Source organism: Coffea arabica, chromosome 1c (genome assembly GCF_036785885.1).
Source record: "Coffea arabica cultivar ET-39 chromosome 1c, Coffea Arabica ET-39 HiFi, whole genome shotgun sequence".
Classification (NCBI taxonomy): Eukaryota; Viridiplantae; Streptophyta; class Magnoliopsida; order Gentianales; family Rubiaceae; genus Coffea; species Coffea arabica.
The window spans coordinates 47,469,412-47,538,013 of NC_092310.1; the positions used below are offsets into that span (position 1 = coordinate 47,469,412).

Sequence of the window (68,602 nt, forward strand, 5' to 3'; positions counted from 1 at the left end):
AGTTCAAGTTCCAGTTCGAAGACGAGTTGCCCATTAGGTGCTTGATTTAGTTCGAGCATGATAAATTCAATTTGAGCTCGGCTAGCCAAAATTGAACTCATTTGCAACCCCAGTAATTATACTATTGGTTGTAACCTTAGGAACTTAACTAATCAAGTAATTTCTGCATTCCCACAAATTTTCGACTTTTGTAACATGTGGAAGTCCACTTCAGCACTAATCAAAATAGCAAAGGTGAAAAAGGATTACGCAGTTTGCTTAACCATTTTAGCTTCTTGATCTTCAAGTTTCCACCCCTTTTAAAAGTACTACTGCTCAAGCTTATTGGAAATGTATCCCTTGTTTTTTGCTTTCTGATAGTCTAGAATTTGATTCTTGAAGTTCTGAAGTAGAACTAGTCAAGATTGTAATTCTGATGGAGGAAAAGAACAAGGCAAAAGTTTTGGACAAGAAAGTCCCGAAGCATGTGAGGGAAATTCAAGAAAAGCTAGCAAAATTGAAGGAGATTGAAGAAAGAAAGAAAAGGGAGGAGGAGGAGAAGTTGAAGAAAGAAGAAGAGGAGAGGCTGAGACAGGAGGAATTGGAAAGAATTGAAGAAGAAAAGAAGAGGCTAAAGAAGGAGAGGAAAAAGGAGAAAATGTTGAAGAAGAAACAGGAAGGGAAGTTGTTAACGAGAAAGCAGAAAGAAGAAGCTCGAAGATTGGAATCAATGAGGAATCAGTTTCTTGCCAATGCTGATGAGGGCCCCTTGCTTTCGTCTGAAGGGAATGCAAAAAGGCCCGTGTGTCAAACCAAAAACCCGAAGCCGAAAATTTCTAGCTTAGAAAATCAGGATACTGAAGCTATGAAGGAGAATGAAGATGAAGATGATCAAGATCAAAAGTCGGATGCCAAAAGTTGGGATGATTTTGAACTTGATGGTACACAGGAAGCAAAAAGACCTGTGTATCAAACCAAAAACCCAAAGCCAAAAATTTCTAGCTCAGAAAATCAGGATACTGAAGTTGAGAAGGAGAATGCAGATGAAGATGATCAAGATCAAGAATGGGATGCCAAAAATTGGGATGATTTTGAGCTTGATGGTGTAGAGCATGATGCCAAGCCTGAGGCTGAGGGTGTAGAGGAATTCGGGCCGCGAGCAAATTCTGTTGAAGAGGAAGCTCCAGAGTCAAATTCTCTGCTGCCTGTCCCCTGCAGCCAGGATGTAAGTAATGGCCTTCGGTCACCTATTTGTTGCATTCTGGGGCATGTGGATAGTGGAAAGACCAAGTTACTTGACTGCATCCGGAGTACTAAAGTTCAAGAAGGTGAAGTTGGGGGTATTACTCAACAAATTGGTGCAACATTCTTCCCAGTCCAGAATATTCGCGAGAGAACCAAGGAATTAAAAGCTGATGCAAAGCTGAATGTGCCCGGTTTGTTGGTTATTGAGACTCCTGGACACGAGTCTTTCGCCAATTTGAGGTCTCGTGGATCAGGTCTATGTGACATTGCAATCCTGGTTGTGGATATTATGCATGGGTTGGAGCCACTGACTATCGAATCACTGAGCCTTTTGAAGATGAGGGGCACAGAATTTATTGTGGCCCTGAACAAGATGGACAGATTGTATGGATGGAAAATTTGCCCCAATGCACCTATTTTGAAGGCAATGAAGCAACAGTCTAAAGATGTTCACATTGAATTTGGGAATAGGCTGAATCAGGTTATCACACAATTCAAGGAGCAAGGATTGAACACTGAATTGTACTATAAGAACAAAGAGATGGGGGAGACTTTCAGCATTGTGCCTACTAGTGCAATTACTGGTGAAGGGATCCCTGACTTGTTACTGTTATTGCTGTAATGGGCTCAAAAGACAATGATTGAGAAGCTTACTTATCAGAACCAGGTTCAGGGTATTATTTTAGAGGTAAAGGTTGTCGAAGGATATGGAACAACCATTGATGTGGTCTTGGTTAATGGTGTCCTTCATGAAGGGGATCGAATAGTTGTTTGTGGCATGAAAGGTCCTATACTTACCAATATTCGAGCCATACTGAGACCGCATCCGATGAAAGAGCTCCGGGTGAAGGGAGTTTTTGTGCATCATAAAGAAATCAAGGCTGCTCAGGGCATTAAGATTGCTGCACAGGGTCTTAAACATGCTATTGCTGGCACTGAGCTGCATGTTCTGGGGCCAGATGATGATTTAGATTATGTCATGGAAGCAGCGATGGAGGATATGAGATCTGTCATGAACAGGATTGGTACCAGTAGTGTGGGAGTGCATGTTCAAGCTTCTACTCTTGGATCACTGGAAGCACTGCTGGAATTCTTGAAGACTCCAGGAGTGAATGTACCTGTATCGAGTATAGGCGTGGGTCCTGTACATGAGAGATATGTCAGGAAGGTAAGTGTCATGATAGAGAGGAAAAAAGAGTATGCTACAGTCTTAGCCTTTGATGTTGTGGTCAAGCCAAAGGTTCAGGAACTTGCTCAAAAACTTGGGGTCAAGATATTGCGTGGGGATATTATCTATCACTTGGTTGATCAGTTTAAGGCCATTACAGGCTGTCTCAATGAGGAGAAGAAGAAGGCAGATGCTGATGATGCAATATTCCCTTGTCGTCTTAAACCTGTACCGAAGTATGTGTTCAACAAGAAAGATCACATTGTACTGGGGGTGGAAGTTGTTGAAGGTACTGTGAAGGTTGGAACTCCAATATGTGTTGCAGGGAAGGAGCTTACTGATATTGGTCGGATTGCATCCATTGAGAACAACAAAAAACCAGTCGACTGTGCCAAGGAAGGCCAAATGGTGGCCATTAAGATTGTTGGCAGTAATCCAGAGGAGCGACAGAAAATGCTTGGAAGGCATTTTGAGATTGAAGATGAGCTTGTCAGCCATATCTCAAGGAGGTCAATCGATATCCTAAAAGCCAACTATAGGGAAAGTATGTCTTCAAAAGATTGGTGCTTGGTTAAAAAGCTGAAAATTCTTTTCAAGATAAAATGAGTCGCTTATCAGAGCAAATTCTTCTCTTTCTTTTTGGTCTCCGTAGGAAGTAAAAATTTGGTCTAAGGTTATGCAAAGCTCTTGCTTAGCTTCAACTCTGGCGCTGCAGAAAACAGGTGAAGGCTCTGTATTCCCCATCCAGATGATGGAGCTGTTGCTAACAGCCATATTTTGGCATGGTGCATTTGATTTGATATCATCATTTTGCAGTAATTTTTGCATTTTGTCCACCATGTTTCTATGGCACGAAGGACCTTTTGTACTAGTTTGATTTACTGCAGCATATCATTTGCAAATTGCAGATCGGATTACTCATTTGTTTCCACCTTTCTTTTTTTTTTGCGAAGTTAGTAAAAGAGTGATTCACTTACAAATTTGAACGCTATCTGTTTCATTACAGATCTTCACCTGCAATTATTTTCCTTCAAGTTTCAGTGTTGTATGCTTAGTCCATTTGTTTCAATCAAAATATTCCGTAGCTACCTCTAAAACTTGATATGTTACGGATACATCAAACTGAAATGGCTTTCTTTAAAAAAGAAACCACATTATTTTTTCAGCAATTCTGAAGGCATATCCACCCAAGGAAAGCATGAAGGTCTATTATTATAATCCCAAACGTCATCTGATCCTTTAATATTACAACGACCGTCGAGCCATAAGCTGAAGAATTTAGAGAGCATGAATACGTGCAAGTTTATTTATTCTTGGAGGCTCAATCATCTTATTGTCAAGAAGTTGCTTGATATTCAGAAGCATGCTCAATCTTTCTGAACCTTGGATAGACTAGAGAAAGGTTCTGTCTGTTCATACCCTTCTTCATTGCGACAAGAATCTGCTGCTTCATCATTTACCTTCACCTTTTCCCCGCAGCATCCCCATTTCTCATGCTCCTCCACCTCGAGTTTTCCACTGCGGTACACTCTGTTCTTGGCTTTCTCATCCTTACCAAGTTCCAACCTCTGCAAAAACTCCGAGTTTTCCTTCCAGACCTCTCCATTAGTATAAACTTCCTTCTTCCATATTGGAACAGATGCTTTGATTTCATCAATCAGAAATTTACAAGCATCCAGTGCATCTGCACGATGAGCAGAGGAGATTGCAACAAAAACGCTGGTTTCCCCTACTGGGACAGTACCCAAGCGATGAGCAGCTGCAATTGAATGGACATTCCATTTTGATCGGGCAGATGAACAAATTGATTTAATGCAGCGTATTGCCATGGTGGCATATGCTTCATATCTAAGTTCCAAGACAGTCTTGCCATCAAAGTTGTCACGTGTTGTGCCAGCAAAAGTTGCTATTGCACCACATTGTGGTGAATGAACAAAACTAATGTATTTGCTGATATCAATAGGATGATTCTCTTCCAGAATTTCAATGAGGTTTCTATCTTCAGCAGCCATTGCTTTTCCGGCTTTTGCTTTACTGCAAGCACGTATTCAGCCTTATTCTGATATTTTTACCTGTGGAAAGATACTTGAATGGTGTAAATATTAATGTAGAACCCAAATCTTAGGATTTCCCATTCTGCTTATATATCAGAAAGTTAAAATAAGTGGCCATGTAAGCTAGAAGTAAGGAACCAAGAAAAATTTAGTGGATACAAAATCAAAGTTTGTTCAACTCTCGACTATTGAAAAGGCAGTTCAGTGCACAATACAAATTCAACCTAATGCATTTTGATGAAGTAGCCAACAAGACCGTTAGCAATAATGAAAAGATGTCGATAATTAAGCATTAGAGAAAACAAATTTACCCAGATTTTTATGTTTGACTTGTACTACCATAAGTCTGCATAAGAATCTCTTACATTGAATGTTATTGAAAGAATATTGAACTCTTGAACTATCTAGAAGACTAAATGCAAATGACAATTTGTGAAACCTTCTGCAATGAACTTCAATGAGGGTATTCTGCAGAATTCAGAACTGAGTTGAATGATATGCAGGAAAATAATCTGAAGCTCAAGTATCATTTTCAAGATCTACTAGGCTTAGTTCTAGTTATGGTTAAGGTAGCAAGGCTACAACAACTCCATCAATTGCTCAATAACATCAAATTTCAGAAATTTCTCAGTTGACTCTAGATTAGTCTTGTGTTGGATTTTCTCCTACAGTCACAACCTAGATTTTCTATATTGGGAAATATTTTGGTTTCCCAATACATTATCAGCAGTCAACTAAATAAAACACACAAACTTCCTAAATTTAAAACTAAAAAAGGTTCAGCTTCTAGCTGTGAAAATTTGACTCAAGGAGATATATGCTTGGGAAATCATAAAATCCTAACAAAAAGCTATCATGCGTCTAAAGAAAAGGAGCAACAACACACACACACACACTAGTTAAATGGGGGCCTCACACATGCCCAGCTGTAGGGTTATTTGTTTAGTTAGTGTTTATGTTGATTAGAGCTTTTGCTATTGATTTATTTAATGGATACATTGGTTGCTAAATTAAGAGTATATGTGAAGTATTTTAATATGTAGACTGATATGTATTCTAACTTTTCCAACACAAGAGAGCTCGATTGTAGTATTCTAGGAGTAAAAGTTTGACTTGTAACCTTAAGCAACATTTTCAAGGATCATATATCAGTGAGGCACTAAGTAATAAATAAGAGCAAGCCAGAGAGCATCCTGAAATGTGCTGGTTTTTAAGGCAAAGCCACCACTTATTAGTTAACAGTAGAATCTCAAACAGTGGTCTAATAAAAAGAACATTAATACTCCACACTATATCTGTAAGCTCAGTGAGGAAAGGACAACTCAATTCAGGAAACAGAAACAGTACACCAAATTCAATAACATGGTTACTTTCATCTTGAACACATTGAATTACATACCAAGAGTGCAGTTCTTTCTTTTTTTTAACATGCAGGATGCCCAATTGTCCAGCTTTCTGGCAAAATTAAGATTTTTAATCTTGCAAGTGTGATAGTACAGTTATAGGAATGCTAAAGTATATTGACCTGGTGGATTATACAATATGATAAGAGTAAATGAGATATCACACCATCTCCTCCAGGATACCAGCTGAGGAATTTTGGGGAGTGATTCTCACTTTATCTTGCAAAAATGATAAATTAGACCTGCAAATAGTTCTCATAAGCTGGCAAATCAAAATGCCCATGACAATTACGTTGGTCTCTCCAATCTTCTCTACATCTAAGTACTTCCCTGATGATGGCGCCAGTATCAACTCCTCAGCCTAGCAAATTGTATAGCCCGTGCAAAATTTAAAGGAAAACCTTAAATTTACATCTTAACTTACATTTGTGAAATTGTTAAGTTAGTTACTTCTTCAAGTTGAATCCCCATGACTTTAAAATAATTCCTAAACAATTCCCCTATCAAGATTGCAATAGAAAATCACAAGAACCCCCAAAAGGGACATTAAAAGACATCCCAGAAAGCCACTGCACAATCTGCAGTCCATCTTTATTCTCAAAAGAACTCCTCAAAATCTCATATCTTGTAAAATTCCCAAAAACCACAACCAGTTATCCAGCAAACCATTTTTCGCATTAAATTTGTGATTTTGATGAAGCCCTTATGATCCAATCAGCAAAAAATGTTCATGAGCATAATTGTATTAGTACAGGCTGAGCCTTTTGCCTACCACATAATCAAATATTTTAGAGTTCTTGATCAGAATTTCAAGTAAACAACTTAGTTTCAATAATTGGAATTAGTAAATGCCGCCGAAAACGAGTTTAAAAGGTAGAGTTTCTGACCTTAAATGATTGGAGGAGAAGAGTGAAGGCTCCTCTGCTCTCTCAGTCTATCATTTGACTGCCAACTATGGTCGTTTTCATGTTTGGCTGGAAACGGGTCTATTATTATCCTTGAGAATAATAGATATTTTCCGGTCGGGGGGCCTGTTCCAACGAGGATCCGGTTTCCAATATGCCACTTTTTTTTTTCTTTTTAAATTTTAGTTTTTTTTTATTTCGTGCCAAGAAATTTGTTTGAATGAAAGATTATTTTTTTTTATCAATTGAATGAAAGATTATTTGGAATGTAATGTATGCAAAACAAAAATATTATAAAAAAACCTGTCTGTAACGCAATCAAAAAATCCTTATCCTTATACTATATAAGAACGAGTTTAGAATTAGATTTCAACAGCAGGGGTGAGGCTATTTTGAGAATGTGAGAGTGTTTGAAGAATAATTAGAACATTGAGTACAAGTCATTATAGCTTTAATTTCACTATAATTACTTATATAACCTTTCAGACATTTAAGGTTAGGGGCAGGTTTGGTATGTTATAATGTTTAGTGTCAAGTTGAGTATCAAGTACAACTGAATAAAGCTTGTATTTTGATAGAATTACATAAAAGTCCTTTTAATCATTTATTATACTAACATCCAAGCCTTCCAATTTCCTAAATCTTTTTCATCCATTAAGGAATTAATTGAATGTTTACATAATTGGATTTTAATTATAATTAATTAACTTAATTATTATCTGAACAATCATTATCAAATTTATGTCCCCATGTTTAGCCGATACCCTTTTTTCTTTTTCGATTTCACCTCTTTGATTTTATTATGGCTATTAAATATTTGGTGGAATGCATAATTTTTCCTTTAAATATAAGAACGAGTTTAGAACTAGATTTCAACCGCAGGGGTGAGGCTATTTTGGGAATGCGAGAGTGTTTGAAAAGTAATTGGAACATTGAGTACAAGTCATTATAACTTTAATTTCACTATAATTACTTATATAACCTTTCAGACATTTAAAGTTAGGGGCAGGTTTGGTATGTTACAATGTTTGGTATCAAATTGAGTATCAAATACAACTGAATAAAGCTTGTATTGTATTTTGATAGAATTACATAAAAGTCCTTTTAATCATTTATTATACTAACATCCAAACTTTCCAATTTCCTGAAACCTTTCTCATCCGTTAAGGAATTAATTGGATGTTTACATAATTGGATTTTAATTACAATTAATTAACTTAATTATTATCTGAACAATTATTATCATATTTATGCCCCCATGTTTAGCCGATACCTTTCTTCTTTTTCGGTTTCACCTCTTTGATTTTATTATGACTATTAAATATTTGATGGAATACATAGTTTTTCCTTTAAATTGAGGTAAGTTTTTTGGGTTTGTTTTCTTCTATTGTAGTTTTTTTTTTTCTGATGATTAGTTTATTCTAAAATTCCATATAATTTGCCTTTTGATACTTCTAATTTCAAAAATTGACTAATTATATTGTTTTTCTTAGTAAATTTCAGAGATTCTGTCTCTAGTCAAAGTACAATTTGAGATAATGTTGTCACTTTCTAAAATAATCAGAAAAGTAATTTTATCATCTTCTTCTTCTCAGCCAAGGTATTATCTCTTTATTTAAGTCAAATAATCTTATTTCTCATGAACTTTCTCCTATTATTCTTGACTCTAGGGATCTGTTGACTACATTCCAGCAGTTATGGTTTAAGTAGTTATTTTTTCATGTAATATGATTTGGAATTCAACTTGTGTTTATTTTAATTGGAAATTTTATGATTGTAAATTTTATTAATTTAGAATTTTGTATTTCATTGAAACTAAAAAAGAAAATTAATCATGGTACATAGTACTAAGATGTCATTTGCACTCTATTTGCTTTTCATGTTATGATTTCGTTCTTGTATTTTACTATTTATATAGTTTCAAATATAAAAAAATTGTTTTTTTATGTTATGTAAAAGAATTTGTAGTGGAACTTGATGAGTTTAAATGCTTTAACTACAACACCATTTTGATTGCATTGTATTAATTCATTTACTCATAATTGTATGGTGTACAATGATAAATAATGTTTCTTGATTTGATTGAAGCAACTATTATCTATAGTTCAAACGAGTCAATTAAGTAGAGATGTTATATTGGATACTTATACAAGTAAACATTGGAAAATATCATTAAACAGTTTCTACCTATAGTTTGCAATTTGAATTCATATGAGGAATTTCTTCTGATTTTACTTACCATTTTCTACAATTTCAAATTTAGAAAATATTATTTGCACCAATTTTTTAAAATCAAGATAGTTTCAATTTAGATCTTTAACAATTATGCAGATTTGAACTTATTTATGAGATTATAAAGAAATGCCCCTAGCAAAAAACACCAAATCTGAATAGTTTCTACAACACTTTAAAAAAGACCACTTAAGTTTCTTATCTATTTATCATTTTTGGGCATTATTATCTCTGTAAGAAATAGGTGATTAAGTCGTATTATACCCACCAAATTATATAAATAGTTAGTAAAAAATAAAATTATTTTAGATTAGATTGGACGCAAAGTAATTGATAGATAAACTTGACTTGATAATTCAAGTTGAACTTAAGTCGAGGGAGAAATCAGAAGCATTGCTTGAGGGATCTTTCACGAACATATATAGATTCGAGAGATGAATGGTTCAATTGATACTTTAAAATGTTTTATCATCTTGGATAAGTTTTTAAAAAGACATTTAAATACTTTTCAATTGCACTTCAAAACATTCTTACATTTTCAAACTACCATTATCTTTGCAGTTGAAATTAAAACATAACCTTTGATCACAACGGATTCTTATATAGTATAACGATAAGAATGTTTTATTGCACATTATTTTTATTGACTTACTATGTAACTTATGATTTTTCTATTAAAATCACATGATAAAATCATCATACTTCAGTTCCTATACTACAAAAAATTAAATAATAATTATTAATTATCTTGAATCACAAGCACCAAATTTCCGCGCGTCGCACGGGCTGTCCCTCCCTAGTACTTATAAACAAAACTCAATCCAAACACAATATTTACACATCATTTAATTTCTTGCATATGCTTATCACTTTTTCTTTAATAAGTTCTTGCTCTCTCAATTGATTTTTTTTGGATTTATTTGTAGCTTTTGAAATTAGAAAATCTATTATATGATGAAATTTTATTATACAATAATTTTAATTACTTTTTATAAACGTTTGCTATAAACCAGTTTCTTGGATTTGTTTTTAGATTTTGATATTAGAAAATCTATTTTCGATGATTTCAACTATTTTTTCTTTGAAGTTTTGATTTTTTAAAAGCTCGCACAGAAGCCAGATTAGAATCTACAATGATATTTTAGCATATTGGCTTCTAATCTTAGCTTTTAGAATCAACTTTCACAAAAAAATCCAAATCAATTGAAAATGAATCCAATCCGTAAGAACCTAAACATAAATTTATACGTCCTATTTCTTTTCTAAATTTAATTTTGCTTTTGATAAAGTTTCAAATTTGACTGGACTTTAGTTCAATTTACTTAAAATTTGAAATTTACATATTAAAAAATAAATAAATTACTCAAATTCAACTTGAACTAAATTTAATAAAAACTCGTTTCAATTTTATTTAATCAATAAAATAAATAAAATCTAATCACAATAAATTTATTAAACTAAACAAAAAGTTTAAGCACAAGTAGTGTTTGATTAATATTGTTCATGCCTTAATTACTACTATCATCCCTACTTGCATTACTAATTTGTACCATTGAGTGGTAAATAATTTGTACCAAATACCACTCGTCATATTTCTTACCGTAAAATCAAGAAATCTTTGCGCGTTGACGTGGTAAGTAGACAGATTCTTCCCTTCGATAAATTCTCAGCTCTTTTACTCTCGCCTTCCCTTGGCCTTCACGGAATATAATGAATTAGCTCCGCAACCACCGTCGCCGTGAAGTTCCACTGCCCTCACCAGCTCAACCCCTCACCCCATCCCCCGCTATAACCCGATCATCGTCGTCGTTATATCTATCGCGCCATTGTCGAAGTCGGCAGCATAAGCAAGTAAGTTCTCTACTATGAACCCTAATTCCCCAAATTTTGTTGAGGATTTCATGTTAATTGTTTTGTGTTTTTTCTTGTTTGTTGAGTAGGGAATTGTAGCTAAAGAAGTCGGAGTAGTTGATAATTAAATGGCTATTGCGGCCCCGAATCAGCTAAATATCAGTGAACCGCCGACCTGGGGTTCGAGAACCGTTGATTGCTTCGAGAAATTGGAGCAGATTGGAGAAGGCACTTATGGGTAAGTAAATTATCTGTTTTTGTCTCGCAACAAAATGTGTTTTTTCTCTTGAGTGAAATTTTCCGCCTTTTACTTGAATCTTTGGAATAAATTTCGTTTTTCTTAAGGTATTGATTCGATATTGGTACCTGTATTACATTTGGTAGTATATTGACTTGTACGAGGATCTGTGGATTGGGTTTTTGTTAATTTAATCTGAATTTTTAGTAAAAGGTTTATTCTTTGCTTTTAATGTTTTAGTTTAAGGTACGTGAATGGTTGAGTTGGGGAACTTGATGTTGGAAAGGATGAAAATTTTCTCATGGTGATGAGCTTTACAGCTGGTGATTAGGGGCATATTTGTGTTATTTAGTGGTTTGAATACGTTTTGCTTTGATGTTGTTTAGTAAATGCAAGAAGAGGGGCACAATGGTTTACACGGTTATGGCTGAGAAGTAGAAAGTAGGCAAGTGAACGTACTAGCATGTGTTTGTGGAAAGAAGAGAAGGGCATCTGCTGGTGATTTTGTCATCGGTGATGTTCTTTTGGAGTCTTGCAACACTGTGGCCTCAAGTGTGATTATACATTTTGGGAACTTAATTTACTTGATCTGCTTTAATGGTTGTATCTGCATGATTATTTTCTTTCTGGTAAGATAGGGGTTCTAAGATATCAGTTCTAGAAGTCGTGTATGAACACTTAACTTAAAGATATAGAACATGTCAGTGGGAGTTGGAGAAAAGAAAAGGAAATAAAATAAAGCTGCTAGCTTTTGAATTCATGCTTTTAGCTTGTTCCTTAAGCATTTTCATGCTACCATGTTGCCTGAAAATATGCAAAAATGAGGATCTTTCTTTGATGGGCCAAACTCGGGAAAATAATGAATCTGGTTAGTTTAAAGTCTTGATCATGTTGAGTCTTGTAGATCCGTAAAAAGCTTTAACATGGGATGAACTCTTTGCTGTCACGTCCAGATGCAAATTAGTCTCATTATTCATTTTCTTCATTAATTTATCTTCTTTTGTTCTAAATCTTAAGATGGTAATTTTTTAAACCTGGCGATTGTAGTTGTTGCAACATGTTCTTTTAACTCAATATTCATTCTGGATGATATTTGAGAAATGTCCATGTAATATAAAATTCAATCTGGAGCATGCATTAATTATCAATTGTAGTTTATTGAGTAACATTTCAAATAGAGCATGAGTGGTTTTTCCACGATGGAAATGCAATTTTATGAAACATGGACACATTAAAGATCACAGAATCGAGAGTTAAAGAGGACATTTATGTGATGCTCTACAGAGATGTCGATAACCAGCACGGTAGCACTGATTCTATATATTGAAATGCTCTACAACAACAATCTTAGCAAAGTTAACTTCTGATAGTGCATTACCTGCTAATTTCACCATAATTCTTGGTTGTATCACGTGATGGTTCTCTTGATTTACAACATCATGTTAGGCTTACTTTTAAGTTCAACCACTTCTATTTGTTTCATGTTTAAAGATATGGGTGTGCCTGTGCATGTCTTTGTTTCCCTAGAATGGCAGGAGAGGTTTATCTATGTTACCAGGACTCTTCATTCATCCTAAGCACGTGTGTGCTGACACTATACATCACGGGTACAGGATATGTACCTGACACAGTCAAAATTTTTTGGGTATGTTTACTGTTGTGAGATGTGATGTTGATGGTGGAGGAGGAGGAGAGATGGGCTATAAGTCTCATGAGATGGAAAAAGAGTGGAAGAGAAAGAAGGGTGGCTCGGTGGAGGGAGGAGAATGAAGGAGAAAGATGAGAAAAATACTCATGTCCCGTGCTGTACTTTTTCTTCGTGTGTTTGGGCTGCTGATGCTCTTTCATTGGAGGAAGATGTGAAATTGGGGTAACGGTGGTGTTTAAGAGTAAGAGTGGCATGCTCTGTTTTGATTCATTTGAACCCTTTGAAAATGAGGTAACGGTGGTGCACGAGGAAGATAGAGATTGTGTTCGATGATGATATCCACTTTGCAACTAAGCCCCTGTATTTTAACTTTAATTATCTTTTTCAACAAGTAACTTAAATCTTTTTGCATTTTTTACCTAATATTAATTCAACCCCCTCATACTTAAAGATTTTGCCTTTCTCACCAAAAATATCTTATGAATCCATGAGTTTGAGAAGTGTATCCCTGCACCACCCGCACCCGCACCCGCACCTAAAATTTGGCACATATCTGGATCTTGCAATTTTCAAAAATGAGGATTCGACACTTATACACATACCCGTATTCAACGCTCGAACCTGAGTCCATGTAACATAGAATTTTATACTGAATTAATAGGATGTCTGTGGATGCAGCTATTCTTAGTGCCAAAAAGACTAGTTTGTGAAGCTTCAGTTGAATTTTATGTTTGGTCCTTAATGATTGATTAGTTGATGTTGATGTACATTAAATGTTATTTATTTAGGGTTTGCAGATTCTGTTTTAGTTTTCTGTAGGATGGAAGCTATTCTTATGGGTCTATATTCTTTTGGGCCAATTAGTTGGATTTTGATATTCTACAGTGTCTTAGAAGAAACATGATTGGCCATATGAAGGTGTAAAGTTTTCACTTCACACATAGTTTCTATCTGTTGGTGAATTACTTGAAATTTCTGTTTTTGCAGCACCATGGATAAATCATAGTTTATTTAAGTAGCTGCCTTACTGATTTGTTTTTAATAGTCGTCTGGCTGCTAATACTTCTTTACTCATGTACCTGCAGTCAAGTGTACATGGCAAGAGAAATCAGAACAGGTGAAATCGTGGCTTTGAAGAAGATACGCATGGACAATGAGAGGGAGGGAGTAAGCTTCATTTTCTATCACCACTTTTAAATTGGTTAACTAATTAATACTTGGCAATCTAGCTTTATTCTCAATTGGAGCATCTTCATTTGACTATGCACTAGAATTAAAAAGAAATTGGAGATGCATTGTATTTCAAAGAGAAGTAGGAATCACATTGTGACCACCACATCATTCAATTCAAATTTAAACAGGATAAAAGAATGTGGAATCAAACAATTTGATTTATGAATGTTAGAATCAAGTATTTTGAGCATGTCATTCTTGAGGTCACTATTATGTGGTACATAGTGTGAACTTGGAGATGCATTGTATTCAAAGAGAAGCAGGAATCATATTGGAAATGCCACATTACCAGATTCAACTTTAAGGAGGATGAAAAGCATGTGGAATCCAACACTTCAGTTGAAGAGTGTTTAGGAACTAAGTATTTTGGGCATGCCATTCTTGAGGTCACTGTGACGTGATAGACCTAGGTCATTTATGTCTGGCTGTTATAAGACTACCTTGTAATTGAAACTCTTAAGGGTTAAAGTAATATTGGCAATCTATTTGGGAAGAAAGAAGTATCTATTGGGTATCATTCATAAAGTTCGCTATGAAATTTGAAGTTCATCTTCTGAAACTTAGTTTTTGCACTTTTACAGTTTCCCATTACTGCCATACGGGAAATCAAAATTTTGAAGAAGTTGCATCATGAAAATGTAATAAAGCTGAAAGAGATTGTCACGTCCCCAGGTAATGTGATGAATTCTATTGTCTACTCTTGTCATCATTCTTTCTATTTTGCACTAAAGGGTGTGCAGATGTACTTATAAACCAAAGCTGAGGCTAACAGTTGTCCACCTGATAACAATCTGATTATTGTCTTTTGGTATTGCATCATACTACATCTTCTGAAAAGTATCTAAAGGATTTTCTGTCAATGTCCAGGTCCCGAGAAAGATGAACAGGGGAGACCAGGCAAGTGACTATATCTTTGGTTTGAGCTGATATTGAATTTTGTATCTTTATCCATTGAGTCTGTAATATGGAATCAGAATTATCCTAAGCTAGTCATCTGACCAAACCCATATGTCATGCTTATACCCACTTAGTCTGTCATAGGCAATCAGAAATATCCTAGACCGGTCATCTAACCAGACTCCTAGATTAAGGTGTTAATTTGCAATATTCTTCCTTTTTTTGGGTTATCCTTGTTTGTGGAGTTTTAGCTTCTATTTTTTAATGTAGCGAATATTATTTCTTAGCACAATCATTGTTGTTTCAGATGGCAACAAGTATAAAGGTGGAATCTACATGGTTTTTGAGTACATGGATCATGACTTGACTGGTCTTGCTGATCGTCCTGGAATGAGATTTTCTGTTGCACAGATTAAGGTAATTCTCTTAGTGAAATGCTTGTTAATCTAGATAGTATTTCAAGTATGTGGTGATTCTAAGAACATTTCACTATTTTGCCTCATATAGTGCTATATGAGACAGCTTTTGACAGGGCTTCACTACTGTCATGTAAATCAAGTGCTTCATCGGGATATCAAAGGTTTAATATGAGATTACACGTTGATCTTTGGTTGATAATCCCATTTGCAGGCAATAATAGAGCTGTGCTGTATGTTTGTTGCAGGTTCTAATCTTCTGATAGACAACAATGGGAATCTGAAACTTGCTGATTTTGGTCTTGCACGGTCATTCTCTAACGATCACAATGCAAATCTCACAAATCGAGTTATTACTTTATGGTATAGGTATGATTATCAGGTGTTTTATCTTCTAGTTTGATCAATTTGTGTATGGGCCTTGGTTTTAGGTTTCCCCTATTAATAGACAATCAATTTATTACCCTAAAAAAAATAAATTGATCAGACCACCAGAATTGCTGCTCGGAGCCACTAAGTATGGTCCGGCTGTAGATATGTGGTCTGTTGGCTGTATCTTTGCTGAGCTGCTGCACGGAAAGCCAATCTTTCCTGGGAAGGATGAGGTAGCTGATGTTTTCTGTTGGTTAAGTGTACTAAAAATCATTCAAAGGTTGTGATCATGTAAGTTTATTTTGGTCTGAGAACTGAGTGCTTTGATTCAATGTCCTTTTGGCTGTACAAAGAGGTCAAAGTAAAATCTGATAATATATATACTTTGTCAAATGCTAATCTATATCAAAGATTATTTTTGAAAAATCTTGATGGAGAGCAGTTTATAGTGGGCATGACAATTTTTAATTTTTTTTCCCTTTCCTTCTCTATACTTGATTCTAAAAGCATTCTAACTATCTAGAGTAACATTCTCACTAGACAAGTTTGGAATTTTGAAATTCTAAAATGCTTAGTTTGATGGCATTTTTGTCCTGAAGTGCAAGGTGGTTGATATATTTAGTAGGTTGGGCAGATATGGAACACGTTCCTTATTTTCTTCCCCTGTGCTGAAAGTGTATGAGAATCTGAATTCCATTTTGTCAGCTTTATGTCAATTCTTGGAGTGAAGTGATTTACTGAGATGTAACATGTTGAGTTTTAATGTTATTTGGCTATGCAAACTATATCATGATTTTGTGTTGCCTGATAAGTGCTTTCTGTGTGAAAGATTTGTGTAAAGCATAGGATGAATATATAATAAAGGATCATAATTAGCAAGACTGTTATGCAAATTACTTTTTGCAGAATGGGAGTTAGAATGGATGTCATGCACTTGATTGTGAGTGGAATACATCTGTTATGTAAGTGCTAGAAAAGGGTGCCAAAGTAATTGGTTGACATGTCATCATCTTAAATTCGTTGCTCTGTTGTTGTACCCTTCCCTTTCTTTTCCTTCTCTTTCTGATGAGGCAAGTGTTATTTCAGCCAGAGCAATTGAATAAGATCTTTGAGCTATGTGGGTCTCCTGATGAGAGTAATTGGCCTGAAGTGTCAAAGATTCCATGGTATAACAACTTCAAACCCTCAAGACCACTGAAAAGACGTCTCAAGGAGGTTTTTAGACAGTGAGTAAAAACGTTTTTTATTTGCATTTGTATGGTTTGTCAACATTTTGGATTTTGGTGTCACTCGTTGGTCCTTGTCTTCTATTGACAGCTTTGACCGACATGCCCTGGACCTACTTGATAAGATGTTGACTCTTGACCCATTGAAGGTATCATATTTTTCTTTGTTAACAAGTATAGGCTACGCAGTTTAAAACTCTTTTTAGTGGGTCAAACATGGCTTTCTTCTAGAGTATTGTTGACTCACGGATGGAAGTGAACGGGAAAAAAAAAGCCCAGCAATTTCAGTTTAATTTTTATTTTGGTAATTCATAGTTCCTTATTTGAAGCAACTACCATATCAATTGTTAAACTGAAAACTTGGATGTGTTTGTAGCAGATTGAACAATTATGATCAATTTGGCCATTTGATACTTCTAATATTTCTCTTTTGATAATAAATTGCTATATTCTTTTTGAAATTTTGCAGAGAATAGAAGCCAAAGATGCACTAGATGCTGAGTATTTTTGGACTGATCCACTGCCTTGTGATCCCAAGAGGTTTAATTTTTGAATCTTCTCCCGTTTGAAATTCATTTTTACCTGCCGAATGTTCTGTTTATTCCTTTTCAGAGCGTGACCCAAATGGTTTCCTTTATCAGCTTGCCTAAATATGAATCTTCACACGAGTTTCAAACAAAGAAAAAGCGTCAGCAGCAGCGTCAACATGAAGAAACTGCCAAGCGCCAGAAATTACAGCACCAACAACAGCATGGTCGTCTTCCGTCACATCAACAATCAGGGCAAGGGCATCCTCAGATGCGGCCGGGAGCAAATTTACCAATACATGGACCTCAAAACCAGGTAGTTGGAGGCCCTAGCCACCATTATAACAAGCCACGTGGACCTTCTGCTGGACCTGGGAGGTACCCTCAGGCTGGAAATCCTTCTGGAGGTTACAACCATCCAAATCGTGGTCAAGGTGGTGGAGGTTATGCGAGTGGCCCGTATCCACCCCAAGGGCGTGGAGCGCCATATGGTTCAAGCGGCATTCCTGGTGCTGGTCCCCGAGGAGGTGGGGGTAGTGGCTATGGAGCTGGTGGTCCAAATTATCAGCATGGTGGACAATATGGGGGCTCTGGCACTGGAAGAGGCTCAAACATGATGACGGGGAACCGCAATCAGCAGTATAATTGGCAACAATGATTTACTTGAAAAGTAATGGTAGATCAGTTATGTACGAGTGGTACTTCCCTTCTGTTTGAACACTGAATATATTATGAAGAGGAAATTAAAAATTACAAGAATAGAGCCGTTCTACGTGTAAACCTTCTGCTTTCTCCTGCGTAAGTTTTCTGATTGTTTTTTTGGTAACTATTTGCCTTCATAATGGAAAGGAGGGGATTGATGGTATTTGGCACATATTCATACAGCAGTTATGTTACTTGAGGGATGTGTCTTTGGATGTAAAGTTGAGTTTTACTTTAATACAACTCGATGCGCTGCTCGTTCCATATGGCGCTATAGTGCTACTGAACTTGTTTTCATGCAAATCGTAGCCGGATGCATCTCTTTTTTTTTTTGGGGGGGGGGGGGGGGATGGTGTCTTGAGTAATTCCCCCCCTACAAGTCAATCTCTCAGAGCACAAGACAGAAAACCCTTCTGTGTTTTGCTTTCAGGATGAAGGACGGTGAAAATTTTTGACCAGCTTCATGTTCATCGTATTTTGTTTGGGTTAAGTTTTGCATAAATTTTTTTCCATGTGACAGGTCAGTTGATCCTGAGCTGAATCAGATCCGGATACACGAACGATCCCACAGGAACCGTGCATGATGAATTAGTTCACCTTATACCATTTGCCGCCAGAGATTCGTATGTGGGGAAACGTCTGAGCTAAATAAATCTGAATTGTTGGACAATTAAGAGACGAAAAAGAAAGACTCTTCTTGGAAGCCAAAATACACGTTGAGAATTGAATCTAGAGCTCAAACATAGAAGTACAAGTCAGGATTATGAAAATGAAACACACTTAACTTCTTGTTAGTAAACCAACTCGAATGCATAATAAAAAGTTTAGTTTATTTGAATACTCAACTTATAAATATCAACTACATAGTAGATTAGATAATCAACTACATAGCAGATTAAAATTTAACCAGCGCATAATATAGTAACTGAGAGCTTGATACACTAGAAAATCACTTTATGAATGATGTGGACGTTCGGCATCGTGCTCTTTTGGAGGAGTTGGAGGAGGATTGGGCGATTTGGACAGTTTGTGTAATGCCAGATCTTTGTGCAATTCGAACCCTTGTTGATCCAAGGAATTCACCATGAAATTGTGCAGCATAGAGTGTGAATGATATGGAGGTACGACGTCGTGTACTTTGAAAGGAGGATTAGGCGATTTGGATAGTGTATGAAACGTCAAATCTTTATGCAATTCGAGTTCTTGTTGATCCAAGGAATTCACCATGAAATTATGCCTCTTTGAAGGCCCCGAAGGAGGCACAATTGACTCCGTGGGTAGCTTATGGAACTCGATCATTGTTCTCCCAGGCCTGCTTGCAAAGGTTGATCCGATCAAGAGGATGAAAACAAGAAAACACGAGAGCGTCGCCATGCTTGTTGAGGAGGCCATTGTAATGCTCTTTTTAGTTGTAGGGTTTTACAGGATGAGAATGTTGATGTATATATACATGCATGATCGAAGAGAAACAGGCAACTTCAGTTGGTTTCTAAATCTTACGGCCAAAGAAAAGGAATATGCTATAAAAGTTACTGGTGAGTGAGATGATCCTGGCAATTTCCTTTATAAGTATAATTAGAAGGTACTTTTTCTTATGTATCAAGAAAAGTATTTTTTTTTCCTTATTTCAACACATTTAGAAGAAAATATTTTGTACCTTTGGCCATTTTGAGCAGGTTTCCTAGATCACTATGTATTTTTTGGTTTGTTTGTAAGAAAAACCCTTGGCCACTAGTTAGAAAATCCCTTTACTTTTTTGGAGCCTGTTTTAACTATTGGTTGCAAACATCAAATCTCTGTATTTAGGCTTCATAGGGAGAATCTATTTTTGATGAAAGTATATATATATATATATATAAAAGAAGATAAAAAAGGATTGACAGAATCTTAATTAAACTTGTAAATGTAAAATATTATGTTGTATCAATTAGTGTTCATTAGCATCAATTAAAATTTGTTAATGTAAAATATTCTGTTTTATCAATTAATGTTCATGATTAGCATCAATTAGAATCTTACCTTGTCTAATATTAGTCTAGGTCCATTAATTTTAAGTGTCTAGAATTCAATAAACATTTTTCTCCCAAATGAATTCTTCTAGCAAAACTAATACCGTGCAAGGCATGAGTTAGGGTTCTCTACGACTGTAAGAGCAATTGTTTGCCGTATAGACTATGGCTCGAACAGAATTGATAAAATAAAAAAGGTTTATAACCCAAAACACAATTCTAGGATGAAGGGCACAAGATTTTTAACTAAGCCACAATAATCTACATTTTCCCTTCCGCAATTATATTAAAGAAATTAATTTGTCTTTTTGGATACCAAATTATTTTTAATGCATCACAAACACATTTTTTAATCATATTTTTTAATTTTATCATAAAAAGTGCTACAACGTCATTCTAAATAATTTATCTCAATAATCTCCTGTCGAAACACATTCAATGCTATGTTGATCATATTAATTCCCTTAATGTTACTGATATTTAAACTCCGAAAATTGTAAGTGCTGATACTCCTTCCTAAAGAATTAAAGCTGGGGGATATGTAGGAGGACTAAAAAGTTGAGAATATTAATTGCAGGTGCCGATATTAATTTTGGAATACCAACTTTGGGTTAAAGGGAGAATTGCAGTTTTGATTTCTAATATTTGGTTTGTGTGCTAAATTGGTTCGTAATGTTTATCTGATCCCTAAAGTGTATGATTTAAGTCACAATTAGCACATCTAACAACAATTCAAGAACGATTAAATTACTGTTAGTCAACAACTTTGAATTTACAAAATTACTGTTAGTCAACAACTTTGAATTTACACTTTTGGTGCCCAATATTTTGATTTTGAATAATTATATTTTCTTAAATTTAAATAGTAGCATTAAGGGTTTTAAGATGAATGAGATGCAAATTAGAATGAAATTGTGTATTAAATGGGTACATAATAGGAACTCTAATTAAATTTATTTTCCTCTTATTTTTATTTTTATTTTATTTATTCATGCCACTAATAATATCTCATGTACTTGTTCTCTTTAATTTGCATGTTTAGTCTCAAATTTGATAGCTTATCTGAATTCCTACCACTTTCTTGCCTTTTCTCATTTATTTTTTGACAAGTAACAATAATCACCCTACTATATAATAATTATTTCAAAATTCAACAATTTCAAAAAGCAATCGTTTAAAAAATATATATCTGTATGTATAGTATACCTATTTATTTTATCTTTTTGTCATGTTATTATTGTCAATATTTATGGTGTCAAATTCGCAGGACTATTGGCACCATAATTAACTGACTAAATCCGGATAATACGAACCATCTCACAAGAATTAGTTCATCTTATACTCTGTGCCTCACAAAGATTTGTAGGTGGAACAAACGTCTGAGCTAAACAAATCTGAATATAGTTAGTCAATTAAAGGACCAAAAGAAAGATCGAGTTTGAATAATGTATTTTCTAAGTAAAAAACAATATAATCATATTTATTCTGCATAATGTATTATTTCGTAAAAAACAAAATCGAATCATTTTCAAACTTCAATTCGGGGTAGAGATCGGCTTGTTTAGTTTAATGAGTTGAATTTGAATTCAAACTTAAATACCTTATACAAATTGTTTGAATAACAAAACTGTTCGTTTAATATAAAAACATCGTCTGAATATTAAGTATTTAGTTCGTTTTAACTCATCAAAACCTTTTAACATTAATCAGGGGTTGGGGGAAAATGTTAGAATATCATTATGGGCTCACCTCCCTTTCTTCGCGTGCCCACACAATATAAGGAGGAGGAATTAGATCTTGATGCGCAAGGTTTCCTAATAATATGTTTTAAACCATAATTTTTTTTTTTGAAAAACTATAAAACCTCCCATAAACTTTTCCTAACGCATAATTTATAGCCTTCTGTTTTACATTTCTTCAAATGATTCTTGCGATTTAGTTCTTGACTCATCAATTAGCATTTGAAGTTTGAAAATATCCAATTTATGTACAAGGGTTTAAATTGTAGGAGTTGGTGGGGAATTATAACGGAAAGACAAAAGGGATACTTTGCTGATGTTAGTAAGATACCTATGAATGTTTTTGCATATCCTGAATAATAACCTGATTGTTTACTCCCCAATTAGTTTTTAGCACTCCTTAGCACTTTTATTTTTAGCGAGTAAATTGGACTGCAAAAGGCTATATGGGATCATTCCCCTTGTTTCGTATATGATGGAACATTTGACGGAGCCAGGATTTTTTTGGGGGGCCCAAAATTTTGTCTTAATAAAATTATCTTAATATATTATGTTCAAAATAATTTTCTTAATAAAATTATCTTAATATATTATGTTCAAAATAATTTTCGTCTATTTAGATATATGACATCTAAAAATATCAAATATTAAATTTAATTATAAAGGTATGCCTATTCATAAATATGCGGTATAGTCATAACAAAAATTAACAAAAAAGATAACTTTTGATTAAATATCTTATAACATCACAAACCATCCAATTTGCACATTATGAGAACATGCTTTCCAATATGTCACCTATGCAATATATATATATATATATATATATATATATAACCATGTAATATAAATGTAACTATTTTCAATTGAAAAAAGATAAAAGTTATGTTAACATAATTTGAAATTTCAACATCTTTTCTTAGAAGTAAATTGAGCTCTACGCTCTTTCATAGAACTAATTTCATCTACGATTAAATCACTGCTAATTTTTCAGCAACTTCCTTTTCTATATATACAGTTAGACAATCATTCAAGAAATTATCTTCCATCTTGTTTCGGAGCTTTGTCTTGATTATTTTCATAATTGAAAATGCCTGCTCTATAGTTGCAGTTGATACAGGAAGAGTAAAAACAAGTTTAATCAATCTGACAATAAGAGGATATATCACTAATTTTCTTGTCTTCACCAAATTTTGACAAAACTCATGAATACCAGATAATTCTTGCAATTTAGGATGATTTGGAATGTCGATGTCAAAATGTTGAAATTCTATTCTTAGACGTACTAGTTCTTACTCTTAACAATTGTGAATTGGGTCTTTTTAGCCCATTAACAATTATGAATTGAGTCTTTTTAGCCCATTAACAACTATGAATTGGGTCTTTTTATTCTAATACATCACATTGGGTCAATTTACTATGGAACATCAAATTATATGTTTAATTTTTGAAAGTTAAATAATTAGTACAATAAAAAATAAATAAGTTTTTTTGAAGAAAAAAATTAATTCAAAGATGACTAATTCATATATATATATATATATATATCAACACTCATAATATAGACTAAAATTGTAAAAATTTAGGGGGGGCCAATTTTATTTTACACATATATTTACATATTATGAATTAAAATTTCCAGAACTCATGGCCCCCCGTGCCCCCCTTGGCTCCATCATTGTTTGTTACTTGAGTACTTAAAGACATTTCCGATGATTCTAAAGTCCAAATTTCTTTCATTTGTTTCGGAGACAAAAAAAAAAGAAACGATTAACAAAGAATACCAATAAGTAGGAAAGTAATGAGAGAGAGGGGGGGGGGGGGGGGAAGAGACAAAAACAAAAGACAGACAATAGGAAGGAAAGTAATGAATGTCAGAGAGAGAGAGAGAGAGGGGCAGTTTGTTCATTTTGGTACATCTGAACAACCTTAACTAGGAAGAATTCAAGGGAAGGCAGCATGTCTTCTTTACATCTTATCCCGCGGAGGTTTGCACTAGTAATATTATTTCAACTTATTTATGTACCGATGGAGGGATAACCGCATCTTTTGGGGTGATTCGTCCGCGGATTGCCCTAATGGTGGTGACGGTGGCAGATCCTTTGAAGGACTTTGGTAGAGGGATAGGAACCCCTTCCGGAAGCCTGGGAAACACGCTATTCCAGGGTAAAGTGTGTATGGCTCAAAATCCAACCCTTGTCTGCTTGCAACGATGGAGTTGAAGAGGGTGAAAACAATAACAGAAAGGAATATTATGTGCCAGGAAAGATTAGAATATGATTAGAAGCAAAAAGGAAACTAATTTCAGACAGAATATGATTAGAAGCAAAATTTCACAACCATCAGCAACAGAAAAATGACATAATTTTTAAATATATTGACTAGGAAATAAAAATGCTAACGAGAATATATGAGCAGAAAACTTTATTTGGATATTCACATTGAACAAACACCTTGTGATGCAATCTAGGCCTTGATAACAACTAATTAGGATTTTTGATCCACAGGTGGCCCTAACAGTGGAGGTGGCGGAGGATCCTTTGAAGGACCTGATGGAGGGATAGGGACCCCTTTCGGAAGCCTGGGGAACACCTCATTCCTGCGTAAAGCAGGTGGCCCTAACAGTGGAGGTGGCGGAGGATCCTTTGAAGGACCTGATGGAGGGATAGGGACCCCTTTCGGAAGCCTGGGGAACACCTCATTCCTGCGTAAAGCAGGTGGCCCTAACAGTGGAGGTGGTGGAGGATCCTTTGAAGGACCTGATGGTGGGATAGGGACCCCTTTTGGAAGCCTGGGGAACACCTCATTCCTGGGTAAAGCATGTGGCCCTAACAGTGGAGGTGGTGGAGGATCCTTTGAAGGACCTGATGGAGGGATAGGTACTCCTTTTGGAAGCCTGGGGAACACCTCATTCCGGGGTACAGCAAATTGCTCAAAACTCAATCCTTGTCTACTTGCAACCATGGAGTTGAAGAGGGTAAAGACAAGAAAAGAGGGCATTAGTATGCGCCATAAAAGATATACAGTTTTTGAGGAAGAGATTAGAAAGGCCATTGAGAACCTTTATTTTCTTCTTTTTGGGATGATTGATTAGAGAGGTTAGCATATATATATATATACACACACACACACATGAAGATAAGGATCCAGATCAGTACTTTTGTGCTGTTATGGTTAGTCAATTGTTAAACGTTTTCCAGATGCTCATTAATGCTGAAAAATCTTTTCACTATTATTTCTGGAAATTGTTAGGTGAAATGAATTTTACCTACCCCATTCATTGGACTGGGAATGAAAAATTAAATAAGTGAGATAAGTATCTTTAGTATATACCAGCCAAATTTTTTGTAATTGAAGATTGAATTAAAGGTAATTTTGCATGAAAGTAATTAATACTTGGTGCAATTGACATTTGGACCCATTGGCATGTTATATCAGGATCGACGTTGCAGTCCTGGAGGAGTACATTAGTAGGGACAGGCTTCTGTTTTCCTTGTACCTTAAAGCACTAGCAAACAAGTTTGAGATAGGCATTTGATTTCTTGGCAACACTTTCAACTAGATTTGCACCAATGCAACATTGACAATTTGATAGAGGGGCAAAAGGCGTGAATGGTTTAACGGATTCCAGGAGAATAAGACAGTAAATTGCAGACAAGGGCTGGGTTGGGCTTAGGATCAGTGCCAACTGCCAAACTACTATGCCCTTCAACCGTAGTGAGAAATTAGCATTCTGACCCGTGCATTTATTCAATTTAGAACAATACTTATCTATTATAATATAGGGGGTTTATATTTCAATTCGAAATAATAATATATATACTTATATATTAGAATTAGGATAAAGTATATGAAAAAGGCAAAAAAAAAATCAAAGGGGTGTATGCTTAGCATGTTGAAATAGTTTGTTTCGTAAACACAAAATGAACTTTCTTAATTTTAATATCTTAAATAAGTTAAAACCAAAATTTGTTTACCTATTGTATGCCAATATATGATAAAAAATTGAATAAAATAATTTAATTTATAATGATTTACATGATAGAGCAATTGTAAACCTATTTGTCAATATATCTCATTATACCCATATATCAAAATTTTTAATAGAAAAAATATAAATTATAACTAATTCATTTTCCTCAATTTTAGAAACTTTTTGCTTCTATCTTGTAATTCTAGAATTATTGAGTGCTTATAGAATAGTGTTCTTCATAAACTTTAATATAGATTTTGAAAAAATCTTTGCAAGATGTGTTTTTAAAGTTTTCAAAATTATTAAAAATTATCACCCTTTTCATCCCTTTTTACCTACTAATAGGCTATTCATTGCCTTTTATAACTTTCAGTCCTCATCACGATATCATCCTTCCTATTATTGTCACAATCCCCTTTTTTCTTCTCCCCTCTCTCCTTCCAACCTTGTAGTAATTCACATTCCTTTTTCAACATTTCTCGCCACTCTTTAACTCATTAATGTTCCCTTTTCGTCACATATAACTAGCCTCTAACTTCCTATCCTTACCACTCAATTTCCATCCTTTTCCCTCACCATTCTCCCAAACCCTTGGATAGCCCCTCAACCTCTCTTCCCCACATCCAATCTCCTCCGTTTCCCTTTCTCCTACTCCTTCCTTTTTCTTCTACCCAGCCAATCAAAATACAGCAATATTACAGTTTTTTATTGGAGATATATTATGCTATAAAAAATTTATGATTTCTCTTATATGCTTATGAGAATTATATATATATATATATATATATATATATATATACCTGTGTATATAATATGCTGTGTGTGTTAGAATTTCTTTTTAAAATAGTATTAATTGCATTGGTATTTCACATCTTTATTGGTCAGAGAGTCCTAGTTTCTCCATTATTTATTCAAAGCATAACATATTGTAAACCTTACACTATTATAAAGTGAATTTGGCTAGTAAAATATAAAAGTGAAAATTCAATGCAAAAGTATAAAAGCACCAAATTTAGTTATTTTTCATATTAATTTTGAATTGAATGATTTCAAATTTTCAAAGGAAAAATATTCTAGTTGAATCTATATTCAACCTTGATCCAAATTGAAGAGTTAAACTTTGAAGCAAAAAAAAAATCCATAACTTGCAATTTGCTTTAACATTTTTACAATATATTTAACTTTACCTCCCATAATATGAAAATCATATAAAACTAAAAATTGATCGCAATGGTTCAAATATTGGCATTTAAAAATGCAAATGAACAACTGATAATATCTTACAATATCCTCAACGATTACAAAAATATTTATAAAAATGACATAACAATTACATAATTACATGTGAAGAAAACAATAAGAATACATAAAATAATCAATAATACCCAAGACTATTCTTAGCATTTGGGTTTTGCACTCTTATTCAAATTTAATTAGGGTCAAATTTGGATCAGATATATATGAACTAAATAGATATAAAGTTTAGGGTCAAAAGTTCTATATCTTTTCTTTAAACTGCATTGTTATTTTTCTAAATTTGTGGTAGATTTAGTGTTCTTATTATTATTATTATTATTATTATTTTTCATAAAAAATAGAGATTTCAAATAAAAAATTTCATGCTGAAAGGCTAGTAATACTTTGTTTTTAATTTACTAATTTCATGGTTTAGGGTTCACGAATGCTACCATTCTTGATTTTTTTAATCTATGACCAATGAATATTATTTTCTTTTTGTTTTCTATATAATTTGTCCTTTTAGTTAGGATTACTAAGTTAAAGGGTAAAATATTGTTATTTACTTTTTTACTTTTAGTAAGTTTAATGATGTTTCCTCTTTATTTACCTCATATTAATAGATTTCAAATCAAATTCCTATATAAGTGGAGATATTTCTTACTTTTTAAAGTCAAAAGACATGAAAGGATATATAACAATTTAAAATATTCAAAATTCTATATATGAAAAAAAAAGAAGAATGAGGAGTTAGAAGCATTCTGATTTAACCATCCTGAAAACCATCCCTGCAATACATAGAGATATAGATTGGCTATGGTTTTGTGTCTCTTAGGTTAATTTCTTGGAATGTTAGAAGTAAATTTCATTTCTAATCTTGTGTGTGTGTCTATATATATATATATATATATATATATATATATATATATATATATATATATAGGAGGTAGATGTAGGAGGTAGATGATTTCGTTTTATTCTTTTCTTTTCAATATTTTCTATTATTAAATCAATAATTTAACCCAAGGTCATGTCTACATCAGCATTGACAAGTGCACCTTCTATTTTACTCTCCCTTTTTAGTATGCGATGATAATCCAAGTCATGAATATTAAAATTTGTGTCTTTTTAAGCCTTCCTTAAATTACGTTAACTACCATAAATTTGCCATATTACCTTCTTATTTAGTATCAACCAACTTCAATGACAAATAAAAAGTTCCATGCGTTGTATATAATTTGCCTTGATTTTCTATAATCTTAACAACCATAATTTTGCCATATTACCTTCCTATTTAGTATCAACCAACTTCAATGACGAATAAAAAATTCCATGCATTGCATATAATTTGCCTTGATTTTCTATAATCTCTTCTTAAACTTTTTTTCCGAGCAAATTTAAGTACAGGGCAAGAGGAAAAAAAATGGGATTATGGCTTTATTTGATTTTTCTTTTTCTTTAAACCAAAATTCTAATCCATATCATCCATTTTACTTTACATTTAGTTGACATAACATATTTTGATAGAAATTGACACTAACATAACACTCTTTTGAACATTTTAGTTTCGCTTTCCCTATAGTTTTTTTTTTATTAATATATAATTATTGTTTCTATTTAAACGTAAGCCCATGCATAGCAGGGTCATAATGCTAGTTTTAAATGTTATAAATGTAAATAAAATATAAAAGGTAAATGAAGATGAAAACAAATGTAAAATAGGAGCAGAAAAGGAAAAGAAAACATGAGGAAAAAATGTGGTACACTGATAATGATAAATAGGAGCTGAGGCAAAAATTGAGGAGAAGAAGGAACTTGTACATGTAATGGAAAAAGAGGGCATCCATTAAGCATTACGTGAACGGATCTAAAGTCAGCTGTTGTTATGAAATGAATGACTAGATATGTGTGGATATCCATTCATCCCTTCAAGAAATATATTGGGATATTCATCTTCTTACAAGATTCATTGGTATATTCATTGGTATCTTCTTGTAATTCATTAGTTCATTTATAAAATTACTCAATTTATATTAGTCATGGAGCCAATATGAGTTGGATCAATAAGTGCTGATCCCACTTTGATACTGTCCACATACTCAATCGATCTCAATTTTCTTTTTTTTTAAACCCCTTGTTAATTCATAATACTCCAATTTTGCTTTTTTTTTTTTTTTAAAAAACTTTGTGAAAGCATTATTCTTCAATAATTGCCTAACTGTGCTTGAGAAACCAAAAAAATATGATGCAATTGACATTTGATGAACATTGTTTTGTAACATTATTCTTACCGTGTAACACTTGCTGTCCAACTTTTGTTGCCTCAACCATTTATTTGTATCATAACTACACCTCAAAATTATTTATGCAGTCAATTCCCCCAAGATTGCCACCTGATGTTGCTTAAGGCAGACATCTCATTAGCAACCAACTAATCAAAATTCATTTATTTGTTCTTATTATTTGTTACAATTCAATCTCTTATCCAAAAACTAAAATTAAAAAAAAAAAGAGCCTCCCATTAGCTTCGACAATAAGTCTATGTTTTCAGAACCGGACCGGATAGCGACTCGGCCAAGGTCAGGGGTCAGGGGTCAATGGGTTCGACCGGGGGTCGATAGGGGTCGAACCGGATGACGTCATAAATAAAAATTATTTAAAAATTAAAATATTATATTTATAATATCTAATAATATATTGATATTAATAAAGGTATATTCATATATATTTGATGTTTCAAATATATTTAACAAGAAAATATAAAGAAATTAGAACAATTAAGTAGCAATTTATATTATTTAATAAATATTAACAAGTTTAGAATTAAAATTATGAGTTTAATTGAAAAATAACATCAAATTTTAGGACAATATTTATAAAGTATCAAATATTTGAGGTATATCGATAAGTTTTGACAATTTAGGGGGTCAAAACATAATATTATAAAATTTGAATTTTTTTTAAAAAAAATTACTGTTGAACCGGAAAAACCGGTTTTTTTCCGGTCAAACCCGGTCAAACCCGGTTTTTGATCGGCTTTGACCGGGTTTTAAATTTCCGATTTTTTATAAAGACTCGGACCGGCTACCTAGCCGGTTCTCGGTTCGACCGATTCGACCGACCGATCCGGTCCGAGTTTCAAAACAGAGCAATAAGTTAGCTGCTTTTACGTCTTGAGTCATCAAATAAATCATAGTTAAAAAATTTAAATATTTAAGAATGTTTAATTTAAGAGTCCTCTTTTATCATGAGTTTCATTTGTTGGTACAATACCCAAAAGATACGGTAAAATCTCTCGCTAAACTATGAAGTTTCCTTCTCTATTCTTTACGTTACTCTTCTTACGTACGCCGGATCTATTTCCGATTAATCTGTTCAAAATGGATTAATCCGGTATAGTGATGATTGACTCTTGATCTTTTGCCTCTCCATAGATTCTCAATCATTACTTCTCATTCTCATCATCCGATCCAAAATTTTGTTAATTTTCATTATGGGTCCCAATGGAATCTCAAACAAGACCCAAATAATCCCATTTTCTGTTGAATATGTTTAATCCCATTTAAAATCCAAGTTCAAATCTCTCAATCCCATATTGTCCAAAGGCCTTTTTTGGATATCGGTAGCCAATTGCTAAAATCTCATCTTTCTATTGCTAAAAACAAAAATTAGAAAATAAAAAAGAAATAAAAAAATCTAGATTTTAAATGTCTAAGTGAGGAATAGGGATGGATTGGTGCTGGAGCAAAATAAATACATGAGAGGGTACTCATCCCACTTGGATCCCTAATTGAGAGAAGGCGACTTTAGTACCCTACTTCCCCGGTTCTCATCCTCAAAACTCATAAAATTTATGTGACAACCATATGACCATTTTCTATGCTAGGGCTCTATTTGATATGCCAATGTCACACTTAAAATTAATAGATTTAGATGTTCATATATTCAGACGTATTTAATAACTAAAAATAGGACGTCTATATTAATTCAGTAGAATTGAGTTTTTTAGACAAAGTTTGCTCTAAAAAATAAATAATAAACTATTCACTTTTCACTTAATATTATATACACTTAAATGTATCATATTAGTACTTAACAATTCAGTAATATAACGATTCAGATTTCATATTTCAATTTTATCAAACGCATCCTAAATCTTACTTCACTTTAGTAATTATCATGTAGACCTCCTCAAACAAATAAGTACTACTCATCGCATCCACTCAATTGAATAGACTTTTTTATTTTACCCCAAATTAGAAAAATTAAAGAAGATTATATAATTATTTGCAATCCTCTCTCTTCCTATCTCACTTGTTTTCCCACCTTTTCATTATAATGTCTCATTTTTTTCCCAAACATCCAATTTTAATTCCATTTTTGTTTTTTGAAGTTCCAATAATAAATAGCTGGTAAGAAACAAAAAATAATAGACTAAAACAAGATAATAATACAAAAAATACAACAAACAATCCATGTTTTTTTTATGCTGTTCTTAGTTGTCGGAACTTAAGGAAACAAAAAATATTTAAAATAGGCTGTTTCGAAAGGAATAATGACTATAATGAAATGTAAGACATGGAATGGATAGGAAGTGAGATACAGGATTCTTTGCTGTTAATTAAGTTGTTGTAGCCTAAATGGTGGTTAGAACAACTAGGGAATAAGCATGTCCTGATTTTATTTTAGCAAGTAATTTCTTTATAATTGTACCAAATCCTTAATTTTGTTGTGTAGATTTTTAAAGGTTGAGGGACAAAAGTGGATCGTTGGCAAAGTTGAGAGACTACTTGGCTTGGCTTCTCCAAACAGATTGAACAAAACAAATTACAGAAAACGCTTAAATTGTAGCAAGCTATTGAATGCTTCTATTCTTCGGAATCTGGGCATTGCTCTACAACTCACAATCTTCTCCTTTATTCTAACCAAGAAGAAGCATTAATTATCAACAGGAGAACAAATTTCAAACACAAGCTCATATGGTTTTGACAACCCATTGAACGAGGAGCTAGCTGATTTATGGATTTTGAGGCAATTTGGCTCATCACAGAACGCAAAAGAACATGCACAGTACTTGTAAATTAATACCATAACTTAGTTCCTGTAATAAATCTCCTGATGAGATGCAAATCTCAAGCAAATTTGGACATACGGTTCTCAACTAAATGAGACCATTTAACATAATTCCTCAAGGGAAATATAATATGCAACATGCCTAGTAATTGTGAATCCACTCCTCATAATTCATTAAAGGTCACACCATCGGCACTTGCCCTCTCCTGATCCATCCAAATCACAGTCCGGAGGCACTTGCCCTCAATGAGCAACTTGAAAGCCTTGTTGATGTCTTCAAGTTTGATCTCATGCGTCACAAACAAGTCCAGCTGAAGTTCCTGCATTTGTGTTCAAGTGTTAAGCAATCAGAGGCAGATGTAATTCTTGAACCGTATCTTCAATGTAGAACAACAATGTGGTGAAACTGCCATCGAACCACCACTTAAAAAGTTAATATGCTTAGGAAGATAAAGCCTAGAAAACAATTAGTACCTTGTCCAAGTAACGTTTTCCAAGAATGGCAATATCAATATTAGGCTTGAGACCACCATATTGGACTCCTGTGATGGTCTTCCCACTATGATTATTCACTAGGGAGTTGAGGATAAACTTTGAATCGGGCTTGTCCACTCCTAATATAATGGTCTTGCCCCATCCCTGAAGTTAGAGATTGTACATAAAATCTCGTTTAGTAGCTGCAAAACAGCAAGATCTCTTTTCTTTCCATATTGTTTTCAAATGCTGTAGGACAGATCAAAATGTGAAATTCAAGAGACGAACCTTTCTGCAGCAAGCAAATGCTTCTTGTGATAGGGATGGCAAGCCGACGCATTCAAAGCAGTAATCAGCACCAAGCCCGTCAGTCATCCCAAGAATCACCTAATTTGTACAGAAAAAGAGCATGCAGTTGGCATCAACAAACCAATTGTGAATATTGGGCTATAGTGAAAAAGCATAGTTGCAATACATAATAATCTCTGTTTTACAAAAGCAGTGGCCCTGTCGTTGCTGACACCATATAGTAAAAATACATTGGAGATTACAGGAACAATATCAGATGCATACCTCGCTCGCAGGTTTACCCCCAAGTTCCTTTGGGTTGATAAAGTGAGTGATGCCAAACTTTTTACCTGAAGAAAATCAAATATGGGGGATTGTAACTTCAACTTAGACTCCCAGCAGACAATAACGAATAAACTGAATACTGAAAACTTCTCAAATATGTAATAATATTTACCTATCTCAACTTTGTCCGGGTTCAAATCCACACCGATAATTGTCTTAGCTCCACGAAGTCTTGCTCCTTCAGCAACCTAAATTTTCCACTCCTCAATCAATACTTTGTTGGTCTATAGCAGATCTAATGCAGCAAGAATGAAGAAACTTTGATACTTATAGGAAAGCTGAATGATCTTACCGCTAATCCAATAACTCCCAGTCCAAAAATAGCTACAGTTGAACCTGCTTCAACATCGGCTGTTTTCCATGCGGCACCTACACCTGAAAGAAGAGTTCAGGTTTTCAAGATGGTAAGTCATGGCTCTAGTAGTAGATTCACTAGAAAGAATGTGCCAGTAAGCTATATTCTGCTGATCTGTGATCGAAAATGTAAATAGGTCCTTGTAAGAAGTGCAAAGTGAATCAAATTGTGCCTAGGGTGTATTGAATTCAAACGAGCATTACCAGTCGATACTCCACAGCCAAGCAGGCATGCTTTGCTGGGTGGAATTGCAGGATCTACTTTTGTAACGTGAGTGATGTCTACCACAGTATACTCACTAAAACCTGACGTGTAGCCGAAGTGGTAAATTGTCTCTCCCTTGGCATCAGAAAACCTGCTAGTCCCATCTCTAATATAAGGAGACAGTTCAAATCTCAGTTTGGAGCACTGATTGCTTTTGATGGATATGCAGTCAGGACATTCTCCACAATAAGCCAAGAATGAGGGAATGACAGTGTCTCCCACCTTTACATCCTCGACTCCCTCTCCAACGCTCTCCACAACCCTACATTAAACAGAATTAAACTCGATCAGAAATTGACTAAAATGCTTTGAGCAAAGTCTTGACCAAACATGGATGGAAAAACTTACCCAACAGTTTCATGACCAAAAATCCTTGGATAATATCCATGAGGTTCCTTCAAACAAAACAAAAGAGTTTGTCAGAATAATATAGATTCATGTACAAAGTGATGCTGATCTGTGTATGCGATTAGAGGGCATACTTCGAGTCTCCAGAAATGGATGTCACTGAAACAGAGGGCGGAGCATAAGACTCGAACGCGAAGTTCACGGGCTTTTGGAGGGGCAACTGTAATTTCCTCTATCACTAATGGTTCCCCTGCTTTCCTAGCAACCGCAGCTGCATCCGGCAAACAAGTTAATACACATCTTCTAGCAGATTTCATAAAACAACAACTAAATTGACATCTTCAACAATCAAGTAAATATGCGCAATCAGCACAAGGGAATCCCGTGTTATAAAGCATAGAATCTGCATAACATAGAAAAACTCTTATTTGACATATCTTATGAATCTGTGCAACAGAGATCATACACCAAACTTAGCACAAATGACATTGTACGTTTAAGGTACCTAGAAAAGTTCGTAATTCACGTTTCCGAAGAAAAAACCTACGATCATACTGATACTAGTATCAAATTAGAGGAAAACTAACTTGAGAACTACTGAAGAGGTTTATGGATAAAAAAGGATGATACATCGAAAAGTGCTGAATTCAAAAGGTATACAGAAAAATTTACACATAGTACACAAGATTGTATTACCTGAACTGGACGTGAATATAAAATTATACAAGCTAGTCGGTACTTAATGGCAAAAGGGCTATTAAAGAGACATAAAAACAGCCCCATGACATTGTTTATATTTAGCTGACATTGGTCACAAAATTAAACAGCCCCATGAATTATATCAACCAATGCAACCACCGATTTTGATTTTGGGAGAGAGACAAACACAGAATTTAGATGTTGTCCGAGTCTTTTTCGTGTGAAAAAGAGGGAGGAAATTTTCATGGAATGGAAGAACAATAATATTTAATAAAAACACATTATAGCATGGAAAATAACTAAACAATAACGGCCACATCATACGTAATGTTAGTCTCTACGAATATAATTGTCTATGGTAGTACCTCTGCAACGGATGGGCTTCCCTGCAGTTTTGCTTGCTTCTTGTGTCTGTGCCATAGCAACGAACAAATCCTAAGCCTCACAACGAAGCGAATACTGAGTCTCTCAATGAAGACAAACGGACGTATTAGAAAAGGAATAGAACTATCCGATGTAATGTAAGATGCAACAAGAACAGAATTAAGGTAGGTTATTTATAGAGTGAATGAAGGAATGATGGACAAATAAGGTAACTTTCCATATTTATAAGGTTCCGAATGATAGAGAGATAAGATTGGATAAATTTGTACACAGTCAGCGTATACTCTATCTTAATACAGGTAACTTATCAAAACAAATAATAGTCTTACAATCTTATTTGGTCCATGCAACGGTGTCACTATATTAACGACGAGTCAGCGAAATAATTGGAAAACCAATCCGATAGGATATAAATTAGGAATTCTAATTGGAAAAGTAATCCGACATAAACCAGGCAAATTGTTGACCCTTCCCACAATAGTTGGTGTCAATGTGGACATAGTTTGAACCAGAACAATCTAATAGATAATGACAACACATACGAGTCAGCACCTAATAGATAGTGTCGCACCGACAGAATCTAAATGGGGTAGAATCTATACATTAGCCAATTGGATATAAACTAATCAGGCAAAATTGTCGCGTTAATGTTTGTCAAAAATGTAGCAATGTTAATGGATGTCAAAAAAAAATTGGATGTCCCCTTTGCTCAAAAAACTGTTGTTTGGACATAGATATCTTCCGTCTAACGGGAGCACTCGTTAAGTTGTAAGTTAGGTGTTAGATTTTTGAAAAAAAAAAAGATTAATTAAAAATTGTAATAATTGTTAATATTAGTAATGTACATGAGTTGAGTCAAGTCGAAACAAGTCAAACCCAAGTTGTGTTGTACTCCAACTCGACTCGCATGTTTTGCTATTGTACTTGAGCTTGATCGAGCAAGTGTATAGAGACTTGAATTCAACTTGCAGAAAGCTTGAAAAATCTCAAACTCAACTCGAGATCAAGCCTTATTGAGTTTGAGTAGTCGAACTAGTTTTGAACCTTAAAGCTCAAGTCTTGATTTTTGTTAAGGTTTTCTCTTTTTAGTTTGTTACAATTATGTTATTACTTTTTTGCCATTATAGAATTTTATTAAGTGTGCAAAGCTTCTTGTAAATTAGCTAAAACATAAACCCTTAATGGTCATTTTCATAATTAAAAATATAAATTATTTAAATTATATAAATATTCATGAGCTACTCATCAAGCATTGGGTAGCTTATAACTAGCTCGAACTCGACTTGATTTATCTATCGAGTAATTCGTGCTTAAACTCGAACTTGATCAGCAATTAACTGAGCAGCCAGTGAGCAGCTCGACTTGCCTATATCCATAGTTAATATATGCATATACATGATAGATTAGGTGAAATTTAGGTGTATTAACAATTATCCAATAAGCACTAATCAGAAAAATCCCTTTGAAATAGCCAAAATTTGTCGAGATCTTGCCTTGGTCTAATGGTTAATGTCAGAGACTCCAAGACTAAAGGTGCTGCTAATATTAAAGTTTAATTCCAGCAATTGTGAGTTAATTTGAATATAATTTGTTTGTAATTTCATCCAAATACATAATTTAATGACACCGTATAATAACACAACAAGCGACTTTCCATTAATAGTTAAGCTTAAAATGAAAGCGCGCTTCACTCAAAGAATCTAGGAGAGGGCTTAAAGAAACCAGTGGGACTTACTTCACCTTTATAGTTTTATCACCCGAGTAGACCAGTGATTAATGAAATATTGACACGAGCAAAAGTGTAGGACATTTCTTTTGTTTTTTTACTTTAATATATTTTTAATTTTCTTTACCATTTTTAATATATTTGGTTTCAAAGTTTGGCGGGTTTACTGGCTGAAGTTTCATAAAGTTTCTCACTTTAGTTCCTTTATATCAGCATTTGTTCTAAACCCAAAAAAAAAAAAAAATTCTTCGAAGACAAGATGCTCATGCAAATGCCAAATCAAATGAAATATTCGCAACCCTTAAGTTATTTAATGGTGACATATCAAAGAAAAAAACCACTGCTGGAAAAAACGCTATTAGGAACCATTTCTTAAATTTTACACAAAATGTAAGCATAGAATAGATCTTGTGCATCAAAATCCAAACTGGATTGTCCGGTCTGATCAGCTGAACACAAACTGACTATACCATCAGTCCGGTTGTATATAAAGCCTGCAAAAAAAAAAAAAAAAGAGGAAAAATCGATCAAACCCTATTATCAGTAAGAAATAGACAATTGAACCAGTCAACCTCGGCCACAAAGACTTTCTTTTTTTTTTCATAATTTGGTATAATTTAGATTTATAAATATTAAAATAAATTAAAAGGTTGAACCCTTGACCTGCACATTGGAACCTGTTGGCCCGTAAACTGAAAACTCATCTGATTCACTCAACCGTGTAGATTTTCTATCCAAACATATGGGTTCAAAGATATCCAACATTATCGACATATTCAAACATATGGGTCCTTTTTATCTTTTTATCCCATAAATTGCTCTTTATGCAAAACCTAGACAATGGTGTGATAGCTGGTGTATCGAAATCTAATGTACACTTGTGATAAAACAGGCATAAAATGTACAACTCATGCTTAATTTCTTTTATATATTTGGATTATTTAACTTTTTTTTCCTGCTAAATCTTTATTTTTATTGTTGATATTGATAACCTGCAGGTTCTTCAAAGACAGTGGACATCCTTGAAGGGGTGTAGATGTATTTCCCTTTCCATCTATTAGCAAGCAAATGTCCAAGGCAAACTTGAATATTGTTTGTATGTGGGCGGAACTTCTGATTCCAACTTGTAGTGAAGGAAAGGCTAAATTCGCTCTCTCTAACCTAGTTAAAACCCTAAACGAAGTACCACGGAAACATAGCACCAAAACCCAAAATCAGATTTTAAATATCGTGAAATTATGAAGTAATATCTTATGATGTTAGCCACTAGACATAATGTTATCTGTTTGTATGACAGATGCTTAACAGGTTTTGGTTATAAGGGCCTCTAGGTACTGTTTTCTGAAAGAGCAAAGTTGAGTTGGGAATATGTAGAGAGTGCCTTTTATAAAATTGAAATCTAAAATCTGAATTCTAAAATTCAAAATCTGAAATTTGAATCCATTAAATTACTGGAGTATATATCACATCAAATGATAAGTGACTAGTTTATCACGTATTGTTTGGAGTAAATTAAATTCAGTGCTATTTAATTAATTCAAATATTCTATTTTTCTGTAATCAAAAGTGTCTGAATATATTACGATCTAAACCAATTAAATTTAAGTACTGAAATGAGTTATCAAATGGACCAAAATATCAAGGAAGCAATAAATGTGATATTGTACAATTAAACGATAAATTAGGTGTACAAATAATGCCTATTAGGTACCCATTAAAGAAATTCATGAGCTGTTTCTTCCCATACTAAACAAAAGGCGCAAAGTTAGAGATGTTCGAAAACTAATATCTTCCAACACTAAAGAAATGACATATTTAGGATAGGGATAAGAATTTGGATTCCACCATTTGACACACTTAAAAGGTATTGGCAAATTTTTAACCCATTTTCTTTGTGAACTTTTTATTTGGTAATGGTTATTTGTAACATCTTATGTAATAAAAAAAAATGAGAACATATAACACAAGAAAATTGCAATTGATGGTCTTCCTCCTTTTTTTTTTTTTTATGATGATAACAATATTATACTTACATACCAATTCTTTTTCCTTTCACTAAACTTGTAGTGGTTGTATGCCAAACAGCAATTAAAACATACCCAAGAGAAGTAAATTAAGTAACTATAAAAAAAAAAAAAAGCAATCCAATATATATCATTAAGGAAAAAAAATTGATCACATAGTTATTCAAACTGAATTGTGGAATTTTTATGACTTAAGTTGAGATCTCATGACTTAAAAAAAGGTCATGGGATCTAATTTCTCTTTTTCTCGCCGCTTCATAAATCCACGCTCCTCCGGCTAGAAAAAAGGAATAAAAGAAATTAAACAAAATATAGTTTTACCTAACTGGCTGTCTCTATTTAATGAAGACTTACCTAGTCGGTCACCTAAATTGTGATGACTAATCAAGGAATTGAGTATTCGTTGCATCTACATTCAAAGATTATGCTTATCCATGTGTGATGTTCCTTGATGGCTCATGTGAGATTTGGGTACTTTCAATTGCGTCAAATAAAGATATTGAATCATTTTGGACGGTGAAACGCCTGATGTCAAGAAAGAATTCCTTGAACGGCTGGACATAATGCTGGCACAATAATGAAACTAGTGCTAAAACCTTTGTAATTATCTTCTTCTTCTTTTTTCTTTTGGGTAGAATTTGTATCTATCTTATGCAGAATGGACAAATGTGTCGAGAAATTGTAGAAAGAATCTAATGCTACACAGTCTTATCTCTCTACTATTCCTTGGTTTCCGCTGGACTGAAGTTTTGACCGTTGTTTACCCTGTTGTAGGCACCGGCCTAAGGTGCCCAAGAGTGCATAATTATCTTCTCTTCATCTCATAATATGTTAGTCTTTTGCCCAAGCTGAGGAAACTCACACTTTTTAGAATAAATAAACCTAATTTCCGGAACAGTCTTAAAAAATCGGCAACTTTTGAAGGCGTCCAGAGAACTTCATAATATGTTAGTCATTAGATGGATGTTTTCTGTTTGTATGACAGATGCTTGACAGGTATTTTTCGTTACAAGGGCCGCTAGGCACTGTTTTGTGAACGTTGGGAATATGTCTAAATGTCAAGGGAGCAATAAATGTGATGTTGAACAATTAAACAGTAAATTGTGATGACTTATCAAGGAATTGAGTATTCGTTGCATGTATGTTTAAAGAAGAATATGCTTATCCAATTGAGATATTCCTTTGGTGCCTCGTGTTAGAGCTGGCCACTTTCAATTGAGCCAAATAAAGATATTGAATCATTTTGGACGGTGAAACGCCTGATGTGAAGAAAGACTTCCTTGAACGGCTGGACATAATCCTGGCACATTAAAAGTCGTGTTGCTATTAGTATCAGAGGAGGTGCAATTAGTGCTAAAACCTTTGTATTCACTCTACCTCAAAATTTTGCCCAAATTTCAAATAGATTCTTCTAAATTATTTCCAAGCCGAGATGAAAAATGTCAAGCAAACAAGCACATTTACTTTTATTCAATTTCTCATTTTTATGCAACATGATCCAGTCTTATCTCTATACTATTCCTTGGTTTCCGTTGTTTACCCGTCTCGAGCACCGGCCAAAGGTGCCAAAATGTGCATTATTATCTTATCTTCATCTCATAATTGATGCCTGGGTGTGAATAGGAAAATGAAACTTGGATCCCGTTACTAATTCTAGAACGAGCACTAATATATGAGTAATCTTATTTACATTACTAGTATATTATGCACTAGAATGTTGACCGGTGATATGCACGGGTTTGCATTTAAGATAATAATAAAAATTAATGAATTATTTATAATAGTTATATGCAAAAAGTTTAAAAAAATAAAAAATTACTATTTTAGTATCTAATCTATATCTTCTATATCTATATGTATTAGAGAATAGGTTTTCGACGAGGAGTTTCCACAAGCGTCAGAAATTTTAATCCCTTCTTAGTAGAATTTTAGATTTATTTTAATTCAATAACCCTTATCTTCTCCTTATCCCTTTCCACTCTTCAATTTACATGACCCACTAACCCACAAAATTAAAACTCCTAAATTTTAACTAACATATAATTAATAACCACCCTTGCAAAATGATATTTGCAAATTCCAAGTCACGTGTCACATTTACTATTGACACTTACCACATCACTGATAGCAATAACTAACTATTAATTTAAGAAACTCGCAACTACAAAAGTCACATATCCAAAATTTAGGAGCCTGTTTGAATTACAATCTTCACAATTTTACGTATTTTATTATTATAATATATTTTACTCTCACAATCATTCACAAAATTGATGATCACTAACCCATTTTACCTATTTTCATTTGTCATCACACAAATTAAATACAGTGCAAAAAAAGACTACGTATCATACTCTCACCATAGATGAATCCTACCTACAAGCATTTCAATCAGTGACGAAGACAAGATTTTTTTTCTAGAGGGGCTAAAATTTTTCCTAACATAATTAATTTTTATGTGTTATATTCAAAATAATTTCCATCTATTTAAATATATGACATCTAAAAATATCAAATATTAAATTGAATTATAAATGGATTAAAAAATAAATAGCTTTTTTTAAAAAAATTAATTCAAAGGTAGTTAATTCACACACACACACACACATACACATAAACTCTCATAATATAAACTAAAATTATAAAAAAATTTAGAGGGCCAACTTTATTTTACACAAATATTTACACAATATGAATTAAAATTTTTAAAACTTAAGGGGGACTATGGCCCCTATTAGCCCCCTTAGTTCCATCATTAATTTTAATGGCGTTTCAATTTCAAACTTGCATGATTACAAAGGAGAAAACAATTGATCACAAAATGAATCCTACACCATAGTGATCCCACTGAAATATTTTAAAAAGTTCAGCAAGTTCACTTCCAAGAAATACAAGTCTCGCTGAACATTTTTTTTACTCCACAAAATTCAATAGAATTAATTAAACCACCAATATTAATTTTCATACTAAATGTTGATTGGTGTAAAAAATGTTCGCACCTTTGTACAAGATTATCGAATTGAATGCATAATGTTTAGTATTTCTTTTTAAAATGAAATAAAACATGCAATTACATTTATTTCTATTCATATAGCATTCATTTTCTAATATAAATTTTTATTATTATTGCAAGATCCATCTTCCATAAAAACGCAATTTTTGAATGATTTACACATTTTGTCATACTTTGAACTATTGTTAGACAAATCTTAAATTTAATTATATTGGTATAATTTTTTTAACTTTTTTCAAATTTACCCTCTCTTTTAATTTCTTTCAATAATGTAAGTACCGTGCATAACACAGGTATTCACACTAGTTTATATGTATTGTAGGGGAGGTTTTAGTAGAGGCCAACTGGATAGCTTCCAAATCTCCCATACTTTTTTTTCTAGAATTTTTATTTATTTTAATTAATAAACTCAATTAAAAAGTTTGAAATAAATAAAATTACACAGAAGAACCAATAATGGTGATCACAAGGAGTTTCAATTTTGTCACTCTACCAGAATCTCAAAATAATTTAGGTGTGAGTGCAAGAAATCAATTAACACTTAATGAGTTAATTAAAACTTTGATGAATGGGAGGGAGGAAGTAGGATAAAATTTAACAAAAATTTTTTAAAAATTAAAGAATAGCAAAAGAATGTTAAATATGCCTTTGCAAAAAGTAGAATATAATTATTGAATTTGTAGTGATTTAAATTTACTTACTAATGAATTTGAATCTACGTGTAATTTAATCAAGTCTAAATAGGTAATCCCAATCTATCTATTTAATAGCCACTTAATAATGAGTTTTAATTGGGTTACCCATTTGAAGTTAATAAAATTGTATACCCATATTCATTTGTTGAAGAACATGTTGAAAATTTGGTCATTATTTACAACTATATATGGAGAGTAATAGGACAGAAAGTAAGTAGGCTGTGAAATTGGGTAAGAAATTGTATAATTTGATAGAAGCAGGGTAGGGTGAAGGAAAGGTAGAATTTGTGGGAGAAAGAAGAGTTGCAGGGATGTGAAAATTTTGGGTTACAAAGGTAAGGAAAAGAGTAATGAAAAGTAGTAGAATGTTAACCGGAAATGACACAAAAAATGAAAATATGGAAGAGACGGGTAACAATTCGTGCTTGGTGTGCTTTTAATATTTCTTTAGATATTTTTGTGACCTTTGTTCATATTTTTTAATATACATTAAGGTTTTAGATAAAGTACATAAATACAATATAAATTAGACACTAAAATAGTACTCTTTCAATTTTGTTAACCTTTTTTCATGTAACTAATGTAAATAATTCATTTATTATTATAATTATATTAAATGTAAATCCGTACATAGCATGAGTTGCAAATACTAGTTTGCATTATATTTATGTATCTCAGGTAAAATCTTAAAGTATACTAAAGAACATAGAAAAGGATCACAAAAAGGGTCAAATAAACACCAAAAGCAACCAAATACACCGTTGGATAAAAAAAACACCAAAAGCAACCAAATACAATATTATACCCCTATCCTCCTCGTGCTACTTCTCTCAGTCCACAACTCCTCTCTCTTCGGTACCTTTCCCTTATCACTACCCTTTTCCTTCACTTGGGACCCTTTTCCTTACCTCTTTAGCTCAATTTTCTCACATCCCTACATCCTTTCACCCTATTCCAAAGTCTATATTCTCTTCGTCCTACTCTGATCTCATCTCATTTGTCTTATCTTTGACCTAATTTTACAGGCTAATTACCTTTTGTTTTACTATATTTTTCACCTGTTTATAACTATAAATGGTAGCCTATTTATTTTGATTTGCCCATCAACAAATATGGATTTGGGTATGTAATTTAATCGGATTCAAATGAGTGACCCAATTAAATTCATGAATTAGTAGGTATTAAATGGTAGATTTAGATCACTTATTCAAAACCTAATTAAATTAAAAGTATATTCAAACTCAATCATTAATAGGTAAATTTAAATATTACCAATTCAATAATTATATTCTAATTTTTGTAAAAACATATTTATCATTCTTTTCCTCTTCTTTAATTTCCATTCCTTTGTTTCTTTTTAGATTTTACCTACTTCCTCCATCCTTTTCATGAAAGTTTAATAAAGTTTTTTATTGTTAATTGATTTCTTGCATTAATACCTAAATTATTTTTAGATTCTTTGTAGAGTGGAAAAAAATCTAAAAGTCATTATGATTACCATTTTGGATTCATCTATGTAATAATTTATATTTCTTTTTATTTGGGTAAAAATTTATTTACTAACTTGATATTTTTTATTTTTTCATTGCAATGATATAATATTTTGTTACTAAACCAAATTAATGTAGGAGAAAATGTAAATAAAATTTTTAGTAGTAAATCATAAATGTGTAATTGGATAATCCAATCCATCTGGAACCATATCCATTCATTACTCATTTACTTGCCCATTATTTCAATGTTTTTAATTTGAGTGGCGGAAAATTTTTAATTTTTAAATTTGACTAGTGATAGTATTAGTTATAATCCATTATTTTAAAATTTTGAATTATATTTTATGTATTGAAATAAATGGAAAATCAAGAAAAAGAATGAGAGGTTTGGGAGCTATTGAGGGGTTTACACCAATTTTAGATATGGAGTCCTAAAATTTTACGGATATGATTTACATTTTGGGTGTTCCAGATTAATGGATAAGCCTATATAAGGGTCATGTAAATATGGCAATTTGAAATGGAAAAAGTGGATAAGGTTCAGGTGGAGATGCATGCCAATTTGAAATGGTGAGAAGTTATATTGATAGCAACTAACAATGTCAAATAATCTATTTGGATATATCTATATGTATTGCAAGGAGGGTTTTTAGGATGGTTAATTAGAATGCTTCTAACTCCTTATTCTTTTTTTTTTATATAGAATTTTGAATTTTTTTAATTATTATATATCCTTTCATGTTTTTTGAATTTAAAAAGTAAGAAGTGGCTCCATTTTTACTAGAAATTTGATTTGAAATCAATTAATGTGAGATAACTAAAGAGGAAACATCACTAAACTTACTAAAAGTAAAAAAGCAAATAACAATATTTTACCCTTCAACTTAATAATCCTAACTAAAAGGGCAAATTATATAGAAAACAAAAAGAAAATAATATTCATTGGTCATGGATTAAAAAAATCAAGAATGGTACCATTCGTGAACCCTAAATTATGAAATCACTAAATAGAAAGCAAAGTGCTACTGGCATTTCAACATGAAAATTTTTATTGAAATCTCTATTTTTGATGAAAAATAATAACAAAAACAACACCAATTCTACCAAAATTTTAAAAAAATAACAATGCAATTTAAAGAAACCAATAGAACTTTGACCCTAAACTATATATCTATTAAATTTGTATATATTTGATCCAAATTTGACTTTAATTAAATTTGAATGAGAGTGCAAAACCCAAATGCTAAGAATGGTCTTGGGTATTACTAATTATTTTATGTATTTTTATTGTTTTCTTCATTTGTAAATATGCAACTGTTACGTCATTTTCATATATCTTTTTTGTAGTAGTTAGGGTTTTATAAGATATTATCAGTTTTTCATTTGCATTTTTTAAATGTCAATACTTGCAACCACTGTGATCAATCTTAAGTTTTATATGCTTTTCATATTGTGAGAGATAAAGTTAAATATATTGTAAAAATATTAAATCAAATTGCAGGTTAGGATTTTCTTTTGCTTCAAATTTTATCTTTTCAAATTAATTTTGAAAGTACAAATATAAGTATATTTTAAATTTGTAAAACCAAATTGCAAGTTATGGAATTTTTTTTGCTTCAAATTTTAACTCTTCAAATTGGAGGTTTTTTTTTTTTTTTTTTTAGGGGTGTCCCGCAGGGAGTGGACCTCGCAGACTATTCCCCACCCTCCACAACTTGCTGGCAGCAAGGTTCGAACCAGGGACCTAAGGCTCCATTTTCAGCAACCTCAACCGCCAGACCAAGCCCCGGAGGTTGAATGTAGATTCAGTCACAATATTTCTCCTTTGAAAATTTGAAATCATTCAATTCAAAATTAATATGAAAAATAACTAAATTTGGCATTTTTACTAGCAAATTCACTTTATGATAGTGTAACATAAACATATGTTAAGTTATATTTTGAATAAATAATAGAGAAATATTAGGTGTCAAGGATAGGAAGTTAGAGACTAACTATAGGCACAAAAAAAAAAAAAAAAGGAATAGTGAGGAGTTAAAGAGTGGCGGAAAAAGTCAAAAAAAAAATGATGAACTACTATAAGGTTGGATAAAAAGAGGAGAGAAGAAAGAAGGGGACTATAGGGACATGACAGGAAGGATGGTATTATAGTAAGAGATCTGAAAGTCATACAAAGCAACAGATAGCCAATTAACAAGTAAGATAGGATAGAAAAGGTGATAGTTTTTAATAATTTTGAAAACTTTAAAAACACATCTTACAAAGATTTTTCAATTTCTATATTAAAGTTTATGAAGAACACTATTTTATAAGCACTCAACAATTTTAGGGTTATAAGATGGGGAAAAAATTTTCTAAAATTGAGGAAAATGAATTAGTTAAATTTTATATTTTTAATATTAAAAATTTTGATATATAGGTATAATATGATATATTGATAAATAGGTTTACAATTGCTCTATCATGTAAATTATTATAAATTAAATTATTTTACTCAAATTGTTATCATATATTGATAGACAATAGGTAAACAAATTTTGGTTTCAACTTATTTAAGATATTAAAATTAAAAAAAATCCATTTTTTACTTATGAAATAAATTTTTTTAAAGATGTTAAGTATACACTTCTTTGAATTATTTTACCTTTTTCACATACTTTATCTTATACTATAATATATAAGTATATATTATTTGTTTTGAATTGAAATATAAATTCCTTAAAATAGATAAGTATATATATTAGTATCATTTTGATTGAAATATAAATCCGTGCAGCTTGCACGGGTAAGAATGCTAGTTAGGTAACTATTTTTTAACTGAATTAAAAAAATCTAAAATTCTAGGAAAAAGGAAATGGAATTGTGGACGTATGTGGAGGCTTGTAACCAAAAAACTCTCCTACAATACATATAGATATAGATATAGATTATTATCATTGAATCCATGATATACGTGCAGGAATTGGATCCATGAACCACGTGCAGAAGTTAGATTTTAAATTCAATAAATTTTACATAATGTCATTTATTTAAGACAAATGATGCAGTGTATGAAAGATTAATTTTTAACGTAATACAAAATTCATTTATCTTTGACAAATGCCGCTCGAAATTATCATTTGCATCCAAACTACCATTACATAATAAAAGTTCACAAACAAAATAAAGCTAAAATTGGCCAATACCTTTGTATCTTATGCCTATATTTCGGCTTTTCTGTGATTAGTATATCAATCCCATGTGCAAAGAGAACTAAATTATCCCCAAATTAAACCCTCAAAACAGAATGCCAAATTGTTTAAATAAAAACGTGACCGCCAAATGCTTGAATTCTGTTATGCAGATTATACTTTCATTTTAGGATCATCATCATCATCATCTTTTGGTCAGTATAGTTATTATTCAAGTTAGGGTCATATATGTGCAGGCAAGTTGGGTAACTCAAGTCCTTGAGCCTACTTAAATGTGAACTGGTCAGTATAGTTATTGGTCGAGTTATGGTCATATATCTATATGGTCCATTGGTGTTGAAACATAATCTTCTGAGTTGAATTAGAATTTTCTTATTGTCAGCCTATTTAGGCCAAGTTGAATGAGAGTTTTCATGATGTGAAGCCTATTTAGGCCAAGTTGAATGAGCGTTTTACTTGTTCTTCCAATCCACATTCTTCTCCTCTATTTAGGCCAAGAGTAGCCCATCGGTATTGTCATTGTACCAAAATGATACACGTAGTTGAATGAGAGTTTTTTTATTGTCAGCTTATATCCAAGAATTCAAGAAGCAATATCCACGATGAGAGCAAATTGAAGAGTAAGCTCAAATGGCTACGCAACACATTGAAGGGAGGATTTTTCAATTTCAAGGCACTTTCGCACATCTAAGGAAACATAATTACATGCGTGGTACTCTGTACCTTTAACACTATTTACTTGTGAAAATACAAATCTTGAGCAAACTTAGAGAGATGGTTCTCAATTGAATGAGACCATTTAACACACTTCAACGGGAAAATACAACAGAACTTGTCTAGTATTTGTGAGTCTACTCCTTATATTTCATTAAAGGTCACACCATCGGCACTTGCCCTCTCCTGATCCAACCAAATGACAGTCCGGAGGCACTTGCCCTCAATGAGCAACTTGAAAGCCTTGTTGATGTCTTCGAGTTTGATCTCATGCGTGACAAACAAGTCCAGCTGAAGCTCCTGCATTTGTGTTCAAAGAATTAATCGATCAGAAAGAGATGGTAGTAATTTTGCAACAGGTGAAGAACAATTGTGTGGTAAATTGCCATTGAAAGCCTAGTGAAGGAACAGTTACCTTATCCAAGTAACGTTTTGCAAGAATGGCAATATCAAGATTAGGCTTGAGACCACCATATTGGACTCCTGTGATGGTCTTCCCGCTATGATTATTCACTAGGGAGTTGACGAGAAACTGCGAGTCTGGCTTGTCCACTCCTAATATGATGGTCTTTCCCCATCCCTGAAGTTAAAAGATTGCACAGAAAAATCTCATTTAGTAGCTGCAACCAGCAAAACAAATGCTCTAAGACAGATCAAAATGATGTGCCATTTCAGAGACGAACCTTTCTGCAGCAAGTAAATGCTTCTTGTGATAGGGATGGCAAGCCGACGCATTCAAAGCAGTAATCAGCACCAAGGCCATCAGTCATCTCAAGAATCACCTAATTTTGTACAGAAAAAAGAGCAGCAGTTGAAAATTATGACTATCAACATACAAACGGTGAAAAACTTAACTGCAATACAGAACACTGCGTTTTCCAAAGTAGTGGCTCTGTTGTTGCTGATACCACAAGTAAAAATGCATTGCAGGGTGAAATATCAGGTATTTACCTCACTCGCTAGTTTGCCGCCAAGTTCCCTTGGGTTGATAAAATGGGTGACGCCAAACTTTTTACCTGAAGAAACACAAAAATCCGGTTAGTTGAGAATATGGTTCAAAGCTGCGGTCACGGTTGTGGCCCGAACCGCTCCACATTAGTCTCAACATATCGGTCGCGATCTCGGCGAGATTCAAATTTTTGAAATATTTAATATTCTAAAAATTATTAAAAAAATATGATAAATAAAAATCATAAAAATTAGCAAAAATAATAAAAATTCAAGTTAATTCAGAATGACTCAGGGCGACTCGACCGTTTGTATCCGTTTCGACAAAGTTTTAAACCATTCATTATCTCGAATTTATCTCATTCCGGTATCAGAACGGGAAAGCCCGTTCCGATGACAGCTCAGCAGAGTCTTTAAACCATGGTTGAGATAGAGATCATATGGGGGATTGTAGCCCCAACTTGAGGCTATGCTTTCTGGAACTCTAAAAACTTCTCAAATATGCATTGTTTACCTATTTCAACTTTGTCCGGGTTCATATCCACACCGATAATTGTCTTAGCTCCGCGAAGTCTTGTTCCTTCAGCAACCTGAAATTTTCCACTTCTGAATCAATACTCTGATGGTCTATAACAAATCTAATGCAGTAGGAATCAAGAAACGTTGATACTAATAGGAATGCTGCAAGATTTTACCGCTAATCCAATTACTCCCAATCCAAAAATAGCTACAGTTGAACCTTCTTCAACATCAGCTGTTTTCCATGCCGCACCTACACCTGAAAGAAGAGTTCAGATATTCAAGAGTCACGGCGCTGCAAAAAGAATGTGCCAGTAAGCTATATCGTGCTCATCTACAACGGAAAATGTGAAGTAGGTCCTACGAACAAGTTCAAAATGAATCAAATTGTGCCAGCAAGAATCGAAGCGAATGGCATTACCAGTTGATACTCCACAGCCAAGCAGGCATGCTCTACTGGCTGGAAGTGCAGGATCTACTTTTGTAACGTGACTGATGTCTACCACAGTGTACTCACTGCAACCTGATGTGTACCCAAAGTGGTAAATCGTCTCTCCTTTTGGATCAGAAAACCGGCTAGTCCCATCTCTAATATAAGGAGATAGTTCGAATCTCAATTTGGAGCATTGGTTGCTTTTGATTGATATGCAATCAGGACATTCTCCACAGTAAGCCAAGAATGATGGAATGACAGTATCTCCCACCTTTACATCCTCGACTCCCTCTCCAACGCTCACCACAACCCTACATTAAACAAAATCAAACATGATCAGAAATTGAGTAAAATGCTTTGAGCAAAGTCTTGACCAAACATGGATGGAAGAACTTACCCAACAGTTTCATGACCAAAAATTCTTGGATAATATCCATGAGGTTCCTTCAAACAAAACAAAAGAGTTTGTCAGAATATGAGCTAAGTACAGATTCCTGTGCAAAGTGATGCTGATCTGTGTGTGATTATAGGGCATACTTTGAGCCTCCAGAAATGGATGTCACTGAAACAGAGGGCGGAGCATAAGACTCGAACGCGAAGTTCACGGGCTTTTGGAGGGGCAACTATGATTTCCTCTATCACTAATGGTTCCCCTGCTTTCCTAGCAACCGCAGCTGCATCCGGCAAACAAGTTAATACACATCTTCTAGCAGATTTCATAAAACAACAACTAAATTGACATCTTCAACAATCAAGCAAATACGTGCAATCAGTACAAGGGAATCCCGTGTTATGAAGCATAGAATCTGCATAAGATAGAAAAACTCTTATTTGACAAATCTTATGAATCTGTGCAACAAAGATCATACACCAAACTTAGCACAAATGACATCATACAATTTGAAGTACCAAGAAAAGTTCATAATTCACGTTTCTGAACAAAAAAACACACGATCATACTGATACTAGTATCAAATTTCAGGAAAACTAACTTCAGAACTTCTGATACATAGAAAAGTGCTGAATTCAAAAGGTATACAGATAAATTTACACATAGTACCCAAGATTTGTATTGCCTGAACTGAAGATGGGATTGAGGAAAAAAATTAAATTATACAAACTCGTTGGTACTTAATGGCAAAAGGACTATTAAAGAAACTTAATGGCAAAAGGACTATTAAAGAAACTTAAAAACAGTCCAACAAGATTATATTTAGCTAACACCGTTCACAAAATTAAACACCCGCATGAATTACATCAACCAATGCAGCCACTGATTTTGATTTTGGGAGAGAGACAAACGCAGAATTTAGATGTTGTTCGAGTCTTCTTCGTGTGAAAAAGAGGGAGGAAGTTTCCATGGAATGGAAGAACAATAATATTTAATAAAACAAATTATAGCATGGACAATAACTAACAATAACGGCTACATCATACGTTTGCAACTCAACAACCGAGTAATGTTAGTCTCTACGAATATAATTGTCTATGGTAGTACCTCTGCAACGGATGGGCTTCCCCGCAGTTTCGCTTGCTTCTTGTGTCTGTGCCATTGCAACGAACAAATCCTAAGCCTCTCAACGAAGCGAATAGTGAGTCTCTCAATGAAGACAAACGGACGTACTAGTAATGCAAGAAAAGTAATAGAACTATCCGATGTAATGTAAGATGCAACAACAACAGAATTAAGGTAGGTTATTTATAGAGTGAATGAAGGAATGATGGACAAATAAGGTAACTTTCCATATTTATAAGGTTCCGAATGATAGAGAGATAAGATTGGATAAATTTATACACAATCAATTTAGAGGATTTTCATTAGTCAAAAATCTTTCGATAGGCAAAATAATAGGATATAAACTAGAAATTCTAATTGAGAAATTAAACCAACAAAAACCAGAATCCACAATATTTAGAGTGTTTTCATTGTTCTAAAATCTTGGGATAGAAATTAATTGCATAACCCAATTACGAGCAGCGAAATAATAGGATATAAACTGGGAATTCTAATTGGAAAACTTATCGGGAAAGCAGACAAAATTGTTGACCCTTCCCACGACAGTTGTTGTCAACGTGGACATATATTTGATAGATTATCTTGAATTTAGGGGCAATAGGCACCCATTAGAAAAATTCCTTTAAAATATCCAACCTTGTCGAGACCTTGCCTTGGTCTAGTGGTTAATGTCAGACACTCCAAGCCTAAAGGTGCTGTTAATATTAAAGTTTAATTCCAGCAATTGTGAGTTAATTTGAATTGTAATTTTTTGTAATTTCATTCAAATACATAATTCAACTTGAAAATTACCAAAGGCAAATTAAGGTCCGATTGCAATTTGCAGCTGCTGCACTCTTATTTTCAGATTAAGTTAATTAATCAACGTGAAAGTGTCCAACTCAACTCAAGAACCTACCAATATAAAACTAAAGAGTATTTTATTACAACATATTATGAATTGGCATAAATTACATGTTTATAGCAATTATGTTCGCACGCTGCTTATTAGGACATCTCTTTTTTTCTTTTTCCTTTAATACATTTATAATTTTCTTTACCATTTTTAAAACGAGTTGGCTAATACGTGCCCATTTCATTTCATTAAGAGGAACCTCAAATGATGGTTTTTTCATACCACAAGTAAAAATTTTGATAGGGTGTTAATTGTTAGTAATTTTATTATTAATTTCCCCTTTTATTCTTGCCAAATATTGTTTTAATTATTAATATTTACTTATATTTGGTATTGGAGTTTAATTTCAGGAACAAAGCAGAAAATTACCAAAAAGGAGGGACTTTTATGGGAATAGGGAGACTTCTAAGGGCTTCAATTCTTGGGCCCTTGAATTGGTGGGGGACCACAAGCTAGTGGAAAGCATCTAGTCATTTGGGCTCTTAAAAGAAAGCTACGGGAAAGAGACTTGGAACAAGAAATACTTGGAGGGCTTTGTCCACATGTGTGGGGACCACCTAGATAGCCTTTAGTCATCTTCCTCTTGTTGCTTAAATAGGGATAACGTAGAGTAGCAGGGACATCTCTAGTTTTAGTTTAGTTTTAGTTTCTTTTCTTTCTTTCCTTAGACTGGCCTCTGACACACGCCAGATGTTCGACAATATTTCCCAACGGGGAGATTTTCTCATGAGGCGTGGTTAAGCTTTTCTAGTCAAGGGGACAACTGACGATTTGGTTCGACAATTACTGTGAGATCGAATCTGTTTTAATTATTTTCTTCATTTATTGGTATTTATATGTTCCTTGATTTTAATTGCTATGGCCTTGTGTATGATTGATTAGTGCGCAATGATTAATTATTCATATAGGCTATTTTTGCTAAATAGGGGTAATTGAATCCGTAATTGTTCGTTATCTCTACCTCAGTAGCAACTGGCGTAATTGGGTTTATGTCAGGGGAGCATATGATCTAATTTAAACAAACCCTCGTAGCGTGTTTGTTGGTTAGGATTGGGCCTTTCTAATTATTAATGCAATCTAGAAATTAAATCTTACGGTCGTACCTAGGGTTATTTTTGGGTTAGAGAAATAGCTAACGGTCGTACCTTAGCTATCGAGAAATTAAGGAAGGGTTGGTTGTTTATCGCGTGCATGACAACTATAACTAATCTACTGCTAAATGTTGGAATTATTTCTGCATCAATGATCAGTGCATGAACCATTTCTGATGTGTACCCTTGGCTAGAGTTTCCCCAATCATTTCTTTTAATTAATTATTTTCTGCAATTAATTTATTTAGTTAGCATTTAATCCAAAACCCCCCATACTTTGGACTCTAGAAGAAACGAATTATCCCCAGTCCCTGTGGATTCGACCCTACTCACCGCTATATACAAAATCTGTATTTTTCTCGAGTAGGTATTTATTATTGCACAGGTTCGGCACCTGTCAATTTTTGGCGCCGCTGCCGGGGACTGGTGCCTGATTAATTTGTTTCTTTTTCAGTTCATCTTGTCTTCATTTTTTTTATTTATTTTTCTCTTTTTTTTTAATATAGTTTATGGCTGCTAACATTCCATATTTTGATGATAGACTGGACTTTGTTCCTGAATGGGGTTATGAGACTCATGTGTTTCCTAATGATCAATGGGATAGTGCAAATTGTGGAACTTATTTTGACTCAGGTTATTCAACTGACACATGCCCCGCATTTCAAGATAATCTAAGTGCTCCAATTGATACTTTTGGAGATTTTTCACCTCAATATCAAATGCAGTATGACCCTTATTCAAACGGGTATGATCAAGGATGGTGGGATAATTCCAATTTTGATTATGCGACCGGGCCAATGGATTTTCAACAGCAAGAGTCTCAACAACCATCGTCCTTGTCAGGTATGTCTTTTCAGGAATTGGGTGAATTATTTATTAATACATACCGATTCCAACAGGAGACACAAATGAGGAATGAGATGATGAAGGATCCAATGAGTTATCTGGCAGATCAACTATGTCTATTGATATCCAAAATGAATCGATTGGCTTCTCAAATGGAAGAATTGTCCTCGGAAATCATTGTTGATTATGAAGAAAATGAGAGTGCAATTTGCTTGACTAGTGATGAGGAGATGCAAGAGTGTAAAAATGAAAAATCTACAGATGCAGTTGAAAAAGAAGCCGAAAATGAAGAAATGGAACCCCAACCGCAACCCATTCAAGTGAATGAATCCAGTGAACAATCTCCAAATGCGGTGACATCTTCTCCACTCCTTAATCAATATTTTCCTGACTCCTATTCTTCAATTCCTGTTACTGAAATTGATTTTATTATACCAGAAAATTTGAAATTTCATGACAGGAATAAGTTAAGAGTGGCAATGGAAAAATATCTTGAACCGAAGAATGCATGTGATGGAGGAGTGAATGGAGAATGCAAATTATCGTTGACTTGTTTAGCACCATTTACTAGTCCATGGAAGCCCGTAGCTCGTGTGCTCAAAGATTACTCCATCTATGAGGGTTACCAGGATCATATTGAAGATGAAGCATTGAAGCGAGCCACAAGATTTTATCCTCCATGAACAAGACATAACAATGTCTAGCCAAAGACATTAAAGAAGGGCGCTTTTTGGGAGGCAACCCAAATATTGGTTTTATTATTTTTAGTTGTTCAATTCTTTCGTTCTGTTGTTTCTCATTTGGATAGTAGTTGGTCTTGATATTTTTCTCCACTGTGATCAGGAAGTGAAATCTTGGCGTGCCCACGCGGTGTTTAGGTCTCCTGAGATCAGAGGACGAACACCAATCTTGGCGTGCCCACGCGGTGTTTGGGTCTCTTGAGGTCAGTGGATGTTTTGTAATCTTGGCATGCCCACGCGGTGTTTGACGACCCAAAACATGAAGAAAAAAAAGTTTCAAAATTTCACATTGAGAAAATTCAAAAATTCAAAAGGCATTCTTCTTTTTCTTCAAAAATTCAAATTTTGGAATTTCAAATTCAGGAAAAAAATTTGAAAAAAAAAACTATTTTTTTTTCCTCTTTTCTTTTTCTCTCTTTTTCTTTTTCTCTTTTCTTTTTCTTTTTTTTTCTTTTCTTCTTTTTTCTTTCTTTCTTTTTCTTTCTTCCTTCTTCCCCGCAGCTGTCCCTCTTCCCCTTTTCCTTTCTTCTTCGCCCACCTCCCTGGTCAACGCCGCCGCCCCTGCTTCCTCTGCTCTCTCTCCCTGCCACAATCTCGCACAGCCGCACGCCCAAGCGCGACCATTGCGCCGCCGCTTTCTCAGACGCTGCGCCTCCCTCCAGTTCGCTCCCACCTCTGCAGCAGCTCCCGGCTCTTCCTCTATTGCCGCACGTCTAGCTCCGCCGCCGCCGCTGCTGTCCCCCATCTCCCTGCCGCGCGCCTCCACCAGCTCGCTCAACCTTCACCAGCTCTCCCTCTCTCCTCTGCCTTGCCATGTCCAACGCCGCCAGCGCTCCTTCTTCCTCTCCCGCAGCGGCGCTCGTCCAGCCCACGACGAGCTCATCTCCACTTCGCCGCTCAGCCACCTTTCGCTGTTGTCCGCCCCACCTCGCGAGCCCACAGCCGCGAGACTGCCATCCTCAGCCTCTCCACTTAGCTCCACTCATGCGCCGCTGCTACCATCAAGCACCACCCACCTCGCGCAACCCCAAGGTCGCCGCCTCTCCTTCGCTGCGCCATCGCTTCTTGTAGGCGTCCAGGTGTCGGTATTTAGTCTTCCCAACCCTTAATATCGATTTTACTATCTCGCTTGCATGGGTAACCCTTGCAATTCACCGAAGTCTACTTTGCTGCTCTCTAATTGTTTTAATTGCCATCATCTGTGGGGCATAATTTGTGTGGTTACCATTTTCATTACTTATCGATTGTGGGTGAACTAAATTGAATTATTGGGGACAGTTTGCCGAGTGGTTCAAATTGCTATATTCACATTGGACAGTTTGCTGGAGTTGCCAATTTCTGTGGTCATTGGCGTTTTAGTGGGTTGACATATGTAATTGACTGTCCGATTGGGGACATTTGTTGAGATTTTGGGTGGAATTGTGTCTAATTGCTGAAATTTGCTGATTTGTTTAGACACTAGCACTGCTTATAGTTTGCTCGAGTGAAATTGGTTGGACATCCCTTGCCCGTGGAGTGTAACTGTTACATTGTTTGGGGCAGTTTTTTTGGTATTGATTGAATTGTTGGGCGTAAATTGCTCAGGACTTTACATTGCTAATTTGGTGGGCCATTTATTGTGCATTACCCTTTTGAATTGGGAGATACCTGTGCTTATTGGGTTTTGACTACTTGAGATTTCTGTTGCATCTGGGGGATAAATTTGATGGCTTTCGTGCCAGTTTATTTGTTTGGAAATTGTTGGGGGTAATTTGGGAGTTACGTGTCAATTGGGTCCCGTGTTACCCTCTGCCATTCAGTGGTACTGAGTGGTGTGTTTGGCGTTATCACATGTCTTGGGTTGGCCATTTGATTTCAATTTTCCTTATGCATGCACCAGTGGTACTGGTGAGGGTAGTTTACATAATATTTGTTACTCCTGTGTTATTGGTTGCCTAATCGACTATTGGGCATTTGTGGTTGAGTTGTTTCTGTCCAACTTCTGAACTGTTGTTGCTGGAGTTGCCATTTTCTTGGGTCAATTGCTAATTTTAGCAGGTTGAAGTGGGTAATTGACTGTCCAATTGGAGACAGTTGTTACGATATTGGGTCCGATTGTGTCTAATTGCTGAAAGTTGTTGATTTATTAAGACACTAGCACAGTTCCTAGTTTGTTCGAGTTGCTATTCTGTTGCATTATTGGGAGCTGTGCTCTAGTATTGTGGCTACTTTTCTGCGTTTATTTGTTGAATTGGGGCATGAATGTGCAGTTTGCATTTGCTTGTTGAAGTCGGTTGCCTTTAATTGACTTGCTTGGGGTATTTGGAGCAGTTGTTGCACTTTGGACGACCTTAATTCTGAATTTGACTACATAGGGTCCATAAGTACTTATTGATTGCATTTGCTATAAGTGTTGGGGGTATTTGTATGACCTCTGGGTGGTTGAATTGTGCATTTTATTCGTTGGGTTGGCTTTTCAATTCTTATTGCTTTGAATTTCCTGTTTCCATTATTTGTTGGCCATTGTTGTCTCTTGTCAAGTGGAGTGATCTTTAGAACCAATGGTGAGGCCATGGTCATCTTCTAGGTCTGGACACCTAGAACCTCACATGGCGCAGAATTTGGCAGCATTTATGCACCATGCAGGTCTTGCTCCTCAGTTCTCGCCCGATCCGCCCCTATTTTGACGACTTCAGGGAAGTCCCGTTGCCCTTCGCCTTGCTATTACTATTTATTTATCACATTGAGGGCAATGTGTGATTTAGGTGTGGGGGGATCAGTTTGGGTGCTAGTATTTCCAATTTTCGATTTTTAGGTGTTTTTCCTTTGTTTTAAGTTTGATATGCATCTCTTTTTCGTTTATTTTCTTTTCTTTTTCTAGTGGTCAGTCTTCATATGAATACCAAGTTTTGATGTTGGATTGTTGCCTCTAATTCTGCTATTGCCAAGTTTTTATATAATAAAAGGGTATCAAGTTGGTGTGGTTGAATTCAGGAATATCTCTTTGGTGAATATCAATGATTGCTTAACTTTTCCTATTTTTGGTTAACTTTTCTAGGCATAGGGAATGATTGTTGGCATTATTCGTGTGAATTGGTCCAATTATTAATTTTAGTTCTCCATGTCTGGAAATTTGAGGCTTGCTGCTGTTATTTTTGTGTTATTTTTAGATATCGTGCTATATGGATATAAATAAGAATTGACTGTACTCCGCTAGTAGTTACTACTGAGTAACCGGAAATCTTCACCTAAAGTGTCGATTCTCGCGTCAAAAGGTAGTAGTTATTATGAGTGCGTGGTCCCGTAGCAATTGGAGCTGAGTAACCGGGCTTCTCCATCTATCAAATGTTGGAGTTCGCGTCAAAAGGTTCTAAGGGTTATAGACTGAGTCTTTTGTTATTCAAAAAGAAAAAAAAAAGGAAAAGAAACAAAAACAAAACGAAAAGGAAAAAAAATAAAATAAAGATTGTGTTAGTATGTGAATAATTCAGCTTGCCGGTTTGTGATCTTAATGTCGAGATTTTGGTTAATAGCTGGACCATTTACTGATAAATGTGAGCAACCATTCCTTTTCCTTAGATTAGTTTGCTTTAAATTGGAGGAGTTGGTAGTTTAGATGCTAACCGGGGTGATTTTTCTTAGATCTTGACCTGTGTCGCTTGATATATGATTTTCTTGGTGTCTTGGCAATACGGTAGTTGGAGTAACAGCCATGGTCAAATTTTGGTGTTCAATTGTTGTTCCCATGCTTGAGGGCAAGCATGATTTAGGTGTGGGGGGAATTGATAGGGTGTTAATTGTTAGTAATTTTATTATTAATTTCCCCTTTTATTCTTGCCAAATATTGTTTTAATTATTAATATTTACTTATATTTGGTATTGGAGTTTAATTTCAGGAACAAAGCAGAAAATTACCAAAAAGGAGGGACTTTTATGGGAATAGGGAGACTTCTAAGGGCTTCAATTCTTGGGCCCTTGAATTGGTGGGGGACCACAAGCTAGTGGAAAACATCTAGTCATTTGGGCTTTTAAAAGAAAGCTACGGGAAAGAGACTTGGAACAAGAAGTACTTGGAGGGCTTTGTCCACATGTGTGGGTACCACCTAAATAGCCTTTAGTCATCTTCCTCTTGTTGCTTAAATAGGGATAACGTAGAGTAGCAGGGACATCTCTAGTTTTAGTTTAGTTTTAGTTTCTTTTCTTTCTTTCCTTAGACTGGCCTCTGACACACGCCAGGTGTTCGACAATATTCCCCAACGGGGAGATTTTCTCATGAGGCGTGGTTAAGCTTTTCTAGTCAAGGGGACAACTGACGATTTGGTTCGACAATTACTGTGAGATCGAATCTGTTTTAATTATTTTCTTCATTTATTGGTATTTATATGTTCCTTGATTTTAATTGCTATGGCCTTGTGTATGATTGATTAGTGTACAATGATTAATTATTCATATAGTCTATTTTTGCTAAATAGGGGTAATTGAATCCGTAATTGTTCGTTATCTCTACCTCAGTAGCAACTGGCGTAATTGGGTTTATGTCAGGGGAGCATATGATCTAATTTAAACAAACCCTCGTAGCGTGTTTGTTGGTTAGGATTGGGCCTTTCTAATTATTAATGCAATCTAGAAATTAAATCTTACGGTCGTACCTAGGGTTATTTTTGGGTTAGAGAAATAGCTAACGGTCGTACCTTAGCTATCGAGAAATTAAGGAAGGGTTGGTTGTTTATCGCGTGCATGACAACTATAACTAATCTATTGCTAAATGTTGGAATTATTTCTGCATCAATGATCAGTGCATGAACCATTTCTGATGTGTACCCTTGGCTAGAGTTTCCCCAATCATTTCTTTTAATTAATTATTTTCTGCAATTAATTTATTTAGTTAGCATTTAATCCAAAACCCCCCATACTTTGGACTCTAGAAGAAACGAATTATCCCCAGTCCCTGTGGATTCGACCCTACTCACCGCTATATACAAAATCTGTATTTTTCTCGAGTAGGTATTTATTATTGCACAGGTTCGGCACCTGTCAAATTTAGTGAGAACTAATGATGTGAGTCAACTATTTGCATTCTATTTGGTTTCATTGTTTGGTGATAGGTTGCATTTTTGTTATTAATTTTATAATTATTTCCCTCTTTTATTTTATCAAATATTGTATTAATTGATAGATTCTACTTATATTCGGTATTTGGTACTAATTGTAGGAAGGTGGAGCAAAAAGTAATAAAATAGGTGATTTTTCAAGAAATTTTCAATTCAAGATGGAATCTACGTGAATTATTGGCGGAAAATTAGGAAATTAGTATTTTTCTTAAATATTTTTATTTAGGAAACAATTGGCATTATCTCTGAAGGTTTCCTTTTTCAAGGAGGAAGTTTATTTGATTTCAAAAAGTTAAAAATTAGGAAAAGGATAGGATGGCCAAGAACCGTGTGATTAATACTCCAAGGAGCCAACAATTACAATGACTTGGAACTTGGTTTCGTTGACTAATAGTAGTTTCCTTAAACAATTCCTTATTTTTCGAGTTAGTAGCGGCGGACTAGTAGTTAAGGAGTCACTTGGGTTTTTCCTTTTCTTTTGGAGAGGAGGACCGTGACTCTTTTAATGGTGTGTAAAATCAAAAATTTCTGATTTACTGACCGAATTCAAATTGAATTCGGAAATTCGAATTTGGTAATTCGGAATGAAAATGGGAATTTCGATTTTGAATTGGTCGAATTCGGGTCGAATTCGGTAACGAGATTTTTCAAATCGGAAATTCTGATTTCTTATTCACAATTCGAAATTGAAATTGAAATCGGAATTCGGAATTCCTATTTCGATTTCAAATATGTTTTTCATATATATATATATATAATATAATATAACATTTATATTATAATAATAATTTTTATATTCATGAATTCGGTGAAATTGGAATTCCTATTTCGATTTCAATTTCGTTTTCACTCATATATATATAATATTTTTTATATATATGTAATATAATATTTATATAATAATAATAATAATTTTTATATTCATGAATTCGGTGAAATTGGAATTTACCGAATTCCGAATTGAATTCAGAACGAATTCGAATTCGGAATTGGTGAATTCGAAATCGAAATCGATCGAAAATTCTGATACCAAAATTTCGAAAAATTCTGATTTCAAAATTCCAAATTACCGATTTCGATTTTGATTCACACCCCTAAACTCTTTGCGGGGAAACGACAGCCGCTTAGCTGTCTTCTCTTCTTACTTAGTTTTCTTTGTCATATGCTTATGCGAAGGTTCTCAATGAACTCGCGCGGTTTCTTCTGAATGATGCGTGAGTAGTTTTCTTTTCAAGTCAAAGAACAATGGAAGATTTGTTTCATCCAAAATTATGAGATCGAATTGATTATTTTTATTTCTTTTAGTTACTGGTATTTGTATATTCTCTTGTTTAATTTCTTATGATTATTATTTTATTTGAATATCAAGGGCGCCTGATATTTAATTAATCTAATAACCTAAAACCAGTTAGAGTAGTTAAATCCGTAATTGTTTAATTGTTCTAAATTAGTAGTGACTGGCATGATTGGATTTGTGTTAGGGGAATATATGGGCTAATTTAAAATAATCCTCATAGCGTGTTATTTAGTTAGAACAGGGCTTCTCTAATTCTTAAAGCAATTGAAAAATTGAACTCTATGATCGTACCTAGAGTTATTTGTTTATTAGGGAAGTGATTAGTGGTCGTACCTTGATCACCAATACAGTGAGGAGAAGTTGATTGTCATCACTTGTTTGGCAATTATAGTTTGTTTGTTAGTGTGTGAATGAAATTATTATTGCATCCATGATCAATTGAGTGAATCATTTTCGAAGTTATTTCTTGGCTAGAGTTTATTTATTATTGTTTCATTTTTAGTAAATTACTAGTTAGGCTTTTCTATTTGATTTGTTTAGTTATTCATATTTAGTAAAAAAAAATGCAACAAATTTTTTTCGCAATGAGAGAAAAAAATTATTGTACTTCTACCCATTGTTAGTATTTGTATCTGTTGTTTCAGTACCTACATCTTATGGACCACGGGCAGGAACGGTTGCAAGTTATTCCTAGCGGTTTTGTGCATTTTGCACACCGCATAACTTTTTGTTTGCGCAACGTGTAATCTTATAACAAATTTTTGTGAGCCCCACATACGTTATTAAAAATGAAGTACAAGAAATAACCTGAATCGTACAATTTTTTTGAACCAAATCCTGACCGTGCACTATTCAGGTCCCTGCCCTGTCTCCACATCTTATATCCTGGAGGCTTCTGCTCCTCCTATTCCGGTTATAGAGTCAAGGAATCTTTTGGACTACACCGTGGATGCCTAGATTGGCAACATTGCAATGGATCCCGCTGTTGTGTTTCACTTGACTGGCTGTCGATATTTAATGAAGACTTACCTACCTGGCCACCTAAATTGTGATGACTTATCAAGGAACTGAGTGTTCGTTGCATCATGTTTAAAGAAGAATATGCTTATCCAATTGAGATATTCCTTGATGCCTCATGTGAGAGTTGGCCATTTTCAATTCAGTCAAATAAAGATATTGAATCATTTTGGACGGTGAAACACCTGATGTAAAGAAAGAATTCCTTGAACGGCTGGACATAATGCTGGCACGTTGAAAGTCGTGTTGCAATTAATATGAGATAAGTGCAATTAGTGCTAAAACCTTTGTATTTATCTTATGAAGAATGGACAAATGTGCCTAGAATTTGTAGAAAGAATGTGATACTATGATTTAAAAAAAAAAAAAAAAACTAGATGTAGTTTGATTTTTTTTTTTCACACCTACTACTTCGGGTATCTTATCTCAAAATTTTGCCGAAATTTCAAATAGATTCTGCTAAGTTATTTCCAAGCTGAGGTAACCAATGTCAAGCAACCAAGCTCATTTATTTTTATTCAATTTCTCATTTTCCCTGCTTTTTATATAACATTATCCAGTCTTATCTGTATACTATTCCTTGGTTTCCGCTAGACTCAGGTTTTGACCGTTGTTTACCCTTTTCTTAGGCACCGGACAAAGGTGCCAAAAGGTGCATTATATCTTATCTTTATCTCATAATCGATGCCTGAGTGTGAATAGGCAAATGAAACTTGGATCCTGTTACCAATTCTAGAACGAGCACTAATCGTATATATAATTACCATTCATCTAAAACTTTTAACGATGCCACAGTATATAAAAGATTAATCCTAAACGTAATATAAAAATCATCTCTCTTTTTTCCGACTCTGCCTAGTCCTGCAACTGACTCTCTTTTTCGTACCTTCAACCATGCATTCCTATTCCTGCTCTTCCAAACCAGCACACTGGAAGTCAAGCATAGCAGAGCTATATTCGAGTCCTTCAAACCACAAAGAAAAGGGCAGCCTGTCCCAGATAATATAGATACTATTATAACAGATGTAGATACTAACATAATAAGTGTAGATAATAATATAACAAGATGAAAAAAAAAATGCAACCAATCATTTTCATAATGAGAGAAAAAATTTATTGTACTTCTACCCATTGTTGTATCTATTGTTTCAGTACCTACATCTTGTACCCTAGAGGCTTCTGCTCCTCCTGTCCCCAATTATAGAGTCAAGGAATCTTTTGGAATATACTGTGGATGCCAAGATTGGCAAAATGGCAATGGGATCCCGCTGTTGACTGCACTAACCATATCCATATTTGTGGTGGTGGTACCACCTTATTTCATCTCCATCACGAATGTGCATTACTATCGATCATTGGTCACTAAATTTTAATTAGAGAAAGTAATGGTGATGGGCGATACTTTATCTAAAAGTTAATTAGATAAAGTATCACCCACTTTTATTTCTCGATGATAAATGATTGATTTTAGTACATTAGATGGCAATATCAACTTTTATTATACTGAAAAATATTTAGATACACAAAAATACAAGCTTGGTGATAAAGTGATAAAGCTTTTACACAATTGCAGCTTATCTTTTATATGACACCCTTTTGGTTGTAATCCTAGGAATAGCGATAAACTTGTTAGCACCAAAAAAAATCACGCAGCGAAAATAACATTAAAATTTTACAAATAATAAACATTAAGAAAGGCATGGAAGGAAACAAAATATTCTGTTTCAATTCACTAATTTTTCTTTGTCAAAATTACTACCACTGCCTCTACCAAAACCATCTCTTAAATTAAAATTATTACCTCTATCGCATCCAAAATTCGATGTACCTCCTCTACCTGTACCTCTATTATTGTTGCCGCGACCACCTCTATTATTGTAATTACCTCTATTATTATAGCTTGGGTTCTTCTGATTGGATTCACCTTGCTCCTTGGCTTCATTATTGCCTCCCAAATGCAACTAAGTCTGTAAATGCATTCTCTATTATATCCTTCTCCGGGGTATTCTCGAACTTCCCATTAATTCTTTGTTCATGCAGAATTAATGATCCCTACAAATTTTCAATACTCAAATTCTCCAAAATTTTTGTCTCCCGGATCACAGTGATATCCTTTTTAACTTTTTATCCTACAAATTGCTCTTTATGCAAAACCTAGACAATGGTGTTATATCGAAATCTAATGTATAGTTGTGATAAAACAGGCACAAAAGTAGTTTTCATGATGTTTGGACCTCAAAAGAATTTTACTTTGAGACACTGCATGAACTGGCAAATGGGCTAACACCCTACCAATCTGCCATCATAGTTGTGGATCGTTGTGCAGTTAACTCTGTTAATTCTTGTGGGTCAGTTTCTTTTTTGTTCCATGTATATGGACTGCCTCCGTTATGCTGCAAACAGTCTTTTATAGATGTCTCTAGGACAATGTATTTGGATTCTTTAACATTTTTCTGCCAAATTTCTTTTACATATTTGGATTACATAACTTTTTTTCCTGCTAAATCTTTATTTATATTGTTGATATCGATAACCTGCAGGTTCTTCAAAGACAGTGGACATTCTTGAAGGGGTGTAGATGTATATCTATTTCCATCTATGGTGTAAATATTAGCAAGCAAATGTCCAAGGCAAACTTGAATATCACTTGTATGTGGGGGGAACTTCTGATTCCAAATTGTTGTAGGGAAGGAAAGGCTAAATTCTCTCTCTGTCATTCTTTCTTGATAATAGAAAAACAAAATGTCACAATACAAAAAATTCAATTAATAAATGTTCCCATCGTTTTTCATTCTTCTTTCAAAGTTGCAATGCATCATAGTTAGGATTAGCTCCCCTTTCACCAAGGATTAGATTGTTTTGATTGGACTTAAGTATTTATTTACCCATATAAAATGGGCTGTCATACCCTACACGAAGTACCACGGAAACATAGCACCAAAACCCAAAATCATATTTTAAATATCGTGAAATTATGAAGTAATATGTTATGAGTGGTGCAATTCAATCGAACAGCTTGACTCGAGCTCGCCAGTAGCTCGGTCAACTGCTTGACTCGAACTCAATCAATGCCAAGTTCAAATTGAGTTCGAGCTACTCGATTAAGGTTCTGAGTCAAACTCGAGTATGTATATCATATACTCAAGAGTTCATCGAGCTCTATCGAGTACTTGGTGTAATATTTAATTAATATATTATAAATTATTAAATTATCTTTTTAGGCTGATTATTTATAATATTTACGACTCTAACCATTTGTCTGGCTCAAGTATCAAGTTCCCAACTTCTTGAGCTCTATTAAGTCAAGTTCGAGCCTTCCAGTATTACGTCGAATTGAGTTCGAGCTTTGTTTAAACCACTCGCTCAAGTTTGAACTCGAGTTCGAGTACTGTTACTAGGCATCGAGTTTGAGCTCGACTATGACGATACTCGAACTTGACTGACTAAATATCACCCCTAATTATGATGTTAGTCATTAGACATAATGTTATCTATTTGTATGACAGATGCTTAACAGGGATTGGATATAAGGGCCTCTAGGCACTGTGTCGTGAAATAGCAAACTTGAGTTTGGAATATGTGTAGGGTTTATTTGATAGAATAGAAATTTAAAAACTGAACTTTGAAATTTAAAATCTGAAATTTGAAGCCAATAAATTACTGGAGTATATATCACATCAAATAATAAGTGAATAACTTATCACGTATTGTTTGGAGTAAATTTTAACTATTAAATTCAGTGTCACTTTTTTTAATTTAAATGTTCTATTTTTCTGTTATCAAAAGCATCTAAATATATTAATATCTAAACCAATTAAATTTAAGTGCTGAATTGAGTTATCAAATAGGCCTAAATATCAAGGAAGCAATAAATGTGATATTGTACAATTAAACAATAAATTAGGTGTACAAATACTGCCTATCAGGTACCCATTTAAAAAATTCAAGAGCTATTTCTTCCCATACTAAACAAAGGCGCCAAGTTAGAGATGTTCGGAAATTAATATCTGCCAACACCAAAGAAATGACATATTTAGGTTAGGGATAAGAATTTAGATTCCACATTTGACACACTTAAAAGGTATTGGCAAATTTTGATCTATTTTCTTTGTGAACTTTTATTTGGTAATGGTGATTTGTAACATCTTATGTAATAAAAAAAAATGAGAATATATAACACAAGAAAAATGCAACTCATGGTCTTACTCTCTTTTTTTATGATGATGACAAATATTATACTTACATACCAATTCTTTTTCCTGTCACTAAACTTGTGGCGGTTGTATGTCAAACTAGAATTAAAATGCACAGGAGAGAAGTAAAATAAAGTAACTATAAAAAAATTAATCCAATTTATATCATTCAGGGAGAAAAATTGATCACGTAGGTTATTTAGACTAAATTGTGGAATTTTTATGACTAAGGTTGATGTCTCGTGACTTAAAAGATCACGGGATTCGATTTTCCTTCTCCCTCTCCGCTTCTTAAATCCACACTTCTCCTGCTAGTAAAAGAGAATAAAATAAATAAAACGAAATAAAAATGTTGTGTTTCACTTGAGCTGTCAATATTTAATGAAGACTTACCCACCTAGCCACCTAAATTGTGATGACTAATCAAGGAATTGAGTATTCGTTGCATCTACATTCAAAGAATATGCTTATCCATGTGAGATGTTCCTTGATGGCTCATGTGAGATTTGAGTACTTTCAATTGAGTCAAATAAAGATATTGAATCATTTTGGACGGTGAAACGCCTGATGTAAAGTAAATAATTCCTTGAACGGCTCGACATAATGCTGGCACATTAAAAGTCTTGCGTTGCTATTAAAACCTTTGTATTTATCTTATGAAGAATGGACAAATGTGCCTAGAATTTGTAGAAAGAATGTAATACTATAATTTTTTTTAAAACTCGATGTAGTTTGATTTTTTTTTTTCACACCAACTACTTTGGGTATCTTATCTCAAAATTTTGCGCAAATTTATATAGATTCTACTAAATTATTTCCAAGCTAAGGTAAAAAAATGTCAAGCAAACAAGCTCATTTATTTTTATTCAATTTCTCATTTTCCCTGCTTCTTATCTCTACACTATTCCTTGGTTCCCGCCGGACTCAGGTTTTGACCGTTGTTTACCCTTTCTTGGGCACCGGCCGAAGGTGCCAAAAAGTGCATTATATCTTCATCTCATAATCGATGCCTGAGTGTGAGTAGGAAAATGAAAGTTTGGATCCTGTTACCAATTCTAGAACGAGCACTAATCGTATGTATAATTATCATTCATCTAAAAACCTCTTAACGATACCACAGTATATAAAAGATTAAATCCTAAACGTAATATAAAAATCATCTCTTGAAAATGTCACTCGCTCGAAGTTATCATTTGTGTCTAAATGACCAAAACACAATAAAAGTTGAAAAATAAAATAAAGCTAAAATTGGCCAATACCTTTTCATCTTATGCCCATATTTTGGCTTTTCTGTGATAAATAAAGTATCAATCCCATGTGAGAATAGAGCTAACTTATCCCCAAATTAAAACCCTCAAAAACAGAATGCCAAATTGTTCAAACAAAATTGTGACATAGCAAATGCTTGAATTCTGTTATGGAGATTATACTTTCATTTTTGGATCATCATCCATCATCATCTTTTGGTCAGTATGGTTATTATGGTCATATATGTTTAGGCAAGTTGGGTAACTCAAACAAGTCCTTGAGCCTACTTCAAATGTTTCTCCTCCATTCCAGCCAACTATAGCCCATTTGTAGTTCTGTCGAGCATGGTCCAACTGGGTATTGAAACAATAAATCTTCTGAGTTGAAACATAAATTTTTAGGCCGTGTTGAATGAGAGCTTTCATGTTGTGAAAAGCCTATTTAGGCTTAGTTGAATGAGAGTTTCACACTTGGCGGTGTTCTTCCAATCCACATTCTTCTCCTCTATTTATCAGGCCTAGTATAACCCATGGGTATTTTCCAGTATACCAGAACGATACACATAGTTGAATCAGAGTTTTCTTATTGCCAACTTATATCCAAGAATTCAAGAAGCAATATCCACAGGAA

At 34.1% G+C, this 68,602-nt stretch overlaps 4 protein-coding genes and 1 pseudogene across 6 annotated transcripts; 2 read left to right on the forward strand and 3 right to left on the reverse strand.

The window, feature by feature from the left end:
* Positions 1-415: 415 nt before the first annotated feature.
* On the forward strand, positions 416-3,274 carry LOC113741201 (eukaryotic translation initiation factor 5B-like; annotated as a pseudogene).
* Positions 3,275-3,572: 298 nt separating this feature from the next.
* Positions 3,573-6,890, reverse strand: LOC113725171 (molybdopterin synthase catalytic subunit-like). Of its 3 annotated transcripts, none has more exons than XM_072074151.1 (3): positions 6,737-6,867; positions 6,016-6,091; positions 3,573-4,464 (listed from the first exon to the last, which is right to left on the reverse strand). In XM_072074151.1, exon 3 carries the CDS (start codon positions 4,402-4,404, stop codon positions 3,760-3,762), a length of 645 nt encoding a protein of 214 aa, XP_071930252.1. In that variant the 5' UTR covers positions 4,405-4,464; positions 6,016-6,091; positions 6,737-6,867; the 3' UTR covers positions 3,573-3,759. The 3 variants fall into 3 exon arrangements, with proteins under 3 accessions (XP_071930252.1, XP_071930246.1, XP_071930245.1); XM_072074145.1 differs by having other exon boundaries at positions 5,972-6,091; XM_072074144.1 differs by lacking the exon at positions 6,016-6,091 and having other exon boundaries at positions 6,737-6,890.
* Positions 6,891-10,612: 3,722 nt separating this feature from the next.
* LOC113725179 (cyclin-dependent kinase C-1-like) lies at positions 10,613-18,268 on the forward strand. The gene is made up of 13 exons (XM_072074157.1): positions 10,613-10,837; positions 10,927-11,075; positions 13,809-13,890; positions 14,538-14,628; positions 14,824-14,853; positions 15,161-15,270; positions 15,361-15,433; positions 15,518-15,638; positions 15,757-15,874; positions 16,728-16,867; positions 16,959-17,016; positions 17,337-17,407; positions 17,509-18,268. The coding sequence occupies exons 2-13, from the start codon at positions 10,966-10,968 to the stop codon at positions 18,050-18,052; spliced, it is 1,548 nt and encodes a 515-aa protein (XP_071930258.1). The 5' UTR covers positions 10,613-10,837; positions 10,927-10,965; the 3' UTR covers positions 18,053-18,268.
* Positions 18,269-32,102: 13,834 nt separating this feature from the next.
* LOC113725192 (alcohol dehydrogenase-like 7) lies at positions 32,103-35,486 on the reverse strand. The gene is made up of 10 exons (XM_072074166.1): positions 35,265-35,486; positions 34,335-34,471; positions 34,201-34,247; positions 33,792-34,114; positions 33,526-33,608; positions 33,346-33,421; positions 33,174-33,238; positions 32,889-32,987; positions 32,601-32,765; positions 32,103-32,446 (listed from the first exon to the last, which is right to left on the reverse strand). Exons 1-10 carry the CDS (start codon positions 35,317-35,319, stop codon positions 32,291-32,293), a joined length of 1,206 nt encoding a protein of 401 aa, XP_071930267.1. The 5' UTR covers positions 35,320-35,486; the 3' UTR covers positions 32,103-32,290.
* A 12,631-nt stretch (positions 35,487-48,117) lies between these two features.
* Positions 48,118-51,711, reverse strand: LOC113741207 (alcohol dehydrogenase-like 7). Its single transcript, XM_027268705.2, has 10 exons — positions 51,538-51,711; positions 50,577-50,713; positions 50,437-50,483; positions 50,028-50,350; positions 49,783-49,865; positions 49,602-49,677; positions 49,091-49,155; positions 48,823-48,921; positions 48,555-48,719; positions 48,118-48,439 (listed from the first exon to the last, which is right to left on the reverse strand). Exons 1-10 carry the CDS (start codon positions 51,590-51,592, stop codon positions 48,284-48,286), a joined length of 1,206 nt encoding a protein of 401 aa, XP_027124506.2. The 5' UTR covers positions 51,593-51,711; the 3' UTR covers positions 48,118-48,283.
* Between the last annotated feature and the right edge of the window lie 16,891 nt (positions 51,712-68,602).

Bases quoted from the DNA above. Each gene is read 5' to 3' on its own strand.
- LOC113725171 (XM_072074144.1), bottom strand. From the start codon at position 4,404: ATGGCTGCTGAAGATAGAAACCTCATTGAAATTCTGGAAGAGAATCAT.
- LOC113725179 (XM_072074157.1), top strand. From the start codon at position 10,966: ATGGCTATTGCGGCCCCGAATCAGCTAAATATCAGTGAACCGCCGACC. The intron at 11,076-13,808 runs GTAAGTAAATTA...ATGTACCTGCAG, and splicing joins ATTGGAGAAGGCACTTATGG to TCAAGTGTACATGGCAAGAG. The intron at 14,629-14,823 runs GTAATGTGATGA...GTCAATGTCCAG, and splicing joins AGAGATTGTCACGTCCCCAG to GTCCCGAGAAAGATGAACAG.
- LOC113725192 (XM_072074166.1), bottom strand. From the start codon at position 35,319: ATGGCACAGACACAAGAAGCAAGCAAAACTGCAGGGAAGCCCATCCGT. The intron at 33,609-33,791 runs GTAATGCTCGTT...CTCTTCTTTCAG, and splicing joins TGGCTGTGGAGTATCGACTG to GTGTAGGTGCCGCATGGAAA. The intron at 32,447-32,600 runs GTACTAATTGTT...ACACAAATGCAG, and splicing joins GAAAACGTTACTTGGACAAG to GAACTTCAGCTGGACTTGTT.
- LOC113741207 (XM_027268705.2), bottom strand. From the start codon at position 51,592: ATGGCACAGACACAAGAAGCAAGCGAAACTGCGGGGAAGCCCATCCGT. The intron at 50,351-50,436 runs GTAAGTTCTTCC...TGTTTAATGTAG, and splicing joins TTTGGTCATGAAACTGTTGG to GGTTGTGGTGAGCGTTGGAG. The intron at 48,720-48,822 runs GTTCGTCTCTGA...TTTTAACTTCAG, and splicing joins CATTTACTTGCTGCAGAAAG to GGATGGGGAAAGACCATCAT.